Raw genomic sequence first — 60,948 nt, forward strand, 5'->3', positions numbered from 1 at the left:
TTTATCATTTAATTGGCGAATTAAGTTGGAAACGTTTGAAAATCCGCTTAGATTAAATTGAAGATTTGAGGGTCGAGTTGGGGTCAAATTTTGATAAAATTGGTATGGTTAGACTCGTGGTTGAATGGGCTTTCGGATTTTGTAACTTTTATCGAGTTCCGAGACGTGGGCCCCACGGGCAATTTTTGAGTTAATTTCTGATTTTATTGGAAAAATTAATATTTCCTTATGGGATTAATTACAATAATTGGTATTGATTGAATCGAATTAATTTTACCTAGATACGAGGCTTTCGAAGACCAATTCTCGTGGCAAGGGCATAGTGGAATAAAGAATTACACGTGTTGAGCTAAGTAACACTTCTAAACTTGGTTCTGAGGGTATGAATCCTCGAATTTGGTATGATATGAATTGTTTGGAGGTGACACACATGATAGGTGACGAACATGTAGACGTGCACCACAGAAAGTGTGTCTTGAATAAATCCTGTGAAGTAGTAAAATTAAAGAATCATGTGATTATTTGAACATGTGGCACGTGTTAGAGTAATTAAGCTGAGGCTAGTAATAAAGATCATGTTTAGGCTATGTGCCGATATTTTAGGACCCATGGGGTCGTGATGCTGTTGAATTAATTGTTCAAAAATATACATTTCAAACTCAGTAATAATTGTCCATTGTAAGGATATTTATGGGATTGAGCTGCGCAATGCAGCATGCCATTTGACTTTATATATGTTATTATTAAATGGATCGGGGTTGCCCGCCTACAGCAGGCCAGAATGGCTTTATACATTATTATTGTTCTGGATCGGGGCTGCCCGCCTGCAGCAGGCCTTATTGGCTTTACTATTATTCTGGATCGGGGCTGTCCGTCTGCAGCAGGCCTTATTGGCTTTACTATTTTATGGATCGGGGTTGCCCGCCTGCAGCAGGCCTTATTGGCTTTACTATTTTATGAATCGGGGCCGCCCGCCTACAGTAGGCCTTAAAGGCTTTGTTATTATACGGATCGGGACTGCCCGCCTACAGTAAGCCATATTGGCTTTGTATTACGATTGGGCTGAAGGAGCCCCTCCGGAGTCTGTACACACCCCCAGTGAGCATAGATGATCATCTATATTCGGGATGGACTTCCCAGGGCATGGACTTGCCTTACTTATTGCTTATATATATATATATATATATATATATATATATATATATATATATATATATATATATATATATATTTGGGATGGATTTTCCCAGGGCATGGACTTGCCTTACTTATTTGTATTGTAATGAGTTATCTGGACATGGATCTTGTCAGTATCATTTATAGTTAGGGATAACTTATCTTAGGGCTACATTGGCCTTATACGGTACTGGGTGACTGATTGTCAGTCGATGTGTATTTATATACGGGTTGGAACACACCTGGGATGGATTGGCCATAAATAGTACCGAGTGACCGGATAATTTGTGACCAGTATTTACATGAGGTCTTTCTACTGAGATGTCATATGCCTCATATCATGCATCATTGATCTATTTCACTTGTACTGAGTTTAAATGTTGAACTTGAAAGCATGCCTATATCTCTGTACCATTATTTTTACTGGACTGTACCTGCGGAGCTCATCATTTCTTTCAGCCCAGAGGTTAGTCTTGTTACTTATTGAGTTAGTTGTACTCATACTACACTCTGCACCTCATGTGCAGATCCAGGTGCTCCCGGATATGACGACTGCTAGAATTCGGAGTTATTTCTATTGGAGAGTATTAAGGTAGCTGCTTGACGACCGCAGACTTGGTTCCTTTCCTGTTTAGTTATTGTACTATTCTATACTTCAGACAGTGATATTTATCAGTCAGACTTTGTATTCATTTAGATACTCATGTACTCAGTGACACCAGATTTTGGGAGTGATATATTTAAAATTTTGAGATTTCTTCCACTGAATTAATTATTTCGTTTTCAAATTTAAAAGAAATGGTGGTTTATTGGGATTTTTGGCTTGCCTAGTATTGAGATAGGCGCCATCACGACAGGTGAGATTTTGGGTCGTGACAAAGACGATCTATATAACGTCTATAGTAATGTGGAGACGTCAAAACAACTGTGGATAGCACTTGAAAGGAAATACAAAACAGAAGATGTCGGGTTAAAGAAATCCGTTGCCTCTAAATTTTGGATTACAAAATAGTAGATAGCAAGTCTATTATTACCCAAGTCTAGGAATTACAAGTGATTATTCACAATCTCCTTGCTGAAGGTATAAGTCAAATTAATACTAAAAGTATTAATTATATTATTTTTACTAACAGAATTTTCATTGAAGGTCTTGTCATCAATGAAGCATTTCAAGTTGCAGCGATGATTGAGAAGTTTCCTCCTTTGTGGAAGGACTTCAAAAACTAATTGAAACACAAATGCAAGGAGATGTCCCTTGAAGATCTCTTGTTCGTTTGAGAATCGAAGAGGACAACAAAGCTGTTGAAAAGAAAGGTCGTGGAAACTCAACAATAATGGGAGCAAACATTGTTGAGGATACTCCTAGAAAGAGGAATAAGGCTTCTGGACCGAAAAGCAACCCAAGCAAGAAGCGGTTCAACAGAAATTGCTACAACTGTAGAAAAGCTAGACACAGATCTGTAGATTGTCGTGCTCCAAATAAAGACAAGAAGAAGGGTCAAGCAAATATGGTTGAAAAGCACGAAGATGTTGATGACTTGTGTGTTATGCTTTCTGAATGCAACCTGGTGGGAAATCCTAAGGAGTGGTGGATTGATTCTGGAGCCACTCGCCATGTTTGTGTTGTTAGAGAAGCGTTTGCTACATATGCTCCTGTTGGACCCGAAGAGAAGCTTTCTATGAAAAATTCTACAACGGCCAAAATTGAAGGATGTGGAAAGATATTTCTGAAAATGACTTCCGGTAAGGTGGTGACTTTGAACAACATCCTTCATGTTCCAGAGATAAGAAAGAACTTAGTCTCTGCTGGACTTCTTGTTAAGAACAGGTTTAAGTATGTTTTTGTATCCGATAAGATTGTAATAAGTAAGAATGAGATATTTGTAGGAAAAGGTTACCTCACTGAGGGCCTTTTCAAGCTGAATGTAATGGTTGTTGAGAATAATAATAAAATTTCAGATTCTTCTTACTTACTTGAGTCAAATGAATTATGGCATATACGTTTGGGTAGGGGTGGCATGTGGGCCGGTTAGGACCGGGACCGGCCCAGGATCGCAAGACCACATGGGCAGTGGGCCTAAACGGTCCTAACCGGATAGGACCGGGACCGTGGGGTGGTGGGCCGGGTAGTGGGCCGGTCTCATAGGGGTATCCCGTGAGTCCGGGACCGTTTAGGACCGGGACCGGCTCAGAAGTGGGCCGGTTCAAGCGGTCCTAAACGGGCCCAACGGATAATTTTTTTTTAAAAAAATTGACCGTTTAGCCATTTAAAAATTAGTCGTTTGGTCTGCCAAAATAGCCGTTGGCTATTTGCAAAATAGCCATTTAACCCCCCAAATTTTGTTTTAACCCCAAACTTTTTATAATTATACTTTTTCCCTATTTTCAACTATAAATACCCCTCATTCTTTTATTTTTCTCACAAAATCATCAATCTCTCTCTAATATTCTTCTATAATTGCTTACTTAATTGTTACAATTTGTGCAAAATTGTGAAGTTGGTGAATTGAAGTCTTCAACGATAATTATTTTTCAACAAGTTGTTCGTCAATTCGGTAAACCCGCTCCAACTCTTAAGTTTTAATATTATAGTTTTTTTTGTTTTATTTACTTTGCTTGATTAATTAAGATGGCTTATTCCCTAAAAAAAATATTTAGTAAAAATAAGGAAAAATCCAAGAGTGGTGAATCTAGTGGCCAATTTGTTCCTCCTCTACTTTCTCCGGCTCCCCGACCGAAACCTGTTACCCGTCCTACACTTGCTATTCTTGATAGAGATAATAGTTTATTACAATTTACCGAGAGTTAATTTTGCCATAATATTGCCCCCAATGAACAATTAAACCATGAATATATGAATGCTCTTTATGGTAATCCAACTATTGATGAAAATGGTGATGAAAAAATAGATTTTGATGAAACGTAACCGGATGACGATACACCCACTAGTCCTGCTCCTGAAGTTAACCCAACTAATAATAATCCAAATGATCCCCCGTCTGACCCTCATGTTACTGCCCCTGCTTTTTCTAGACAACCTTCTAAACGGGCAAAAACATATCTTGTTTGGCCATTTTTTACTCAACTAAGAGAAAAATAGGGCTAAGTGTAAAACTTGTGGCAAAGAGTTAGTTTTTAAATATGTTGGAAGTCGGCGGGAGGGGGGGGAAGTTTGACTAGACACATATTGCTACACCCTCAAGATAAAGCTCGATATTTTCGTATGAAAGCTTTGGCCGAGGGGACAAGTGCACCTAGTCAGGCTGACCTTAGTACCGGGTCAAATCAATCCGGAATTAACACTGTTACCGGTGGTATTTTATATTATGATCCAAAAAAAGATCGGGAAAAATTGGCAAAAATGGTTACTGTTATGTGCTTACCCTATAGTTTTCCTTCTAACCCTCACTTTGTGCATTCTATTAGAAAAGTTTATAATCCTACTTATAAAGGTTTTCCTCGCACAACCGTAAAGAGTGATATTTATAAATATAAACATGAATATGAATAATATTTGCGCTATTTATTTACTCATATAAATTATCGTGTTGCTATTACAACTGATATTGATAGAAGTGGTAATGACTGTGATTACCTTACTGTTACCAGTCATTGAACTGATGAGGATTGGATAATGCAAAAGCGCATTATTGCTTATACAATAATTAATTCACGTCACACAGGGCAGTTTATTTCTAGTACGATTACAGATATTTGTAGATATTTTTGCATTAGTGATAAAATAATACCAATTTTAATAGATAATGCTACTAGTAACACAAATATTGTAGCCTTGCTTACCACTACACTAAGTCCTGCATTTAGTATCATTTTTCATGTTAGATGTATTTGTCATATTTACCATTTAATTGTGGGTGATGGTATGCGAATTTTAAATGTTGAAATTGAAAAGGTTAAAATGGCTCTTAATTGGCTTTTTTATTCAAATTGTAGAAGTAGACTTAGAGAATATTTTAAAAGATGCGATGAATTTGGCCTAAGAGAAAGAAAGGTTCCTAAACCTTGTCCAACTAGATGGAATTATATGTATGAAAGTTTAGTTGTTGCATATGAATATAGAAATCCCATAAACTCAACGTTTAATGCTCATGTAAGTGATGATGATGAGCACCTTACAAATGCGGATTGGGCTAATGTTAAAATGCTTGTAGATTTTTTAGAAAAATTTCATATTGCTACAAATGAATTTTCTGGGCAATATTATCCTACTATTTCTAACTGTTTAGTTTATATTGCAGAACTTGCAAATTTGTTTGATCATTTTTCAGAGGGTGGGGAAATTTATCAACTTGCTATTGATTCCATGAGAAAAAATTTAAAAAATATTTTTTCCCTATTTTCCCTATTTATGGTGTTGCTGCATTGTTAAATCCTACTATAAAATTAGGAGGTCCTCAATTTTGGTATGAAACTGTTTATAATGGTTTAGCACTTGAAGATGAGGAGTTTTCTACACTTGCGGACGCAATAGCCTCAATTAAAATAAATATTCAAACTATTTATAATGCTTATCAAGTTGCATTAGATCATGCTAGACCAAATATTCCAACTCCTTCTTCTTCTAGTTCTCAATCATCTAAAAGAACTACGGGAGTAAGAGCACTTAGTGCTTGGGCAGGGTTCAGAGGTTCTCAAGGTTCTAGTACTAGTGATTTTTCACAACTAGATTCGATAGTGTATATATATATATATATATATAACAGTAAGATATATATATATATATATATATTAAGATGTATATATAGTATATAAATCGAATATTAATGTATAAATCTTAAGATGTATATATAGTAAATCGAATATAGCTTATATATTAAAAGATATATATATATAGTATAGTATAGTATATATATTATAATGCATTGCATTGAATATCTCTTTACAATATTTTTGTCTTTAAATTTGAATTAAAAAATTTAGGTGACAATTCTATAATATAATTTACTAGGAATTGCCTTAGATATTTTTATTACCATTTTTTTTCTCTAACTTGTATAAAAATAATTTAAAAAATAGAAAGTTTCCGTTGGGCCCGCTTCGGACCGTTTGGGCCCGGGACCGGCCCACTTAACACGGGACTGCTAGTTCGTGGTCCCGGACCGGTTCCAACGAGAAGCCCGCGAAGCCCGGTACCGCTTATGACCGGCCCACTTAGGACCGGGCCCGCAAAGCCCACTTAGGACCGGGCCCGCAAAGCCCACTTAGGACCGGGGCCGGCCCACATGCCACCCCTACGTTTGGGTCATGTCAATTATAAAACCTTGCGAAAAATGATTAATTTGGAAGTATTGCCTATGTTTGAATGCGACAAATCAAAATGTTAAATATGTGTGAAATCTAAGTATGTTAAACATACTTATAAGTCAGTTGAAAGGAATTCAAATCCTTTAGACTTAATTCACACAGATATTTGCGACATGAAATCAATACCATCTCGCGGTGGAAAGAAGTATTTCATAACTTTTATGGACGAAATACTAGATATTGCTATGTTTACTTACTTAATAGTAAAGATGAAGCAATATACGCATTCAGGCAATACAAAATGAAGTTGAAATGCAACTTAACAAGAAAATCAAAATGATAAGAATTGATAGGGATGGTGAATATGAATCTCCTTTTGAAGAAATATGTTTAGAATATGGAATTATTCATCAAACAACAACCTCTTACACGCCCCAATCCAATGGGATTGCGGAAAGAAAGAATCGTTCACTAAAGGATATGATGAACGCATTATTGATAAGTTCCGATTTGCCACAGAACTTGTGGGGGAAAGGCGTTCTTACGGCTAACCGGATACTAAATCGAGTACCCCATAGCAAAACACAATCCATTCCATATGAAAAATGGAAAGGAAAGAAGCCCAACATGAATTATTTTAAAGTGTGGGGGTGTTTGGTAAAAGTACAAGTTCCTAAACCCAAAAGAATAAAAATAGGACCGAAAACTGTTGATTGTGTTTTCATAGGATATTTCATAAATCAGAAAATCCCGACATTCATAATAATACGGTTATAGAATCAGATAATGCTGAATTCTTTGAAAATATATATCCGTATAAAAAGGAATGTGAGTCGATTGGTGAAAGATATAAACGACCTCGGGAAGAAACAAAAAAAAAGTATATTTAATCAGGAGGATCCAAGACGTAGTAAACGTCAAAGAACGTCTACTTCATTTGGACCAGATTTTGTGACTTTCTTATTAGAAAATGAGCCTCGAATATTTAAAGAAGCTATGTCTTCTTCGGATTCATTATTTTGGAAAGAGGCAGTCAATAGTGAAATAGAATCCACATTGAACAACCATACATGGGAATTGGTTGATCTTCCTCCTGAAAATAAACCTTTGGGTTCTAAATGGATTCTTAAGAGGAAAATGAAAGATGATGGCACTATTGATAAATATAAGGCAAGACTTGTAGTCAAAGGGTATAGACAATGAGGAGGTCTTGATTATTTTGATACATACTCTCCAGTTACAAGAATTACGTCCATTCGAATGTTAGTAGCACTAGCTGCAGTTTATGGTCTTGAAATTCATCAAATGGACATTAAGACGACCTTCTTAAATGGAGATTTGGAGGAAGAAATCTACACGGAATAACCTGAAGGATTTGTGGTTCCAGGTAAAGAAAAGAAGGTATGTAGACTTGTTAAGTCCCTTTTTGGACTAAAACAAGCACCCAAACAATGGCATGCGAAATTTGACCAAACAATGTTGTCAAATGATTTTAAGATAAATGAATGTGATAAATGAGTGTTCATTAAAAAATGTTCCAAATCACATAGTCATTGTTTGCTTATATGTGGATGATATGCTGATAATGAGTAATGACATTGCCAACATAAATGCGACTAAGCGTATGTTAACTAGCAAGTTTGATATGAAGGACTTGGGAGTTGCTGATTAAATTCTGGGGATTAAGATCCATAAGACTCCTCAAGGTCTGACATTATCACAATTTTATTATATTAAGACAGTACTTGGAAAATTCAAGCACTTAGGGTTTAAAGTTGCAAAGACTCCAATTGACATGAATCTTGCATTAGCAAAGAACAAAGGCCAAAGCATATCACAATTGGATTATGCTCGTGTGTTGGGATGCTTAATGTATATCATGAATTATACACGACCAGATATAGCTTGTGCTATAAGTAAATTGATTCAATACACGAGCAATCCAGGTCAATCTCATTGGATGGCAATGAAACGAGTTTTGGGATATTTAGAACATACTCAGGACTTTGCTGTGCACTACAGTAAATATCATGTGGTGATTGAGGGATACTGTGATACAAATTGGATCACTAGTTCAATTGATTCTAAGTCCACAAGTGGATATGTATTCACTATTAGTGAAGGAGCGGTATCTTGGAAGTCGTCCAAGCAAACTTGTATTGCCCGCTCTACAATGGAGGTTGAGTTCATAGCCTTAGATAAAGCCGGTGAAGAAGCTGAATGGCTCCGGAATTTCTTGGAATACATCCATTTTGGCCCAAACCGTTGGCACCAATATGCATACATTGCGATAGTCAAGCGACAATTGAAAGGGTTGAGAGCGTGATGTATAACGGTAAATCTCGTCATATACGACGAAGACATAAAACCATTAGGCAATTACTCTCTAGAGGAATCATCACGATTGACTATGTAAAGTCAAGTGATAATGTGTCGGATCCACTTACAAAAGGCCTAACTAGAGAGGTAGTTGAGAAATCATCGAGGGAAATGGGACTATGGCCGAGAACAAGCCATTGTGGCGGTAACTCTACCTAGAAGACTAGAGATCCCAAGATCTAGGTTCAAGGAGATCAAACAAAATTATTAATGACGGTTCAACATTGTCAACTAAAATTTTGGTCCATTCTCATGATGAGACAATGTTCAGTACCAAGGATAAAGTATTAAGTTTTTTTAATGATTTCTAAACTTGATACGGGGTATATCAAATAGTGTATCTACGGGATGACACGTTTAGGAATCACCTATGTAAGTGTGAAGTGTTAGCCGCTTCAAAGAGAATTTTGTAAGCTCAGTTCTCTATGCACTTATGAAACCAGGCAGTGTTCATGGCTGAAACGAACACAACAATGAGAGCCAAAGACGGTTAAGGGTTGGTTGTGTAACTTATGGTTGTCTAGGTATACACCAAAGTTCGACGGTTCAAAGATATCAAATCTACCAATTGACCGAGTATATCCGATATAAGTTCACTACGGAAAGTTCAAAGGAAAGCCTACTTATCCAGATACAATTAATCCTTGCTTGCGAATCACACAGTTTTTCATGCATATTTTCATAATATAGCCATTCCCCATTTATGTGGGGGATTGTTGGGTTTTTAAAGCTTAAATGTAGCTTAAAAGAGGGTGAATGGGAAATGAAGGGAAATTGAAAATATTTGAGTTTTTAAGCCGCTTCAAGGAGAATTTTATAAGGCCAGTTTTCTACGCACTTATGAAACCAGGCAGTGTTCATGGCTGAAACGAACACAACAATGAAAGCCAAAGATGGTTAAGGGTTGGTTGAGTGATTTATGGTTGTCCAGGTATACACCAAAGTTCGACGGTTCAAAGATATCAAATCTACCAATTGACCGAGTATATCCGATATAAGTTCACTACGGAAAGTTCAAAGGGAAACCTATTTATCCAGATGCAATTAATCCTTGCTTGCGAATCACACAGCTTTTCATGCATATTTTCGTGATATAGTCATTCCCCATTCATGTGGGGGATTGTTGGGTTTTTAAAGCTTAAATGTAGCTTAAAAGAGGGTGAATAGGAAATGGAGGGAAATTAAAAATATTTGAGTTTTCCTCCTTGACAAAGAGACATTGTCCCATATGGGAAGAGGAAAAAGTTTTGATGGGTATACATACAATTGCTCTTCTTCTAGCTCTTAAAGAGTTAAGAAGAAGGCAAGCCTCGCGCCGTCGTCGCTCGCTCAGCTTCGGCTTCGGATTCGGATCAAATGATCGATTGATTGATTGATTTTTTGGACCAAATTTATTTGTTAATAGTAAATATTAACAGAAATGTTATTAAATATCCGATTTTTTTGTAAACAGAATATTAATATTAAATCAAACGGAACAATATATGCCCTTTTGTAAAAGTCCAGTTTGCACCTCTTCAGATTTGAAGAAACAGTTTGCACCAAGGATAAAGCATTAAGATTTTTTAATGATTTCTAAATTTGATAAGGGGTATATCAAATAGTGTATCTACGGGATGACACGTTTAGGAATTACCTATGTAAGTGTGAAGTGTTAGCCGCTTCAAGGAGAATTTTGTAAGGCCAGTTCTCTACACACTTATGAAACCAGGCAGTGTTCATGGCTGAAACGAACACAACAATGAGAGCCAAAGATGGTTAAGGGTTGGTTGTGTGACTTATGGTTATCTAAGTATACACCAAAGTTCGACGGTTCAAAGATATCAAATCTACCAATTGACCGAGTATATCCGATATAAGTTTACTACGAAAAGTTCAAAGGGAAACCCACTTATCTAGATGCAATTAATCCTTGCTTACGAATCACACAGCTTTTCATGCATATTTCCGTGATATAGCCATTCCCCATTTATGTGGGGGATTATTGGGTTTTTAAAGCTTAAATGTAGCTTAAAAGAGGGTAAATGGGAAATGGAGAGAAATTGAAAATATTTGAGTTTTCCTCCTTGACAAAGGGACATTGTCCCATATTGGAAGAGGAAAAGGTTTTGATGGGTATACATACAATTGCTCTTCTTCTAGCTCTTAAAGAGTTAAGAAGAAGGCAAGCCTTGCGTCGTCGTCGTCGTCGCTCGCTCGGCTCGGCTTCGGCTTCGGATTCGGATCAAATGATCGATTGATTGATTGATTTTTTGGACCAAATTTATTTGTTAATAGTAAATATTAACAGAAATGTTATTAAATATCCGATTTTTTTGTAAACAAAATATTAATATTAAATCAAACGGAACAATATATGCCCTTTTGTAAAAGTCCAGTTTGCACCAAGGATAAAGCATTAAAGTTTTTTAATGATTTCTAAATTTGATACGGGGTATATCAAATAGTGTATATATGGGATGACACGTTTAAGAATCACCTATGTAAGTGTGAAGTGTTAGCCGCTTCAAGGAGAATTTTATAAGGCCAGTTCTCTACACACTTATGAAATCAGGCAGTGTTCATGGCTGAAACGAACACAACAATGAGAGCCAAAGACAGTTAAGGGTTGGTTGTGTGACTTATGGTTGTCTAGGTATACACCAAAGTTCGACGGTTCAAAAATATCAAATCTACCAATTGACCGAGTATATCCGATATAAGTTTACTACAGAAAGTTCAAAGGGAAACCTACTTATCCAGATGCAATTAATCCTTGCTTGTGAATCACACAGCTTTTCTTGCATATTTTCGTGATATAGCCATTCCCCATTTATGTGGGGGATTGTTGGGTTTTTAAAAGCTTAAATGTAGCTTAAAAGAGGGTAAATGGGAAATGGAGGAAAATTGAAAATATTTGAGTTTTTCTCCTTGACAAAGGGACATTGTCCCATATTGGAAGAGGAAACGGTTTTGATGGGTATACATACAATTGCTCTTCTTCTAGCTCTTAAAGAGTTAAGAAGAACGCAGGCCTCACGTCGTCGTCGTCGTCGCTCGCTCGGCTCGGCTTCGGATTCGGATTCGGATTCGGTCAAACGATTGATTGATTGATTTTTTGGACCAAATTTATTTGTTAATAGTAAATATTAACATAAATGTTATTAAATATCCGATTTTTTTGTAAACGGAATATTAACAAAGTCCAGTTTGCACCTCTTAAGATTTCAGATTTAAAGAGTTGCACCTCTTGAGTTTGAGCTCAACATTGGCTATAAATACCAGTCTATTCTCTCAGATTTTCAATAGGAATTTTCTGAGTTCTCCTCCTTTCTTCTGCATTGTTTTAACTACAAAGATAGCAATAGTAAGTGTGATTTGTTACCGATCTTTGTGTTCGCTGAAACACTGGGGTTTGAGGTACCGCTACACCAGTGTGTAATTCGTTCTATCCTTGGAGAAAATAATCCACAACCTTGGATACTAGGAGGGGATTAAATTACTTAAGGAAACACTATGAATTCATTGGGCTCGGATTAAATTTTGTTTCTTTTACATTTCTGTTTATATGTTATTTTATATTCTCCAGAATTATTTTACAAATACTGTTTGATAACATTAATTCATCTCTATTTCGAAAATGTTGCTTAAGATCACTAATCACAGCTGAGTTTTGATTGATAAAGTCAGAGCAACAGAAGATTAATTAGCCATTTTGATCATTTTTCAGTTTTCTCAGAACAAAGGGGGACAAGCTTTTGTTGATCAGTTAGTGTAGGTTTAGCTCCTACTCGAGCTGGTGAACACAAATTTGGTCTAGATTTTATCAAATTTCACCTCCTCAGTGGATATGTCGCTTTCCCGTTGTTCTCAGCGTGAACTTGATGATGAATACAAGAAAGCTGATCAAAATGACAGTGATATGCTCACAACCATTCCCAAAGAAAAAGGTTGGATCACTGAACATCTTTACCAATACCAATCCTTTTGGTTTACTACAGCAGCTATTAAAGGAATTAAGAGGGTGCAAGAATGCTTTAAAGCTCAACCTACAGATCCTATTCTAGTTACTTTCCCAAAATCAGGAACAACCTGGTTCAAGGCCCTTATCTTTTCCCTCATGAATCATGACCGTTTTGATTTTTCCTCCCACCCTTTACTTACTAAGGGCCCCCATGATTGCATTCCCTTCTTGGAAGCCATCATACAAAATGAAACTTCCTACCAAGATTATCGAATTTCGTGTTCGCCAAGTTGCCTTTTGGCTACCCACATTCCGTACTCTTTGTTACCGGCATCTGTGATGTCTTCTGGTTGCAAAATTGTGTATGTTTTTTCGCGAGCCCAAAGATGTTCTTGTTTCAAATTGGCTTTTTATGACAAAAGTAAGACTCAAAGAACTACCATCTTTTTCAATCAAAGATGCATTTGATCTGTTTTGCAAAGGCGTGTCACATTATGGACCGTATTGGGATCAAGTGTTGGGTTATTGGAAGGCAAGCATGGAAAATCCGGACAAGGTACTTCTCTTGACGTACGAGGACATGAAGAAAGATCTCATTCTCTGTCTTACCAAATTGGCTAAGTTCTTGGATAAGCCTTTTTGCTTGGAAGAAGAGAGAGAAGGATTTGTACAGGAGATTGTAAGGCTTTGTAGCTTCGAGAATTTGAGCAGTTTGGCAGTGAATCAGAACGGAGTGCAACATTTGAGTCCACAATTTACTGTTGCGAACCGGGATTTCTTGAGAAAAGGTCAAGTTGGAGACTGGAAAAACCACCTGACACCAGAGATGGCCGAACAGTTGGATGAAATCACTAGGCAGAAACTTGCTGGAACAAGCTTGATAGAAACTTTGTTTGCTCCAGGTTGTAATAAATAAATACTTGTTTCACTGTGGTTCTTTGAATTCTTAGCCTTTTTTATATGCAAATGTAATTGTTCTGCAGTTGGTCCAACTGTGAAGTGATTTTATTCCATTAAATTTTCATTTCTGAAAAGAATGACTTCTCACCTATTAATAGCATGTCTATGTATTAATCTATAAATTGAGAGGCAAAACTTAAAACTTCATTCCTTCTAGGGAAATTGAACCAGAAATGATTCTGGGGATCGATATTGTAATAGTTATACTGATTCTTTCTTTTTTTTAAGTTCTGTCATTGTAATAGCTATACCGATTCAAATTCCTCCAAGCTAGAATATCATTCCAGTTGTTGATGTTTTCAGTTGCATTTCTGTTGTCATTTTCTGCAACTATTTGTTGGAGCTGGATTTACTGGTGCGAGAGAGTTGTTAGAGGACCGATCAGTTTCTCTCTTCCACTACATCTTTTACTTGAATTGTTTTTTAGAAGCCGCTTTTGGTTTGAAATCTCCGGGTTTTGAAACAAATTAAGGTTCTTTTGGATTTGTTTCTACAGGAACCCGATCAAACATTCCTCTAATATTCATAAATAAATTAATTACAAAAGTTTATATAATAGAAAATTGGTAAAATAGTCATATTATAAATTTTTACATTAATGATATTAAATTTAAATAATTTTACAAAGAAATACTATAAAACAAGAAAGATAAGCTTTATATCTAAAGGCAGTCGCTTTATATTTATCCCTTTTTCAAAGTAGGAACTTAGTTTTATATTTTTCTATTTCCAGAACTTTATTAAATTCGTTTGACATGGGAAAAATGTCTTTAAATGAAGTTATTTTCTATGAAAAGTGTTATACCTTGAAAAACTACTTTATGTACATTTTTCAGTGACGCGCAATCATTAAGATAAAGTATGAGATAAAATTTTGATAATGTTAAATACAGCATATCTGTTCTTCCCAATCTCTCTCCGGGCGAATTTGCAGTGCCGGGTACTCTCTATTTCTCCGGCGAACTTCACGATCTCCCTGCAAAAAAAAGTAAGTTCCCTTTGTTTCTCTCCAGATTTCCTCTCTTGTTCTGATATAAGACATAAGCCCTAAATCCGTTTCCAAATTGTTTTTAGTTAGCAGAAATGGAATGATGTTTGAATGTCTGACAATTGTTAATACTGCACGGAAATTGGATAAAAGTACAGAACTACTTTATTTGATAGCTACCTAGCTAGCTAAGTCAAAGCATTGCAAGTGTTACTTATTCTGGTAAAATGCTTTCTTAAATCGTCTAAATTACAAAGTGTTTCTACTTCAGATCACAAATCACAACTGAGTTTTTTTTATTGCTATACTCTGAATAATAGAAGAGTTATTAGCCGTTCTGATCATCCTTTCAGTCTTCTCACAACAAGAGGGACAAGATTTTAGATCAGTGGGTTCAGTTCTGACTCGATCTGGTGAATACGAGTTAATTTGGTCTAGACTTCATCAATTTTCGACTTGCTCCATGGACATATCCCGTTCCCATTTTTCTCAGCGCGAACACAATGATGAAAATGAATACAAGAAAGATGATCAAAATGACAGTGATATGCTCTCAAGCTTTCCCAAAGAAAATGGTTGGATGGTTAAACATCTTTACCAATACGAGTCCTTTTGGTTTAGTCCAGCAGCTATTAGAGGTATTAAGAGGGTGCAAGAATGCTTCAATGCTCAACCCACAGATTTTTTTCTAGCTACTTTCCCAAAAGCAGGAACAACATGGTTCAAGGCCCTTATTTTCTCCATCACGAATCGTGCTCGATTCGATTTCTCCTCTCACCCTTTGCTTGCCAAGAGTCCCCATGATTGCATTCCCTTCGTGGAATCCATCATACAAGATGAAACTTCCTACCGAGATTACCAAATTTCGTGTTCGCCATGTTGCCTTTTCGCAACCCACATTCCTTACTCTTTGTTACCAGCATCTGTAGTTTCGTCTGGTTGCAAAATTGTGTATGTTTTTCGCGATACTAAAGATGTTTTTGTTTCAACTTGGCATTATATGATAAAAATAAGACCCAAAGAACTACCATCTTTTCCGATTGAAGATGCCTTTGATCTGTTTTGCAAAGGTGTCTCACATTGTGGACCCTTTTGGGATCATGTCTTGGATTATTGGAAGGCAAGCATGGAAAATCCGAACAAGATACTTTTCATAATGTACGAGGACATGAAGAAAGATCCCATTCTCTGTCTTACCAAATTGGCTAAGTTCTTGGATAGGCCTTTTACCTTGGAAGAAGAGAGAGAAGGGGCTGTGCAGGAGATTGCAAGGCTTTGTGGATTTGAGAGTTTGAGTAGTTTAAAAGTAAACCAGACCGGAGTGATGCATTTCAATTCAATTGTAGTTGAGAACCGGCATTTCTTGAGGAAAGGTCAAGTTGGAGATTGGAAAAACCATCTGACGCTAGAGATGGCCCAACTGTTGGATGAAATCACTAGGCAGAAATTTGCTGGGACTAGCTTGATAGAAACTTTGTTTGTCGATACAATACCCTCTACTGTCGAGGCATAAGTTAGTGCTCTAAGCTAAGTACCAACTACCAAGGGATAAATCGCTAGTCAAACAGTATAAACAGCAATCAAATGACATTATGATTTGCTCCAGGGTTGTAAGAAATAAATACTTGCTTCACTGCCATTCTTTAAATTCTTAGCCTTTTTTAATATGCAAATGTAATTGTTCTGGTGTTGGTGCAATTGTCAAGTGATTTTATTCAATTAAACTTTCATTCCGTAAAGAATGATTTCGTACATATTAATAGCAGTGAAAACAATGAGTGGCTTGACACCCTAACTTGTGTTTCCATATTTTAGAAGTTGCCATGCATTGATGAAATTTGGATGCATGAACCTTAGTTATTTGGATATTGTGCTGCTGTTGTGGTTCATTTTATTTGCAAAAAAAACTGGTTATTTTATGCATGTCTATATATTAATCTACAAATTGTGAGGCAAAACTAATACTTCATTCCTTCTAGGAAAAATGAACCAGAAATGATTCTGGGATATTTCAACAGCAAGTTTTGTCCGGTCGGTAAATGCTTACTTTGACGAGCAATTCTAAAAAGGAAGAAGCTTTTTGAAGGATGGATAAGAAACTATCCCATCCAAAAAAAAGATTTAAAAAAAAGGATACTACTAACAAATTAGTGGAGCTGGTCACTTAAATGGTCCTAAATGTCTACAATCTTTGGCAAATCAAACTCAAATGTGATCTATCCTGTCAATCCCACCCGAAAGCTATCCATTTTAACGTGTCTTTGCCTAGCAAGATACGTCTAGTTCTCCCTCCATTTTTTAAGTGCTATTATGGTAAAGTGCATCTGGCTTACATGCTCGGATTATCTTGAATTTAGGGGAAGTTTCCTCAGATCACAAGTAATAACTAAGTTTTGCTTGCTAAACTCGGCAAGAAAAGTTATTAATCTTCCTAGGAAGTTTACTTTGCCATTCCCATCCTTATGGTCATTCTAGCTATTTGAGAGGTTGAGTTAGTCCATCTATCCTTAGACTTCAGCTTCTATGTCCCTTTCCCGTTGTTCACATTATCAGCTTGATGATGAATACAAGAAAGCAGATGAAAATGACAGTGACAGGCTCACAGGTCACAACTCTTCCCAAAGAGAAAGGTTGGATCACTGTATATGTATACGAATACCAGTCAGTTTGGTTAACTCCAACATTTGTTAAAGGAGTTAAGTTGGTTCAGCAATGCATCTATGCTCAATCCACTGATATTCTGCTAGCTACTCTCCCAAAATCAGGAACAACATGGTTCAAGGCCCTTATTTTCTCTATCATGAATCGCGTGTGATTCAATTTTTCTTCTCACCCTTTGCTTACCAATGACCCCCATGATTGCATTCCCTTCTTGGAATATATAATACGAGATGAAACTTCCTACCAAGATTATCAGATTTCATGTTTGTCACACTGCCTTTTAGCAACCCACATTCCTTGCTCTCTGTGATATCTTCTGGCTGCAAAATTGTGTATGTTTTTCGCGAGACCAAAGGTGTTTTTGTTTCAAATTCGCATTATATGACAAAATTGAGACCTGAAGATGCACTTGATTTGTTTTGCAAAGGGGTGTCACATTTTGGACCCTTTTGGGATCATGTGTTGGGTTATTGGAAGGCAAGCTTGGAAAATCCAGACAAGGTACTTTTCTTGACATACGAGGACATGAACAAAGATCCCATTCTCTGTCTTATCAAATTGGCCAAGTTCTTGGATAAGCCTTTTTCCTTTTTCCTTAGAAGAAAAGAAAGAAGGTGTTATGCAGGAGATAATAAAAATTTGTAGCTTTAAGAATTTGAGCAGTTTGGAAGTGAATCAGACCGGAGTGCAACATTTCAGTCCACAATTTGCTGTTGAGAACCGGCATTTCTCAAGGAAAGGTCAAGTTGGAGATTGGAAAAACCATCTGACACTAGAGATGACTGAACAATTGGAAGAAATCACTAGGCAGAAACTTGGTCAGTCAGATTAGTTTGATACAATAACTAATGCACAAATCATCAGTTAAACTAAGCAGTATCAAAATGGCATTTTTATTTACTCAAGAGTTCATATTGGTATTTCACTAGTGTTTTCTAAAGGTTAAACTTCATTTATATGCTAATGTAGTTTATTTTGACGTTATCTGTTTCAGGACGATCTTTTTCTATTAAATTTCATTCCAAAAAGAATTACGCATGTTAATGGCATTAAGAAATAGAATGATTTGACAGCAAATCACTTAATCATAGCAAGTTGATATAGTTTGATGTAAACACAGAGTATAATATCGCATTCCAATACTAAAGTTGGCAAGATCGATGAGATTCTGATGCATGAACCTTAGCTATTCGGTTACTGTGTCCTTGTAGTTTATTAAATTTTTTAATGCAAAAATTATTCATATAAATATTCTAATCGTACTAATTATCGGGCAAAACAACCCTGATGCCATCTTGGGGAACTATACCAGAAGTGATTCTTGGAGATACCGACACCCAGTTAGTCATATCTCCATTGAAGACTTAATCGAGAAAAAGAAAGAGGACTTCTATAAAGCCTAGTATGGTTTACCTAATTATCATCCGTAGCTACTATAATTGTTACTAACTTGTATTATTTATATTCAGACGCACAATGAATACAACTAAGGCGAAATACAGAAATACAAAAAAATAAAATATTGTCGTTGAGAGTTGAATTCAAGACCTCCGTTAACTAAGCGGGCGCTCTAACCAACTAAGCTACAAGGACTTGTTGCTCTGTTGTTTAAGATCAAAACAATTAATCTCTTATTTCATGGATTTGCTATAAAATTCAAATATAGCTACGAATAGTATTTTGTTGAAAGAATAGCTACGGATGATAAATACAGTGTAAATGTTTGATGTGTCGCGTAATTTTCCCAACAAAAAATTGAAGTAATTTGTCGAAAAAATGGGCTCGTTTCACTTTTAGCCCGCGCCAGAAATTATTTATATTCGATAGCCAAAAAAGTATATAAAATTTGTATAATTTTTATATATAATATACGTAATGTGTATATATATACAAAAATAATCGGCTATTATTTTGAGAGCGGACTTAAATGATTTGTCATATCGCAAAATTGTAACTACTGCATTCAATTGCTTTGACCTTTCAAACTTTAGACCTCCGAGTATAAAGAGATAGGCTTTGGTAAAGCTAAAGCCCAATTTCACAACCGAAGCTAAGCAGTAGAAGTGACGATTGCATTAGTAGCCACTTTTAAGCCTGTTATTTAAAATATATTCACAACTTACAGTGTATTTAAAACTTAGCCAATTCACCTAAATTTCAGGACTAAGTATTCTGAATTTTGTATCCTTAATTTTTGAGCTGCTAATTTGGAATTCAGGACTTAGTGTCCTAAATTTTGGAGCTGTTAATTTGAAACTCAGGATTAAGTGTTCTGAATTTTTTGAATTGCTAATTTAAAATTCAGGACATAAACTTCTAATTTTTGGATACAATATTCGAACTTTAGAATACGATGTCCTAAGCCAGTGTCCTAGAGTTTGAACGAATTAACTAATCTTTAAATATATTGTAAATTGTGGATATATTTTAAATAACTTGCTTAAAAATGGCTACTTGATGTCCTTTTCACGCAGTAGAAGTAGGTTTAGTATGAAGTTTATCAAAACTGGCTAAACTTTTCATAATTTGTTAAAATTGGATATAGTTTAAATAAGGGTTATTACAAATGGTCCAGAAGATAAAAGTAGCAGAAATGAAGGTGTGATGGATGTGCGGGCACACTAGGATGGATAAGATTATGAATGAGTATATTCGTGAGTGGGTGGGCGTGGCTCCCGTGGATGACAAGATGCAGGAAGCGGGGCTTAGGTGGTTCGGGCACATGTGGAGGAGGAGCTTAGATGCTCCGGTTAGGAGGTGTGAGCGTTTGGCTTTGGCAGTTACGAGAAGAGGTAGAGGGCGGCCTAAGAAGTACTGGGGCGAGGTGATCAGGCAGGACATGGCGCAGCTTCAGATTTCCGAGGACATGACCCTTGATAGGAAAGTGTGGAGGTCGAGCATTAAGGTTGTAGGTTAGGGGGTAGTTGTAGGTTAGGGGGTAGTCGAGCGTTTCTCCTCGCATGCGTCGGCTAGTCTGATAGTGTTTCGTCTAGGACTGCTAGCGGTTTTTGTTGTGTTTTAAATTTTTATTTTTATTTTTTTTTCACATTTTGTCCTTTCCATTTATTTGTTGTATTTTATGATGCTGACTGATACTATTTTTCTAGTTTCTGTTGTGGTTACGAATCTATTGTCTCTGAGCCGAGGGTCTCCCGGAAACAGCCTCTCTATCCCTTCGGGGTAGGGGTAAGGTCTGCGTACATTCTACCATCTCCTGACCCTACTAGTAGGATTCTACTGGGTTGTTGTTGTTATTGTAAGGGTATTACAAATGGCTATTTGGTGGCCACTGTCCTGAAGGCCTTATAATTTAAAGAATTATTACCATTTGCAGTTGAAAAAGGGACAGTAACTCAGTAAATAACTACTCCCTAAGTCCTTTATAAAAAAATATGTGACATTGGCTTTCTTAATTCTTAACACGTTTTATATTTAAAACTCTCTAATTCTTAGACTTCTTTTTTCCCTTTAGTTATGTGAATTAAGATGACAGGTTTAAAGAATATATCCTCCGTTTCATTTCATATGCAATGTTTGACTAGGTAAAGAATTTAAAAAATACTAATGATTCTTCACACATACAAAAAATAACTTTAGAACTTGTGATCTTAAATATGCATGATATTTCTATGCCTAAAACAAAATGCCATTAAAGTAAACTAAAAAGTTTATAATTAAAAATTTACAGATATAAAAAAGTGCCATTCTTTTAAAATGAACTAAAAAGAAAGAATATCATATAAAATGAATTAAACTCAAAGTATTAGATATTAGAAATGTTTTTCGTATTTTATGTGTATGTAATTACTAAAACATTGTACTTATGATTCCGTTTCATTCCCATATAAAATAAAATAAAATAAAAAGTATAAAGTAGTAATACTATACTAGTGTTATTTCAAGAAAATAGAAAGTATACAGGAGAGGGGCGTGTGGCTCAGCTGTAAGACCAAGCTATCTGCCACTAAATTGTTATCCTTTTCTCCACATAACTACTTTGCTGACACGAGCCCAAGTTAGAGGAGGCACGCACAGACAACTCCTTAAGAATTTCCCCTCTCCTAAGTGGAAATTTTAACGTTAGTACAAAATCATGTCATCCTCCGCTGTTGTTGCTGGTGCCTCGCCCTCTTCCTGCTCTGCTGCTTACTCGAGAAACCTTAGCATCAGCAATACTAGTGCTTCCATCCCATCCCCCAAATTGTCCACCGTTCCATGCCAGGTATTCCATTCATATCTCTTGAAATGCAAGAGAAAACACACTTTTAATTATTGCGTTACTCTCTCCGTTCACTTTTACCTGTCCACTAATAACTAAAATGCATAATTTATCATGATACTCATATTATTTGGTGTATGGTATTAATGGATTTGAAAAATAATTTGGAATGAGTAATTAATGCTAGGGGCAAAACAAGAAAAATAATTATTTTTCTCTTGATATGCGAAAAGTGAATGGAGGGAGTATATCGTAATATGAGTTCAAGCCGTGGAATAAGCCAAGTGTCAGGCACGCTGGCTACATCAGACGTCTTGGACAGGGGCAGATATAATGTGGTAGATGCGAGTTCAATTGAACTCATAACTTTTGACGCGGAGCAGAATTTTACATCATTAAAATTGCAAAAATAATGGGTATGAACCCATAATTTTAAAAATAAGGGAATCTACGTGGTATGCCCATTGAAAACATTAGTTAACATCATATACAATTAAAATATTTATTTTACTCTATATACTTACTTTATAAAATTATTTTACCATGTATACCTACTTTATTCTAAAATATAATACTGTATATTCCAAATTAGAATAATGTGATATATTTAATTTGGAATTGTATTCCAAATTAGAATATTGTAGTATGTTTAGAAAAATTATGGCATATTTGCTTTGGATACTATATTCCAAATTAAAATGTTGTAGTATGTTTGGTTCGGATACTGTATTCCAAATTAAAATATTGTAATATATTTGGTTTGAATATTGTATTCCAAATTAGAATACTGTAGTATGTTTTATTAGAATATTATGGTATATTTAGTTTGGATATTGTATTCTTCATTAGAATATTATGTTAAGCTATATTTGGATTTTCGATTGGAATATTGTGGTATCATTAGTTTGAATATTATATTCCAAATTAAAAGATTATGGCCTGTTTAGTTAGAATATTGTATTCTAAATTAGAATATTATGGTAAGTTAGGTTTGGATTGTATTCCAAAGTAGAATATCGTGATATGTTTTGGAATATATGGAGGTATAGCGTGTAATATTTTTGGGATATATGATGTAATTTTAAAACTTAGGGATACCATGAAAGTGAGTTCTACAAATGGGTATATCATGTAACTTCCCCTTAAAAATATAATGGGTTCAATGTTAAAAATCTTTAAAATTGAACTCATAGAGTTTAAATTCGGGATCCGCCTCTGGTCTTAGAGGTGCCGCCATTCCCTGGACCCTGTGTGAATGCAGTGGCGGAGCCAGGAATTTAACTAAGGAGTGTCAAAATATAAAAAAAGTAAACATACAAAGAAAATAAGGGAAGTCAACATATAGCATATATACATAAAATCAAATTTTGACCTAACTAGATAGTGTGGCTCCGTCACTGTGTGAATGTGTGATGCTTCGTGCATCGAGCGCCCTTTTTTTTTGGTGGCTTGATTATTTTCTTGGGTCAATCATATAAAATTATTTTTTGATTTTTCAATGGCGTATTCTGAATTGTGGATATTTTTGGCTTGAGCTGGACAGAAAACTAGTTTTCAAGGTTTATCACTACAAGAAGCCAAAAGGGGTGTTTTGAATTCATTTTTAGCTGAGAGCAAGAGGAATGCTATTAGCATTGGTGGAAGAAGTAGAACCCTTGAGATCACTGCAAGATCAACTGCTGCAAAGAATATCGAAGTTGAAGTTGATAAGCCATTGGGACTCACCCTTGGTCCTAAGAATGGTGGTGGGGTTGTCATTACGGTCAGTAATTACTTGCTGTCATTTACCATGTTTTACAAGTTACTAATCGATACTAAAAGTTACCTGCCATTGGCTATTAAGTTACCTGATAGTGTAAAATTTATTATCACATTGTCGTTGTATATTTGTTAAACTAAGTTACCTGTGATTGACTATAAAGTTACATGTGATAATTGGCTATTGAGCAGGAAAAGTTGCCTAATTAAAAATGAATGATTGACGTCAAAGATAATTTTGTTTTTATCTTTTGAATTAGGGTATAGAGAATGGTGGTAATGCTGCAAGGGCAGGGCTCAAGGTTGGTGACCAGGTAGTCTATACTAGTAGCTTCTTTGGCGATGAACTCTGGCCAGCTGATAAACTTGGATTTACCAAAACCGCCATCCAGGCGAAGCCTGATTCTGTCTACTTCGTCGTTAGCAGGTTAGCTTCTCCTTGGCCTTATATTCTGGTTTGAGTTTAACTTCTATACTAGCAGTGTAAAGACTTTTTATATTATCAGTTCACCTAAAAGATAATTACAAGTGGAGTTAGTAACCTCGAAAATTAGACAGATTACCTGCTACAACAGGTTAAAATACACAAATACCGTACAAAAAATTTATACTATCAATGTATAAGTTAAATCCTTTTGGTTTTGCTGCGGTAGTAGAGGAACATGGGATGAAATATGCTTGATTAGTGCAGCTCGTATATGATATTGTAGTTTTGAATTTCTCAATATTAATGAAGATTGGCTTGTATTTTTGCAAGCTTACTAATTATAATCCTAGACTCTTATGAATGATTTTTTTGGATAACTTAAAAAGAGTACTTAAAAGCAACTCAATGCATAGGGATGAGGTTATCTGGCCAATATATCAGTCAAAGGCTCTAAGAAATTGCATAAACGATGACAAGTTCACTTGGATTCTTGGAAATGCTATGATCTTTATTGACTTAAGCTATTGCTACTAGTCTTTTCCATATAAAAACACTAATATGTATGTTGTTTGTGATTGGCTTTTAAGAATTACTTTACCATCTTGTATAATGGGTTAAAATCTGTATTATCAATGCGCAATAAGTCTGCATAAGTTCTGTCATTGTAGTCATTATTTGCTCTTTCATTCATTCCTTTGGTACTTTTGAGTGTGAAAATATAGAGCATGATTGAAAAGTTGAGCGACATCCTAGTTCATGTTGATCCTGCCCTCCTATGACCCGAAATTAGACATCGCTTCCTTATTACAAAATTCTAGCCATGATGGAAATTTGATGGCCACATGTATGGATATTGACATCTTTATTAACAAAAAGATATGAGACTAACATATTTCAATGTATTGAATATCTTTGGTCGATATTTTGATGCAGAGGTGTCGATGTAGATGTTAAAAGACTGCCCAAGCGTCCAGCTCCTCCTCAATTTGGAAGGAAATTAACTGATGCTCAAAAGGCTAGTATTGATCCGTGCATCACTACAAATTTTCACTTTTAATTTGTAATCGCTTCATTTACATCTTTTATATTTGTTTCTTTGCCTAATCATCTATACTTCACTATCCTCAGGCCAGAGCAACACACATTTGCCTCGATTGTGGTTACATATACACTTTGCCAAAGTCTTTCGATGACCAGGCAAGATTCTGCACTTTTCTTTTAACTGTATTTCAATATAACAAGCCTATGATATCTTTTTTCGGCTTCAAAAACTTTTAGACGATTTCAGAGCTTAGGTTAAGCAGTTGGATTTTCAGCCCAACCGTTCAAAGTCTCTTCTTCTCCTTCAAATTAGCCCGCAGCCAAGTCTATGACTCTCTCATAACCTGTTGGCTTGCCTAGCAGTAACTCTGTGCAGACAAACAAAAGTCTATGACTACTTCTGAATATGAAAGTAAAAATTATTAAGAAAGGAGAAAGTAACAAAAAATTAGAAAGTGGGGACTAATGCTTGCAACAAAATGACTCGGGAGTGAAAGGATCAGGAATTCCTCTTCCAACTAGTCCCAGAATGGGCGCTATGGCAAAGAACAAGAAGAAAACACTGGAGAAATTTGTCTAACAGTAACAAAGGTTGCCACTACCTCAGCCTTTACAACAACATTAGGCAAGCCCCACTAGTACCTATCTATAGAGAAGTACCGGTGACAGCGACTTTCTAGGTTACAACTTACAATGTCATCTGAGTATTACGGATTATTCTTCCAACTAGTCCCAGAATGGGCGTTATGTCAAAGAACAAGAAGAAAACACTGGAGAAATTTGTCTAATAGTAACAAAGGCTTCCACTACTTCAACCTTAACTACAACTACATTACGGATTGTTACCTACCTATAGAGTAAAATTAAAGAAGTAGGGGTGACAGCGACTTTCTAGGTTACAATATGATCTGAACAATTAACTTCACTGCATTCAAGGAAGGCGAAAATTTGACGATTGAAATAACAAATGAGGGATTTGATTTGTTCTGTTTCTTGAATGCAGCCGGAGGACTATGCATGTCCACAGTGTAGAGCACCAAAGAAGAGGTTTGCAAAATATGATGTTAACACTGGGAGAGCAATAGGAGGAGGATTGCCCCCCATTGGTGTCATTATTGGTCTCATTGCTGGTATTGGTGGTGTTGGAGCATTACTGGTTTATGGTCTTCAATAAATGATCTTCTCTTAGTACAAAAAATTTCCTCTGATCTATACCTTAAAAAGTGTTAAAAACCATTGTTTCTGCTCAGAAATACACATTCCAACAGACTTCAACATGTTACCTTGTTGTTTTCCACTTTTCAGCTCAATAGCCTTTATTTTTCAAATCACATGATCTGTTAGTACGGAGTTGTAGATAACATAACGAATATTCGATATTGTTTAATTTTACTTTTAAAAAAAAAGGATTATACAGAAAAAAAAGAAGAGGAAACAGTAGTCATTTTGGTACTCGCATTGGTAATCGCCACAAAACTAATAATAAAACAATAATAATGATGCAACTGGGGAGGGTGCACAGTCCAAGCCTTGGTGGAGAATTTTCATAAAAAATAAAAATAAAAATGAAACTAATTTGGATTAGCCAATATTTTTATGAGAATAGTGATACTTTAAAGAATAATTTACTTGGCTTCTACAGCTCACTTTTATGTTTGTTACAGTTAGAGCATTAAAGTAAATAAAGTTTCAGGGACAACTTTTGTGGCTGACTTCTTCTGTCGCGAATAAAAGTATTACTCTATGTTTAGCGACCTACATCCACTACAGAAAATATATTTTCTGTGACGCCTTTATGGCGACTAAATAGGTCGCCACAAAAGGAAGTACTTCTATGCTATTTGGGGGCGGCGACCTACATTCGCTGCAAGAAATAAGTTTATGTGACGAGTGACGACCTTCTGTGGCAACTCATTTAGTCGCCACAAAAGGTAGTTTTGGATTCATTTGTTTATTTTTTCTGGCAAACATTATCACCACAAAATTTAATAATAAATTAATAATAGTATTTTAGCAGGGGTGAATGCACATTACTATTGGTCCGAGCCGCGTATATGATATACTAGTCTTAGGGTACGCGCAAAGCGCGTGTACCTATATCAATAAATATATAATTTTTAAAAATTATATAAATATTATTAAATAATGTGTTAGAGTTATTGAAAAATATCAAAGAAAAAAAATATAAGTTTTTAAAAATAATGAATATTAATCTCACTCATTAAATAAGGAATCCTATTCTACATAAGTCTTTATATGTCTTATTATAATTTATGAGATATGGAATATATATCTTATGAAATAAGAAGAATAAGTGTGAACATATTTCTATGGCCCTGAGAATATATACAAGGAAAAGAACGTAATACTCTTACTTCTCTTAAATAATATATATTTTAAAGTCCTTAATATTAAGATTTCTTACTTAATTCAATAAGAAAAAATTTAATAATCGAAATTTTAGTTTCTTTTAAAGTCCTAAATATTAAGATAATAATTAAATAATTATTTTGTCTAGTGTGAAGTGTGAACTATATTTTAAAAAAATAAAAAAGACAAACGATATTTTGCCAAAGGTTTTCGTGCTTTTAATATAATATAGATAGATATAAATTGAAAGAACACGAAGTAGTGGGTAATAGGTAAATGGATGGAAACGCCATCGGCTTTAATTTTATTGACTAGTACATTGGTAGTATTTGGTACATTATTAAACAATCCATGTTTTAGCTAAAATAACAAAAATTATCATAATCTTTTAAACATTAATTTCTTTTCATCAATATAATTGTATACGGTCGAAATAGATTTCAGTCTTGGCATGTCTGGTATGGTTCGAAGGGTGACGTATCGAAGTAAGATCCCGAAGAGAGGACGAGCTAACCGCGAACCCAGGGAGGCCGGTTCGTGTCGAGATCGATATCCTAATCAAACTCGAACAAAAATCGAACCATGACGTAGGGTAGACCTATCGTGCCGATAATCTAAAGACCGACCAACATTGATCTAGAATCAATTCGAGGGCTCGAACCATGATCGGGCTCGAACCAAGATCACAAGTTCGAGCCGAAATCAAGCTCGAACCAAAATCAAGGTTTCTAAACGAGATCGAGCTCGCGGACAAAAGCCATTGCAATTTCACTAGAGGGAATCTTGGCAGAAACTATGGAAAAGCTGACTTATCATGGATCTCTCATTGAGTGTCCCAGTGGGTGTTTTATTTTATTATGCTCGGTGCCGAATCCCTCCACTATAAAAGGGCTTGGTTATTATTTCTGTAACACAGATTTTTTCTGAGACTTACGTTGTAATGAAAGTATTATATTCCTCTACAGTAAAGAATGGCTCTTCCTGTTTCTTAGATTGATTCTATTTGTCGAATCCTAAGGTTCACTATTCTTGATTGCCTTGTCTAGATTGCATTCTCTCAAATCTACATTCATATTTTATTTATCCTTGCATTTTGTATTAAGTTGCGCCACATATCTTCGGAACTGCGTACAAATTCAACTCTATCCATTTTTCGGATAAACAGTTTGGCGCCCACCGTGGGGCCGGGGATAACAGTGGTCATTTGATATAAATCTAAAAAAAGAACACGCCATTGTGCTTCGCACTTATTTCCGAAAACATCTTCAATTTAGGGTCGGCTACGAATAGCCACCGATCGAATGGCTTCACCGATCGATTACGAAGCCGGCCTTCAAGATGAAACCAACAACTTGGCACCACCCGAAGCTCGAATCAAAGTACCCGAAATTCGAGCCGAAATACTACTGGATGTCAATTCACAAATAGCTTTGGAAGCAAACTAGCGTTCCGAACCGGAAAGAAGCATTCAGGGCAGTACTCGATCCGTAGCCCAAGACACCCAAAACCCAGGGGAAATCGGGGCCAGCTTACGCATGATTTTCGAGATGTTGCAAGCCCAACAAGTAGCGATAGCTCAGCTACAGAGCCAAACTCACGCACAAAGCAGGCCGGTTTCCAATCCACTTCGAGAAGTCACCCCCAGAACAGAGCCTGCCATAGTGAAATCTAATGAGCAAGAATCGGGGACTACTCCCAGAATTACTAAATTGCTGGAGGAACTCACAAAACGAGTCGAAGCCAACGACAAGAGGGTGGAAACGTACAATGCAAGGGTCGACCAAATCCCGGGGGCTCCACCAATGATAAAGGGGCTTGATTCGAAAAAATTCATACAAAAACCTTTTCCGTCGAGTGCGGCACCGAAGCCAATCCCCAAAAAATTCCATATGTCCGAAATTCCCAAATATAACGGTACGACCGATCCTAACGAACATGTCACCTCTTACACATGTGCCATAAAAGGCAACAATTTGGAAGACGATGAGATCGAATCCGTGCTATTGAAAATATTCGGGGAGACCCTCTCGAAAGGAGCTATGATCTGGTACCACAATTTACCGCCGAATTCCATCGATTCTTTTGCCATGTTAGCAGATTCATTCGTAAAAGCACATGTTGGTGCCATAAAGGTTGCAACGAGGAAATCAGACCTCTTCAAAGTAAAGCAAAGGCAGGGAGAAATGCTGAGGGAATTCATATCCCGATTTCAAATGGAACGCATGGAGTTACCCCCAGTCATAGACGACTGGGCCGTACAAGCTTTCACCCAAGGGTTGAACGAGCTAAGTTTGACAGCATCACATCGGCTGAAACAAAATTTGATCGAGTATCCAGCGGTAACTTGGGCAGATGTGCACAATCGATATCAATCAAAAATTAGGGTCGAGGATGATCAGTCAGGGGCCCCGTACGGAACCGTTCATCAGAACAAGACAGTTATTAATCAAAAGCAGATCGACAGAGAACAAAGGTCAAACAGAGACCGATATCGACCATACGTCGCAAATCAGGTGAACAACGGTTCAGCACGTAACGCAGTTTGGAACAATCAAAGAATTGATCGAGGACAAAATTCTTGGGGGCTTATGAGTAAGAGCGGCTTCGATAAATATGCCGAGCCTATAGAAGCACCTCGATTATCAGAATACAACTTTAGCGTTGGTGCATCCGCTCTCGTGTCGGCCATCGGATGCATCGAAGACACTAAATGGCCTCGACCAATGCAGACCGATCCTGCCTGAAGAAATCCCAATCAAACGTGCAAATATCATGGTACCCATGGCCACAGAACGGAAGATTGCAAGCAACTAAGAGAGGAAATAGCTCGCTTATTTAACAAAGGGCACCTTCGGGAGTTTCTGAGTGATAGGGCAAAGAGCCATTTTAGAAGTAGGAATTTCAGCAAGCAAAACGAGCAAGAAGAACCGCAACACGTCATCCACATGATCATCGGCGGCATCGATACCCCTCGGGGACCAATGCTTAAAAGCACTAAAACATCGATGGTGAGGGAAAAGCGATCTCGGACTCAAGATTACACACCCATGGGGACTCTGTCCTTTGGTGATGAAGACGCAGAGGGGGTCATCCAACCTCACAGCGACGCGCTGGTAATATCCGTACTCGTAAATAAAACTAAAATTAAGCGTGTGTTAATCGATCCAGGTAGCTCGGCCAACATCATCCGATTGAAGGTAGTGGAGTAGCTCGGCCTACAGGATCAGATCGTACCCACAACTCTGGTCCTAAACGGGTTCAATATGGCATGCGAAACCACCAAAGGTGAGATAGTCCTACCAATAAACGTGGCCGGAACCATCCAGGAAACAAAGTTTCACATGATCGAAGGCGATATGAGATATAATGCCCTTTTTGGAAGGCCATAGATCCACAGTATGAGAGCTGTGCCTTCGACCCTACACCAGGCCCTCAAATTCCTGACGTCGGGAGGTGTCAAAACGGTGTACGGAGAACAACCAGCCACGAAAGAAATGTTCGCCGTCAACGAAGCTAAACCAGTCTCCTCACTTTCGCCGATAAAAGGATTGGGCCTGGAAGGAGAACGGGACACCAAATAGCAATCACATACATCGGCTTCAACCCAGCCAGACAACCAGAAAATCGAAGAGGATGGAGATCATAGGGTCCCTCGATCTTTCGTGATTCCCGATGACTCCGACGTCACAAAATCGACGATCGAGGAGCTAGAACAAGTCATATTAATCGAGCGCCGGCCCGAGCGAAAGGTATACTTGGGAACGGGATTGAGCCCTGAACTCAGGAAGAAACTCGTTCAATTTCTTATAAATAACATCGATTGTTTTGCCTGGTCCCATTTAGATATAACAGGGATCCCTCCGGACATAATGACGTATCAGCTAAGTTTGGACCCCAGGTTCAGACCGGTGAAGCAAAAGAGAAGACCCCAGTCCGATAGAAAGCACGCATTCATAAAGGACGAGGTAACCAAGCTTCTCAAAGTAGGGTCCATTCGAGAGATGAAATATCCCGAATGGTTAGCCAACGTAGTTGTAGTCCCTAAAAAAGGGGACAAACTTAGAATGTGCGTGGACTATAAGGATTTGAACAAAGCATGCCCCAAAGATTCCTTTCCGTTGCCCAATATTGATCGCATGATCGATGCCACGGCCGGCCACGAGATCCTCACTTTTCTCGATGCCTATTCCGGGTATAATCAAATATAGATAAACCCGGAGGACCAGGAAAAAACCTCATTTGTCACCAAATATGGAACGTATTGTTATAATGTGATGCCCTTCGGGCTAAAAAATACAGGGGCTACTTACCAACGCCTAGTGAATAAAATGTTCGAAGAACAAATAGAAAATCAATGGAAGTTTATATTGATGACATGTTAGTCAAGTCCCTGCGCGCAGAGGACCATTTAATTCATTTGCAGGAAACGTTCGAGATTTTAAGGAAATACAAAATGAAGCTCAACCCCGAGAAATGTGCTTTCGGGGTCGGTTCGGGCAAGTTCCTCGGCTTCATGGTATCACATCGGGGAATAGAGATTAACCCCGATAAAATCAAGGCCATCGAAGATATCGTCGTTGTAGACAGCGTGAAGGCCGTACAAAGGCTAACGGGTCGGATCGCCGCCTTAAGCCGGTTCATCTCAAGATCATCTGATCGAAGTCATAAATTTTTCTCTCTACTCAAAAAGAAGAATGATTTTTCTTGGACCCCGGAGTGCCAACAAGCATTAGAAGAACTAAAGTGATATCTATCAAGCGCACCACTGCTTCACACTCCAAAAACAGACGAGAAACTTTGTTTGTACTTGGCAGTATCAGAAGTCTCCGTAAGCGGTGTCCTAGTTCGAGAAGAGCAAGGTACGCAATCCCCCGTTTATTATACGAGTCGAACCTTAGGAAAGGCGGAAACTAGATATCCGCTCCTAGAAAGGTTGGCGCTTTCACTGATAAGCGCCTCAAGGAAGTTAAGGCCATACTTTCAATGTCATCCCATATATGTATTGTCCACTTACCCGCTTCGTAATATTTTGCACAAACCCGAGTTATCAGGCTGACTGGCCAAATGGGCCGTCGAACTCAGTGGGTACGATATTGAATATCAACCCCGCACGGCCATCAAGTCTCAATTTTAGCAGACTTCGTAGCCGATTTCACACCAGCCCTCGTACTCGAATTCAAAAAAGAACTGTTGAAATCAGGTACATCATCGGGGGTATGGATCCTTTTTTACGGACGGGGCTTCGAACGTAAAAGGGTTCGGGCTGGGCATAGTTTTGAAACCACCCACGGGTAGCATTATTAGGCAATCTATTAAAACTATCAGGTTGACTAACAACGAGGCCGAGTATGAAGCCATGATTATAGGTCTCGAGCTAGCTAGAAACTTGGGAGCAGAAGTCATTGAAGCCAACTGCAACTCCTTGCTGGTGGTGAGTCAAGTAAACAAAACCTTCGAAGTTCGAGAAGGTAGAATGCAGAGGTATTTAGATAAACTGCTTATCACTTTGTGCCATTTCAAATAATAGACTTTACGGCATGTACCACGGGAACAGAATAATGAAGCCGACGCGCTTGCGAATTTAGGGTCGTCGGTCGAGGTAGATGATACGAGCTCGGGGAATGTTGTTCAACTTTCGAGATCGGTAATCAAAGAAGGTCACGCCGAAATAAATTCTACAAGCTTAACCTGGGATTGGAGAAACAAGTATATTGAATATTTGAAAAGCGGAAAAACTCCCATCGGACCCTAAAGATTCCAGAACCCTACGGACCAAAGCTGCTCGATTCACTCTGGCTTCGGACGGAACGTTGTACCGAAGAACGTTCGATGGACCGTTGGCGGTATGCTTGGGCCCGGGGGATGTCGATTACGTCCTACGGGAAGTGCATGAGGGTACCTGCGGGAATCACTCTGGAGACGACACATTAGTCCAAAAAATAATCAGAGTAGGGTATTATTGGATCGATATGGGCAAAGATACGAAGGAATTTGTTCGTAAATGTGACAAATGTCAAAGGTTCGCACCGATGATCCACCAGCCCGGAGAGCAACTCCACTCGGTCCTATCACTATGGCTATTCATGAAATGGGGAATGGATATCGTCAGCCCTCTGCCACCGACCCCAGGTAAAGCCAAATTCATTTTCTTTATGACTGACTATTTTTCTAAATAGGTTAAAGCGCAGGCGTTCGAGAAAATAAGAGAGAAAGAAGTTATAGACTTTATTTGGGATCATATCATATGCTGGTTCGGGATACCCGCCGAAATAGTATGTGACAATGGAAAATAATTCGTTGGCAGCAAAGTAACAAGATTCCTCGAAGACCACAAGATAAGAAGGATACTGTCGATGCCATACCACCCCAGTGGGAATGGGCAGGCCGAATCAACAAACAAAACTGTCATTCAAAACTTAAAGAAGAGGTTGAATGACGCTAAAGGGAGTTGGAGAGAAATCCTGCTTGAATTCCTTTGGGCATATCGGACAACGTCAAAATCCAGTACGGAGGCGACCCCGTTCTCCTTAGTATATGGATCTGAAGCATTGATACCAGTCGAGGTTGGTGAACCCAGTGCCAGATTTCGATTCGCGATGGAAGAATCAAATAACGAGGCCATGAATACAAGCCTCGAACTATCGGACGAAAAGCGAGAAGTTGCGCTCGTCCGAATGGCCGCCCAAAAGTAGCGAATCGAAAGATATTATAATCGAAGAACCAAGCTCCGTCATTTTAAGCCTGGGGACTTAGTGTTGAGAAAAACTACCATCAATACCCGAAATCCGAATGAAGGGAAGCTAGGACCGAATTGGGAAGGACCATATCAGGTACTCGACGACATCGGAAAGGGGTCATACAGGATCGGCGTTATAAACGGCAAACAGCTATCAAGCAGCTGGAATGTATCACATCTAAAACGGTACTACCGTTAAGGTACAACCTTTCCATGTTCGTTTATATCTCGAAACTGACCCCTGCAGAAGTCCGAGCAATAGACGGATCTCTCGCCAGAAAGCACGCGTAGCACTATTTTTCCCTTAGACCGGTTTTATCCCAAATGAGTTTTTCGGCAAGGTTTTTAATGAGGCATCCATTGGTCGTGCAACATTTATAACAATATCCGAGGTCCCGCAAGAAAGTTATTTCACAGCAACAGGGTCCCAATAGGAAAAACTGTAAAGAGCCAAATGGTCGAAGCGAACCATGCTCATATAGATTGGCCCGAACCCATATGTGTAATAACGTGCGAAGAAAGTTCTCTTTTTATCGACATCTTATATCCAATGAAAATTCCTCTATTTCGAGACTTATTGCGCAATTAGAATTAAGATACAATTCGACCAAGCCTACGGGCTACATTACTTCGAGTTTGAACCATTCACTCGACCAAGCCTACGGGCTATTTTTATTTCGAGTTCGAGCAAAACACTCACTCGACCATTAAGCCTACAGGCTACATTACTTCGAGTTCGAACCATTCACTCGACCAAGCCTACGGGCTATTTTTATTTCGAGTTCGAGCAAAACACTCACTCGAGCATTAAGCCTACGGGCTACATTACTTCGAGTTCGAACCATTCACTCGACCAAGCCTACGGGCTATTTTTATTTCGAGTTCGAGCAAAACACTCACTCGACCATTAAGCCTACGGGCTACATTACTTCGAGTTCGATCCATTCACTCGACCAAGCCTATAAGCTATTTTTATTTCGAGTTCGAGCAAAACACTCACTCGACCATTAAGCCTACGGGCTAGATTACTTCGAGTTCGATCCATTCACCCGACCAAGCCTATAAGCTATTTTTATTTCGAGTTTGAGCAAAACACTCACTCGACCATTAAGCCTACGGGCTACATTACTTCGAGTTCGAATCACTCACTCGATCAAGCCTACGGGCTATTTTTATTTTGAGTTCGAGCAAAACACTCACTCGACCATTAAGCCTACGGGCTACATTACTTCGAGTTCGAACCATTCACTCGACCAAGCCTACTGGCTATTTCTATTTCGAGTTCGAGCAAACACTCACTTGACCACTAAGCCTACGGGCTACAATTTCAAGTCCGAGCAAAAACTCACTCATTGCGCCCACGAGCCATATTTTTTCAAGATCGAATCATTGACAACTAATGAGCCTAAAGGGCTACATTACCCCAAGTTTGAGTAAACGCTCGCTCGGTTGCAGAGGCTACGAGGTACAAATTTGATTAAGCTGTTTAAAACATTATGGAAATATTCATAAGGCAAATAAAGTCCTCGCAAGACGGGAAACAAAAACAGAAGCAAATCAGCGAAATGGGAGATATGTCTATACACAAATTTATCTGCATGGTTGATTACAATGTAAAACCTAGGAACTAAATTTCTCGACCGGGAGCAGTCTCTTCTTTATCAGGTTCCCCCCCTCCGTTTTTGGATCCGCTCTTTCTCCCATCGTCGTCGTCATCACCGTCAGAAACCAGAGCTTCAGCATCAGCTTCAAGTTCTTTTGCCCTTTTTATCTCTTCCGCGAGATCGAAGCCGCGAGCATGAATCTCCTCGAGAATTTCCCTTCTGGATCGGCACTTAGCAAGTTCGGCGACCCAATGTGCTCGACTATCGGCTGATTCGGCCTCCTCTCTTGCCTGGACTTGGGCAGCTTCAGCGTCGGCCTAATAGACGGCCACGAGCGCATCCGTGTCGGCCTTTGCCTTTTCAGTATCGGATTCGGCCTTGACAAGTACAGAGGCTAACCGAGACTTAAGATCCTCAATTCTTCTTGCCTGAACCAGGCCTTTTTCCTTCATTTTTTGAAGCTGGGTTTCGGACGACGATAACTGGGCTCGAGCGGTCTCTTTTTCTGCAGCAAAGCGGTCCATACCTTCTTTCCACCGCAAGGACTCCATCCTTATCACGTCGACCTCCTCACGAAGCTTCCCGATCATCTCGATTTTTTGCTGCAACTGTGAGACCGAAATGTTAGCTATCGTTCCGGTATCAAGCCCATAGGCTTTCAAAAGCATCATTACCTGCTCAGACAAATCATTCTGATCTCGATAAGCCTTGGCCAGCTCAGCTCGGAGGTCTTTTATATCCTCCTCTCTCTGCCCTAAGGAAAGTCTAAGGGAGTTCCTCTCGTCAGTGGCACGGTGTAGGTCGGCCGCGTATCGATGCAGCTCATTCTGGGAATGAGAACATTATTCTCGATGGACTGTCGCAACCTACAAAGAAACAAGAAGCAAAGTAAAAAAAATTAAAATTAAAGGCTCACCTGATTCAAAGCCTGCCGCAATTCGTGAAAAAGATCCGATTCTTCACCGGCACCGGCAACATCCTTGATACCGGTAAACAAGTCACGAAATGGATCTTCTCCATCGTGGGGCCTGTCTAGATCGAGGGCTCCCAGAGCTTGAGCTTCCCGAAACACCCCTGCGGAAAAACCGGGAAAGGTAGGTGAATCCTCAATCGCTGCTACCCCAAATGACTCGCTTGGAGCGATCCCCTCGGCTCGAAGGGGTTCGAGGGGCTCTTCGATTGTAACCCCTGCCGGTCGACTCCGATGAGGGGCGTCTCCTACATCCGATAGTTCGGGGACTCTACCTGGATCTTTCTCCGGTATATCTTCAGTTCGAGGCGGAGCCTCATAGAACATCATCGATCCAGCCGGCGATGAGGCATCGGCGGCTCTCTTTGTTCGGACCGCCAGCGCGGACCCATTGTCCTCTCCTTCTTCTTCTTCTTCTTCTTCTTCTTCTTCTTCTTCTTCTTCTTCTTGTTCTTGTTCTTCTTCTTCTTCTTGTTCTTGTTCTTCTTCTTCTTCTTCTTCTTCTTCTTCTTCTTCTTCTTCTTCTTCTTCTTCTTCCCTTAAACGCAAAACGGATTCCACGGTCAAAGGAATGACATTCTTGTTCGGCTTACGAGCCGTCCTCTTCTTCGGTTTTGGATATTCGGGAACCGAGGCTCTTTTTCTTTTATTTTCCTTCACCGGCTTTAGGACAGAGGTCGAAACATCCTCCTCATTGGATAGAGGCCTCAAGACCGCGTCTTTACCCAAACCTGCATATGGGAAACTTTATAAAAAATATTATAAAAAAAACCCTCATTCGGATCATCAGAGTCCGAGAAAAGAGCTCACCGTGATTTTTGGCCTCCCATCGACCCTTTGACAAATCACGCCATGAGCGCTCGGCGTATGTGGAGGTCGAAACAAGAGCCCTTACTCAGTTCTTGAGATCGGGAACCGCTCCGGGCATCCAGGGAATCGCTACATCATAAAAGGAGTGTCGATAAGAGAATAAATGGAAGAACAAAATAGAAGCAACAACAAGATCACACTTACGTTTCATGTTCCACTCCTCGGAAAAGGGCATCTTCTCAGTCGGGATCAGGTCCGAAGTCCTTACTCGAACGAACCTGCCCATCCAACCCCGGCCCTGTCCTCGTCAATGCTCGAGAACAGAGCCTTGGTAACCCGACGCTGGAGTTTTATTAACCCTCCTCGAAAAAGTCGAGGACAGTACAGCCAGATAAGATGATCGAGGGTGAACGACATCCCCTCGATTTTGCTCACAAAATATCGGATCAGGATAACGATCCGCCACAAGGAAGGATGGACCTGACCTAGGGTTACCTGATATTGTCGACAGAAGTCAATAATGATAGAATCAAGGGGACCCAAAGTGAAAGGGTAAGTATATACGTCCAAAAACCCTTTCGCGTAAGAAGTGATATCTTCGTCAGGGGTAGGTATTATTACTTCTTTTTCGCCCCAATTGCAATCCTTCTTTAACATATCGAGGTGCTTCTCGGTTATCGAACACATGTACCTCGATACCGGCTCACACCGGCCAGGGACCGATGAACCTTTATCAACCTTAAAATCTAAAGTAAGGACGCAGGGCTCGGGAACACACTCCTCAGGCCGTGGTTCTGCCGGTGCCTCATCGGCGGCACACTGTGAAGATGAAGCCTTCTCTTTCTGAGGAATGGTTTATGATGTTTTCGCCATTTTTGAATACAAAAGTAAGGAACAGAAGGAAGTAATAGAGATTTGGTATAATTGAAGAAGGGTTTTTTCGGAAAGAAATCACAGCTTTACTGGTAAGTTGGAGAGTACGTAGAAGAACTTGGGAAATTTTGGAAGATGGAAGATGTAAAAATGGTAAAGGATAAAGATAAGGGTTATTTATAGGTTTAAACGATGGCGGTTCAGTATCAGCAGTGGCCGACTACCGCCTGACATGCATTAAATGCCTTGAAAGACTAATCCGACGGAACAGCTTCCAGATGCGCCATAGTCGAACCCGATGGAAACGACGAGATATAATCCGATCGAGCTGTTGAAAATCATATCGTTTCTCGCCGCATTCTTTCTGAGAAGCGAGGGGACTATCTGTATACGGTCGAAATAGATTTCAGCCTTGGCATGTCTGGTATGGTTCGAAGGGTGACGTATCGAAGTAAGATCCCGAAGAGAGGACGAGCTAAGCGTGAACCCGGGGAGGTCGGTCCGTGTCGAGATCGATATCCTAATCAAACTCGAACAAAAATCGAACCATGACGCAGGGTAGACCTATCATGCCGATAATCCAAAGACCGACCAACATTGATCTGGAATCAATTCGAGGGCTCGAACCATGATCGGGCTCGAACTAAGATCACAAGTTCCATATAGCTTTTAGCCTTTTACAATGTTAATTATGAACTGAACGCGGGGCTAGATTATGTATTGTACTAGTATCTCCTTTTCAGTACAATGATTAAAACAACGACGACGGAAACGGAACTGCATATTAAATTCATAATAAGAAGAGGATTATGATTTATGATATTGTTAAGAATCGTAATCTCTCCTTATCATGGTTTATGTCTTAAGTTAATACTGTAGCAACTGGGCAGTGTACGTTTTATATATAGACTAAGGCCAACAATTTTTCTTCTCCAATCACAAAAAATAATAATAATATTATATTACAGTAGTATGTGCGGCATATCGATGAATACTGATTATCAAATAATTATATGAAAAAAAGATTTAATGGACAGATTATATTCTGAATAATAACACGATAGATTAGATCACTTATAAATTAAAAAAGTGGACTAATCATTCAATTTTAACTCCATCACTTTACGGGGTGCTTTTGGCCCCTATTTTAGGCTTTTCCTTCCCCCCCCTCTTTCCTAATTCGTATATTTTGTTTATAATTCAATGGTTTATCGCTCTGTCAAAATAACAAAGCAATTTCATTAAGAAAAAGAAAAAAAAGGTTAGAAAAGAAAGACTTATATTCGTAGCCTATGTGCCTTCGAAGTAATTAACAAACTACTATATGTGCTGCTTGTAAGCGAATAATCCCGGAGTCCTGTGACCGAGTTTTAAACAGGGTTAAAACTTAAATAGAGGCATTAAAAAATCTATTTGTGTAAATCAACCGCAGAATTTGCCATTATCGGGAGGGAACGTTTCTACGTTAGCGATTAAGGGAAGAACATAATGAAACATAACTTTAGTTTGAATTTTTATTTACACTAGTCAGAGCCGGATCAAGAATATCAAGAGGGTGTGTGCACTGTTGTGAAAATGTGGGTCTAGAATTTATAATTGACGGGTTTAACTTTAGTCTCTTACCATAAACTCACTACACTTTTGAAATTATAGGTTCAAAGTTATATTCTTTTTAAAATTTTAATAAGTTTCACATATATCTATAATCTGTACCGAAAACAAGACCGTTTGGAGTGGGATTTGAACTGTCAATGTCACTTGTAGAGGTGCACCCAATAATAATTGTATTATAGGAGTCTTTGAGCATGTGTACACACACATATATTTAAATATTTTTGAAGAAATATGACATTGTTATATATGATTTAGGGAGGGGAGTACGTGTTCACGTGAACTCATACCCCTTAACCTAGATACGCCTATGACACTAGTATTCATACCCATGCGTTGCACGGAGAATATTAAATATAACTTTTTTTAAATAAAATATTACTTGAAAACAACGACGAAAATAAGTACATAAATGATATTATTTTATGAGCATGAAAAACATCGTATATTCTATCCAAATTCTATTTTTTTTTTCTTGAATTACAATTTTGTTATGTAAGTACTTGAATAAATTGGAAAAAAATAAGGACAAACTTTGTATTTAAAAATATTTATCATCTTTTTATTTCTTTCATGAAATAATAAATAATATTATTATATAAACCCGTCAACTGATAAATACTGGTGCTAACAATATGAAAACATATGAGTAATAAATATTGAATAGGTTGAAAAGTTATCTGATTTGATAGATATATATTCCTTGGAGAATATTTTGGCTGACCAAGAAAACTTGCTATGGTACGCAATTTCATTTATATATTGTTTGTAACAATTATCACCGTTTATGAGAATGCTGAAATCTGCTGGCATAGTTGGGTTAAATAGAAACTTTGAGAATAATAGATTTTTAATTAAGAAGATGTTGGTGATGGAGTTAAGGGCAATAGTTTTTTTTTTTTTTTTTTTAAAAGACGTGGTTTTTGGGGTTAGGTATTTTTTAGTAATAAAGTAAATTACTTATTTCTTGAAATTTAAATGTTAAATAAATCTTTTCAGGCATTTTGCCGCTTGGATAATTTTGCAGATTTGCAATTTTTACTTCGTCCAAAATATATGTTCTTTTATTATTTTGTATAAAATGTATCAATATTTTTAGAATTTTTTCTACATTATATGGAATAAGCAATTAGACTTTTCTTCTATTTTATTTTCAATATAAAGTTTTAATTTATTTATTTTTTGACTATGTTGCTTGTATTATTTCAAATTCAAAAATAGTAACTAATTATTAACAATACATAGTGTATAATTTAATTTTTTTAATATTTAAATTTAAAAAAAATTAATTATTACCTAACCTAACTAATTTTTTCCTAAAATTTCCAAGTGACTTTTTATTATATCGTTATTTGGCTTACTATGGTGTCTTTGCCTCTCCTATTATATAGATAGATTTGTTTTATCAAACATAGTATTTATTTTCTAGAGTTTTAAAAGTTTTAACTTTACCTTAGATGTGGTGTTTGTCGTGAAATCTTTTTATTTTGATTAAGGACTTGTACCTTGTGTATGAATAAGTGTGAGATTTAGAAGACCTGTTAGAAAATCTCTAATTTGCTTTAGAAAATTAGTTATAAATTGTAATTGAGTAAAATGGATTTGAATGAAACAGACTTGATACATGAAATTCATATAATCTAACGGCGATTAATTTGTTAGGAACACATAACTGATTGAAAGCTTCCAAAGTTGGAATATACATGTAGCTTTTTCTTTTATGAGTCGTTTGGTTTGAAGACAAGTTATGTTGAGATTAGTTATATTGTTTTTATTGATTGTTTGGTATGTTGTAGTAATTCTAGGATTGTAGACTTTAATATTTTATCCTGAGATTCATATTACACCCTCTTACACATACAAGTTATTGCAATACTATTTTTAATCCTGATATAACTTATCTTATGATTAGTAACCAAATAAGAAATAATGTAGTACTAAATTTTTATCCAATAATTATTTTTATTTATCCACCATAAATCGTACCAAACGGAATTGGGAGTTGCCTTAACACTTATGAAGTTTTATATTTTAAACAGTCTATTTCCTGTAGAATTTTTTTCTTTTGTGTGATGCTCTATCTCATAAATTTGTTGCACTACTTTAAAGAAGGCGCACTGACAATATTTTTATAAAAATTTTAAAAAATAAATTAGTGAGAATTTATATTTCATCACAATATCCTTCTTTTAATTTATGTAAACCTATTAATTGATTTTGATTTCGTTTGTGAATAAGACATAGTAATTTTAAAATGTTTTACTATTTTGAATTTACAAGTAGGCAGCAGCTGTTAGTTTATCATCTTGAGAAAGTACTGTTTGATTTGCCAATCCTTTATCGTATTGTCAGTACTTTTGTCTTAAAAAAGAGTACTGACATTTATTAATTTCCATAACCTTCTCCTATATCTCCACTGTGTGACAAACTTTCGCCCAACTCACAAGCTTTACATTACTTGGTCTCTACTTCACTACACTTTTCCCCCTTTCTTCTGCTTCCAGAAATTAAACTATTTCTTGCTTCTTCTTTTTTTCCATTCTAGTTACAGTCAAAGAGAGTATTTCTTGTGCGAGTCACCGACAGTTTCTGTGATTTTCTTTAGGCGTAGATAAACAAGAAAGAAAGAGGCCATGGAAAGGAAGGTGTTAGTAATTTGTGCTGTTGTGGGATTTCTAGGGTTGCTTTCTGCTGTTACTGGTTTTGCTGCTGAGGCCACTAGAATTAAGGTAATTTTTTATTTTTGTTTCATATCGAGCTTTTTTTCCCTTCCTTTTTGCTATCATCTGATTAGCTTGGTGCTCAGTTTGGACTCTATCCTCTGAAATGGTTTAATTTGAAAATAGTTAAGGGTATACTCTGCTCTCTAATAAAGTTCAAATCTTTGTTACAAATGACCTGTTTATGCAAATGGTTTCATCGTGTTATTCTTTTAATACAAAAATCAGTCCAATGTTATAGTCTAAAACAAAGAATCCTAATAAATGAAGGGTTAAATAACATTTTCTGCCCTTCTCTTTGTTATTGGATCTTCGCCACAAAGGGAACTTTAATAAATAGCAGCTGCTTTACTATTGTGGTTTGATGTTCCTAGTTAATCTAAATGAGTTTAGCAGCACATTCTACATTTTGTTGGTGGTGGAAAAATGGAGTAATGGTTGGTGTACTTACTTCCTCTCCATTTGTTATGGACAATTAACACCAGCTTCCATATGTTCTCTTGCTGGTCCTCTGTTTACCAGCTGTAAAGATAGCATCCCGAGCTGCTCCCACGAAATTAAAGTTTCAATTTTTTTTTAGGGAAATTAGGTGCGGTCAACTTTGAGCTGAAACTCCATTATGCTCAAGTGTTCTCTTGCTGGTCCTCTGTTTACCAGCTGTAAAGATACATCCCGAGCTGCTCCCACGAAATTAAAGTTTCAATTTTTTTTAGGGAAATTAGGTGCGGTCAACTTTGAGCTGAAACTCCATTATGCTCAAGTGTTCTCTTGCTGGTCCTCTGTTTACCAGCTGTAAAGATACACCCCGAGCTGCTCCCACGAAATTAAAATTTCAATTTTTTTTAGGGAAATTAGGTGCGGTCAAATTTGAGCTGAAACTCCATTCTGCTCTTGCGATGTTCGTTCCTAGTAGAACTTAGCGTTCATGTGATTGCCAATTTAAGGAAACCCACATCATTTCTAGTGCAATTGTTAAAGCCTGGATTCTTACGATCAAACTTGCTCGTCTTTGCAAAACTCTTTGGGCTCAGTTATATTCAGCTGAATTTGCATGGTTTGAATGTTCAAACCTGGGCATAAATTGCACCTTGGGCGTCACTCTCTTCCATGAGTAACAACCTGCTGACTTTCTCCCCCATCCCGTACAACAGGCCTATGGGTGAGGTTATAAGAATTTTAAGAATTTTAGGGGATGTTATAGATCAAACAGGAGCACCCAACCCAAAAGGCTAATCTATTAGGTGGGAGAGCCCATTTGGCCTATAAATCCATTTTTTTTTTTGAGATGGTAACATATTGTATATTATAATAAAATCAGTACATAGGTTGTACTGAAACCATATTTACAAGTGAGTAGCCAAAAGAAAAGAACTTGATCCTCAGGCCTAACAAGATTCTAGGACATCTAGGATTGAAACAATATCTTCTGCGCAGATCTGTTTACACCAAAAGCAAAAAGCAAAACACAATTAAGCTTGATCTTCTGCACAGAGTTTCTTCTATCCTCAAAACATCTGGAATTCCTTTCTTTCCAGATTGTCCATCAAATACATGCTGGGATAGTTCTCCATCTATCTCTGTCTCTTGCTCCAGTTCTAGCTTCATCCCAACTGAACTTCAGTAATCTTACTAGGCATTGTCCAAGCTATGCCCCTGAGATTGATAAAGATCTTCCATAACTTGTCAGTTATCTTGCAATGTAAAAATAGATGGCTAACTGTCTCAACATCTTCTCCACATAAGTGACATCTTGAGCACAATTGAATCCCTCTCTTTATAAGATTGTCTTGTGTTAGAACAACCTCCTTTGCTAGTAACCAAGATAAACATGCTACCTTATAGGGAATCTTGATTTTCGATATATGCTTCCAAGGCCAGTTGTTAATCTGCCGGTTAGCTTGATTCAGGATTTTGTATGCTGCATTCACCTTATAGATGCCATTGTTATGTCCCTTCCACCTTATTGTGTCCACCCCACTCTGTAAACCTATGAATCTTTCCAGATGTTTGATGAAGTCAGTCATTCTGGCCACCTCCCAATCATTCAAGCTTCTTCTAAAAACAAGTGTCCATCCTTGGGGGACCACATTTCAGCTACTGTGTTGTGTTGGTGTTGTGACATAACATAAATATCAGGGTAGAGGTCCTTTAAACATCCATTTCCCAACCAGTTATCTTTCCAGAAGGAGGTTTTATTGCCATCTTGCACTTTGATGGATGAGTTGTTCTTTAGAATAGGCCAGAGTGACCCGATGGATCTCCATAAGCTAACTCCATATGCTGTATTTACTTCCCTTGTTATCCACTTGTCATCCTCACCATATTTGGCTTTAAGGTTTGGGGTTCTTGAGAATACCCCCATAGCCATTTTATCTTGAGAGCCTTGTTATGATCCTTCAAATTCCTGATACCTAGTCCACCATGAGCTTTGCCAACTATAAGAGATTTTCACTTGACTAAACCCTTTTTTCTATGTTCCCTTGCCACAAAAAGGTTCTCCTTAGTTTGTCCAATCTCTGTATGACTCCTGCAGGAATAGGGAAGAGTGACATCATATATGTTGGGAGTGCATCTAAAAGTGAGTTGACGAGGGTGAGTCTTCCTCCCATTGATAGGTACTAGGATTTCCATCTGGACTACTTCTTTTCACACTTTTCAATAACATTGTTCCATATCTCTTTGGATTTAGATTTGGCACCCAAAGGCATGCCAAGATAGACAGTAGATAGAGTTTCTACTTCACCTCCCAAGATTAGTGCCAATTGTTCCATATCAGGTACTTCATTTATTGGGTAAAGATGGCTCTTTTTCCAATTAACATGAAGTCCTGAAATCCCTTCAAACAGTACTAGAATAACTCTTAGAAACCTCAGCTGCTCCTTTTCTGCGTCACAGAAAATAAATGTGTCATCAGCATATTGAAGGTGTGTGATCTCCAGGCTATTGTTTCCACCTCTAGCTATCTCAAACCCTTTGATCCACCCATTGCTTTTTGCTGTTTTAACCATGTTATTCAGACCTTCCATGACTATTATAAAGAGAAAGGGAGATATTGGCCTATAAATCCATTAATATTTCTCTTTTTGATCATGTGGGACAATTGGCACATAACAGTGGAGAGTGGAGGAGATTGTTTACTTATATTGGCTTTCAGATCATATCACCCATTGCCCTGCTACCATTCATAAATACATTGGAGATTTGGAGGAGATTTACAGGTGGGATTGGTAGACGGAGAATGCGCAAATGGACTAAGAAAACAGATCTTTTATGGTTGTTTGGTTGCATGCTGAATTTCGTTCGCTAAGGATTGTCACAGGATTTAAGTTACTTTCATTTCATGTTTGCTGTTGGGAATTATGAGTCCTTAGAATATAGGGGTAAAGAGAGTTTACGTTATCCTTGCTTTCATAGAGAGTCGGCATGACTAATTCATAGTACTATTCAATTATTCTTCAGGGTTCTCAGGTCCAGTTTCCCTCTCCTTCAGAATGTGTATATCCAAGGAGTCCTGCACTGGGCCTTGGATTGGCTGCTGCTGTGGCTCTTATGGTTGCTCAAATAATTGTCAATGTAGCAAGTGGATGTGTCTGTTGCCGTCAATATCTATCAGGATCTAATCGGTCACTAGCACTACTATGTTTTGTTGTATCCTGGTAAGTTCAATAGTCATTGTTGCAAATTGCAATACATTTAGATCAAAAGGTATTTATTTGTTTCTTCATATCATTGTAATTTGGCATACTGTTAATTAAATTCAAGTTCAGTCGTTGATTATTGTAGTGGATCAAATGGAGGCTGACCCGAATAACAGATAATTGTTGTCCTGTAGTTTCTATGGAATTCCTGCCTTTTTTGTGTTGGGAAGAGAGACCTTATATATCTGCAGTCAAAGGCAAAAGAGACCTTCGTTATTCCCACATTCAGAATTTGACAAGCTTACTCTGCAATGTTGTCCATTTCACATCACCATTTTAATTGTAATTTTTGAGAAAGGAAAAAGCCATTTGACATCACTATTAATTTAAACCGATCACTATTTTAAATTTTTCTGATATTTACTTTAGGATGTTCAAATCTCGACCTCTGTCTTATATATAGAAGTATGATAAGATATCTATCAACATTGTTGAAGCCAAAAGCTTGCCTTACATCTGTAATGCTGGCTCATGTGCTTGTAACAACTGCATGTACAAACTTTTCCAGTAATTCTTGGAAAGTATCAGATTTTAGCATTTGTTGTGGCTTGTGGATATATAGTATTTAACACTGTTGGCCTTTTTCTCCTCTTTTAAAGGACAGTAATTAATCCGATTAAAAATATACCATATTGTTCTTATTACTTCACCAACCAATGGTACCTTGCTGGTCCTATAGATACAAGTTCCAATGCACAGGGTTAAGGTGGTTACGTGCAAGGGGAGTGTGCAGGAGCCTATTTTCTTATCTTCTTCTTTTCCTTTTTTTTTCATCCTCAAACTCTTTAACTTCTGGGAATGCAGTCCTATTAGGTCGCAAGATATCTTGTTGCGAGTCCAGAAATGTGGTCTAGCTGAAGCCATTGAACCTTAAATTGTGGCTGGACCTTGAGATATCGTTGCCCTCAAACCAACAGTTCTTTCTCTAATATTGCATTTATCTTGGTCATATGCATTGGAATATACTATCAAAAGTTATTTCTCTGGTGGAGTCAGTGGACCAATTTGATCTTACATACCATCTGAAGAAGCCTTAATAAAGGTCTCCAAAACTTGCCGCTTATGCAGGTTTACATTCGTCATAGCGTTTATGTTATTGCTAACGGGTGCAGCACTGAATGAACAGCATGGTGAAGAGAGCCTGTACTTTGGCAACTACTATTGCTATGTTGTAAAGCCTGGAGTATTTGCTGGAGCTGCTGTCTTGTCCCTTGCCAGTGTTGCTCTTGGAATCATCTATTATATTTCCTTGGTATCTGCAAAAAACATCAACGATCCATGGCATCCACCAGTACCAAGTCAAGGTGGCATTGCAATGGGACACCCACAAATTCCTCCACAGACCAGTCAGGAACCAGTTTTTGTGCATGAAGATACTTACATGAGACGCATATCTACGTGATTGTCCGTAGATCTTGTATAAACACAAGGACTGGAGGTGTGAAGAATCGTCTTCTGTATGTGAACCATTTGCTCCCCTTTGTGAGCTATATCATACAATTTTTTTGTTTTTTCATTTGCTTTTTTTGAACTCCAAAGGTAGTGAGTGATAGCTTAGTTTTGTCGGAAATTTGTAGCATTACAACATGTATCTGGAGTTGCTGTGTGTATGTAATCCAACAATGCAACATACTCCTATGAAGTTTGTAGTTCCTTGTACTATAATTAGTAATGCTGTCACCAATATCTTCACCTACTTGAACTTCAGAATCAGTTTCCTGGATAAAGTAGCTTATCCTGTCCTTGAAGCCATGGAAATGAAGCTTGGCAAGCAAAATTTAGACTCGAGAAATGAATTATTAGGGAATTTGAAATACTATTATTAGGGATATGCTGGATGCAAATATTATTCTTAGAACATATAGATTAAAAGAATGGTAAGTTGGTGGCTATAAAGCTTGACTTGGGAACAGCAACAGCCCCATGAATGAACCAAGCATGCATTCATTTGTGTATTAATTTGGCTTTCCTACTCTGGCAGAAAATTAGAATATGAAGGAGTCAATGAATGAACCAAGCATGCATTGATTGACAAATCAATTTGGCTTTCCTTCTGTTGTAAATTCAACCTATAGTGGATTTTCACCCTACTCTGGCAGAAAATTAGAATATGGAGTATTTCCTTCTGAGAGAGATTCATACAGATCGCTTTTACCTGCAATTTTCCTTTCGTTTGTTACTCTGGCAGAAAATTAGAATATGAAGGAGTATTTGCTTCTGAGAGAGATTCATACAGATCGCTTTTACCTGCAATTTTCCTTTCGTTTGTTAGTACAGCGAATCAATTCTCCAATATCTTTTGGACTAAAAGCCAAATGCTAAATAAGACCAAGTGTGGAAAGATACATAAGAAAAGCGATGGGGACCTGTAAATGAAAGTTTGGAGGATACTTGCTCATTTGATCAGATGGGAGGAAATTTTGGTAAGCTAGTTACTCAACCAAAAATATGATCAAAAACTGAGTAACTCGAAGTTTCAGTAATATACACTTATGATAAAGATTCAGCTGAATTGTATTTAGGATAACAAACCTCCAATAGATTCGGTAGTACAAGGGGGGATTGATCATCATGTTTTTATATTGAGAGATACTGAATATTGAGAGATCATCATGTTTTTATATTGAGAGATACTCATGTTTGTTATGATCATCATGATCATCATATTTTTATATTGAGAGATACTGAATCATCATCCGGTAGTACAAGGTGGGATTGAAAGTAATATTTCTGGACAGGCCCTTTGTCACTACAAGTGACCAGGTCCAACTTGTCGCAGACAAATGATCTTGATGATCATAAATAAAAAATAAAATAAAAATATGTTCTACATACAGCAGTTGATCTGGTCTAAGATCTAATACAGATAGTAAAGTTAGAAATGAATTCACAGTTGTCTTCTTCAGTCAGCAGTCTTTGCTCCAGTATTTGTATTGACAAGACTCTACAGAAATCACCAGGCATGTATAATGTTGTTCCATTGTCATTCAGCGAATCATGGTTTGCCTTTGGTGAGCAAATGGTTCGGCAGGGTTTGCCTTTGGTGCAGGTTTTGCAACTTCAGGAGTCCCAAATACATTCCAAAATCTGAGAGTTTCATCTCCAGCTGCAGATGCAACTGTGCAGCCATCTGGACTCTGCAAAACCGATAAACAAGAAAATAAATACCTTTGTAAAACAGCTCTTTTTTTTAGCCTTTTCCTTTCAAGGTGAGGCCACTGACTGCACAAAAAATGTGTACAAAAAGATCATGAGAATTTACCTGAGCCATGAAAAGTACTCTTGAGGTGTGACCAGTAAGCTCAGCTACCTTTACCATAGAAGGGTATTTCCAAAGAGTGAGCTGATTCTGAGTGAAACCATGAGAACTTAGCAGCTCTCGTTCGTTCTTGTTCCATATAAGGGAACAAACCTGCGATCCTGTATCAACAGAATTCAAGCAAGCACCAGTGTGTGTGTTCCAGAACTTAATACACCTGTCACTTCCACCACCACCCGATGCTAATAAGTTACCCTGAAAAGGACACCAAGCTAAGGCTTTAACAGCAGCTGTATGATCTTCAAGCCTGTGAAGCCACTGCGTTGTAGAGTTTGAAGAAGCCATTGATCTGTCCCATATGTGGAGACAGTTGTCATTTCCGCCGCTAGCTAATTGCTGGCCTGAAGCTGACCATTTTAGACCACAGACTTCTTGATCATGGCCTTGGTAAGTGTCAACAATAGGTGATCTTATTCTCACATCATTGTTTATGATTTGACCATCCATTCCACCTGTTGTCAAAATGTGATTGTTCCAATCTAGAGCACCAACTCGGGATCGGTGACCACCTTTCAAAGTTCTCAACTGTACCAACAAATGAAAGCATAAATATCAACATCAAGAATATTAGGTATAAACAGTAAAAACACAAGATTTAAAGGAACATACGAGTCGATTTGCTGTAGTATCCCAAAGCTGAACTTCAGAAGTGTTCAGACCAACAGCAATATGTCGACCGTCAGGAGCCCATTTAATACTCGTAACAGGGCCATTTTCCTCATCAACAGTGACCAGCTCTGAAGTAGCACCATCGGATGCATCCCACAGATATACAGTGCTGCCAAGAGCAATAGAAAGAACATTGCTGCTGCCCCAGTCTAACAAATTCAAATAGTAATCATCCATAATATCTGGAGCATCCAATGTCTTCTCACAGGTCTGCATATAAGAAAATTGAAAGAAACCTTTAAAAACTTGTCATACAAGAAGTAAACAGGTAAAAATGTTATCTTTGGTGCAGATTATGTTTCCAACCTGAGGAATGTGTCGACGGGGTTTTGCAGATTTGGATTGTTGAACAGAGGAGGCATACTCATTAGGAATTGCCTCAACAGGAGTGGGTGGTTTGTTCTTGAACGCCAGAATGCGAGACCTGTTCATATTGAAGGTTTCTGCAAGCTGCTTCCTGTATGCCTCTCTGGAGGGAGAGCTGACAGCTGGGTTTTCCTTACCTTTCTTTCCGGCCTCTGTCAGCATGTAATGTGCATAGTCGAAATCCATCGCTGATCGATTTGGAATAAACCTATCCAACTGTTACACAAAACAAGAAAAAAGCATTTGGTGAGATATTCATGTTTTCATCTAAAAGAAATGAAAAAAAAAAGAGCTTGTGACTTTCAACCCCACCCTACCCCACCCCCCAAAAGAAAGAGGGCACAATCAATCAAGCTAAACAATGCTCGAATGGTCTATCCAAAGGAGGATTGGGGATTTGAATTTTATGGATTCTAGGACAGTGATCTTAAGTGCTAGTAACTTGTTTTGAATTGAATATTTTGTACATTTTTGGTGGATTTCCTACCTAACACATATACAGGAGTTAGGCCAAAGCTACTAGATTTTGAGGAACACATATCTTAAAGCCTACATCCGCCCCTGGGTCTGTCAGATTAAAAGCAAAAATGGCAAAGTAAAATGAAAACCCATCTCCTCTATTTTAAAAGATTTCCCTTTTACTAGAAAGTTGAATTCTTGACATACCCATCTAATTACACAAATCGGAACAATTAATTAATAACTATTAGAGAGAATGGTTAGAGGTGAGTAGACATACATTTTCACGAGAATTTCTACGTTGAAGAAGTTGTTCCTGTAGAGGGCAACGTGATTGTTTCTTATTTGATGAGGCTGAGTATGATCCTGCATCCATTTCGTTAGCACAAAAATACAAAGACAAAAACAAAACTAAGAAAGACAGAAGCTGTGATAATCTTGTGTTGCGTTGTGAATCAGAAAACTTGATTGACAAAGCCTGCAAAACTAAAATCAGGTTATACACTAACAAATTCAAATAAAAAAATTATTATACAATAATAAAGCAGACTATATTATATAATAGAATTGAAGAGAATGAGATCGCTTGCTGGTTGCTTGAGAAACTTAGAGAGAGAGAGAGAGAGAGAGTTGATTGATGAGTCTCTCTTCAGTTGATTAGTGGGTATATATATGTGCGTATTGGATTTGTTTTTTCTATTGAAAAATACTTTGTTCTTGTCGGCACCACAAGGATTAATCTAGGGTTTGCATAACCAGTGTAAAAACCCCTTCCAACGGCTATGTCCCAGAAGATAGCCGTTGTAATTTTTGTTTGGACTAAATTGCCTATCAACAGAAATAGTACTTTTCATATAATCTTAGGGGCACTTTGGGTAATGACATCTAGTTTTTTCTTTCTGCCCTCTAATAGTGTAATGCACCCTCCTCTTGAATCTATGTTTAATAATTAATCACATTGTGACACACAAGGCCAACGCAGACAATGTCAATAGTGGACTGGGTTGCTACATATGGTATTAAAGTCATTCCGCGTAACCTTGAACGATGGCAGGGCAAACTTCGAATTCCACATCGACAAAATACGGGAGATATGTTGGGCATATAAGTAAATAAACCTTAAATCCTAATGACACGTTTTAAAATCGTAGGGGCCTAAGCTCAAAGCGAACAATGTCACTATTAGGTCGGGTTGTAACATACACTTGTGTGGCCAATCTATCATAGGATTTCCCAAGCTAAGATTATAAATATTCTTGTGTTGGACGTATAATTTATTGGTTGCAGTAATCAGGGGCGGAGGCAGAGTATCGGATGCGGGTTCGACCGAATCCAGTAGTGTTTGTTCAAACAATATATTTGTCTTAAGAAATTTATTGGATATGTAAAACTTATTAATTTAGAACCCAGTAACTTGAAAGGATTACAATCCCGAACCCATAAGGTCCAAATCTTGGCTCCGCCTCTGACAGTAATAGATGGTATTTACTTATCGTGTACTTCAATGCCATTTTATGGTGTTGGCCGTTGGGTTAATAATGTGAGTAGTAAAGGGTGCACAAATAATAACAAAAGACACTTTTAAAAGTGCCACAATGCATTCCAACTTACGATATGGAAGTTCCACTGTGGAAATTTACACAAATAGAAATGAAGATAAAATTTCACAGTGCAGAGAAACTAATCTTAACTCCTACTATTATTTTTAATACTTATACTTATTGCTAATAAATATGAGTTCAAGTTGATCATCTAATCGTCAATTGATATTGATATGTTCCGTAGATGTGCCTTATTATACTTTGAGTTTTTTTCATCTTTATTTTTATTTTAGAATGAGATTCGTCAACGTGTTTCAATATTTGATTGCTCATAAAATGAAAGAGCAATTTGTCAAATATATTATACGCTAGTTTTAGTGAGATCGGCGTTATTTATTTACCTCTACATTACTTTAACTTGTGGGTCTTTTGCTCGTTGCTACAGCAATAAGACAACCATTTAATCAGGTGATGGGGGCATCAAATCTTTTAGCAAATTACTCTAGACACTACACTCTATTGGATATTTGGAGTGTTTTTACCTTACTTTACTTTTTATTTTAACTATATAATCATTCAATATAGTTAAAAATTGAGTATTTTAACTTTACTTTACACTATTGAAAGTGTTCTTTGTTTGGATAGTGTACGGGCAGTTGTTCGGTCACTTGGTAATTATCAGCACTAACACTAGAGGTAGCACAAACTAGAGAAGCGCGCTCTTCAATGTTGTTAGATGGTAAAGATGTATGAATCTTTTCTCCCCTTCTCTTAGTTCATGCTGATATTTTAGGATAGACTCCTCCCCTTTATTTCCTCTAAACTAACTGAATTATGATTGTTATGCTGCATATGCAATCCTTACCAGATATAAACTCTTTGATAAGTTCCTTGGTAGTAATATAGTAAATTATATTTTATTTAAATAGGTCATGCAATATGCAAAGGGAATATATGAATTTTATAGCAGGTTGTCTAAGGCATGGTCTTTATCCTCACTTTTCTGTTTTTCCATATTGGTAAAGAATATTATTATGGGTTTCTATGGTCTCTGTAGTATGTGCTTTTCTGTTTTCTTGAGAGTCAAAAAATAGGATGAATCCCTTTTAGGGTCTCCTCAGCAGGCAAAAGAACCATCTTCCTTTTGCCTTATGTGACCAGTTGTATTGGATAAGTTATTCAATAACACGTTTTGCACAACAACCTTCCAATAACATATATAAAGGACCTCATGAGTTTGAAGTTTGAACCAATTCTTAACCTTCAGGCTACGTGTTGAAAATCGAAGGTATGTGATAAACTTATTACTTTGAGTTTGAGTCGGGATTAGTTTTAGTTGATGGGATGTGCACAACATTACAGTACTTTTAGAAATGAAATATGAAGTTTGTGCACGTCTCAATAGCACGCAAGTGGTCACTGGCGCTTCTCATCATAACCTCGCATCCTCGCATCAACTGTGAGCACCATCCACTTCCAATCAAGAGATTGTGAGTTCGAGTCACCCAAGAGCTAGGTGGGGAGTTCTTGGAGGAAGGGAGCCGAGGGTATATCGAAAACAGCCTCTCTACCCAAGAGGGAGCCGAGGGTCTATCGGAAACATGAGTCTCTCTACCTCAAGGTAGGGGTAAGGTCTGCGCACACTACCCTCCCCAGATCCAACTAGTAAAATTATACTAGGTTATTGTTGTTGTTGCTGCTTCCGCTGCCACTTTAGTTTTTCATTTAACTTTCAAATCGATGTCTCAAAAAAGTACTATTCATTAAATTTTTTTTGGGTAAACTATCTTACAACATGTTTAAACCAATCAATGCTTAGTCAAAATCTTTCAAAAATGCAGTACCTTTCTATATCTTCCTATATCTGTGGATCTGCCACTAGGGTTAAGTTTTTATCCTACTTGATGGATCATAATTCTCTTGATTATTATTTTGTTGACTTTTGAAATGCAATAACAGATGACTTGCCCTTTCTATCCTTTGTTTCGCATTGATCATCCTAGATTTAGCTTGGTATGTGTATACGGTCGAAATAGATTTCGGCCTTCATATGTCTGATCGAGTTCGAAAGATAATCGATCGAAGTAAGACCTCGAGATGGGTTCCGAAGATGGTACAAACAAGCTTCGAACCCGAAGGGTCGATCAATGTCGTCTCAAGATAGGGTCCATTCGGGAGGTGAAATATCACGAATGGTTAGCCAATATAGTTATAGTGCCTAAAAAGGGAACAAACTTAGAATGTGTGTGGATTATAAGGATTTGAACAAATCATGCCCCAAAGACTCCTTTCCGCTGCCCAACATCGATCGCATAATCGATGCCACGGCCGGCCACGAGATTCTCACTTTTCTCGATGCCTATTCCGGGTATAATCAAATCCAGATGAACCCAGAGGACCAGAAAAAGATTTCATTTGTCACCAACTATGGAATGTATTGTTATAATATGATGCCCTTCGGGCTAAAAAATGCAGGGGCTACTTACCAACCCCTAGTAAATAAAATATTCGAAGAACAAATAGGTAAATCAATGGAAGTTTATATTGATGACATGCTAGTTAAGTCCCTGCGCGCAGAGGACTATTTAACCCATTTACAGGAAACATTCAAGATTTTGAGAAAATACAACATGAAACTCAACCCTGAAAAATGTATTTTCGGGGTCGGTTCGGGAAAATTCATCGGCTTCATGGTGTCAAATCGGGGAGTCGAGATTAACCCCGATAAAATCTAGGCTATTGAAGACATCACCATCGTGGACAGCGTGAAAGCTGTACAGAGGCGAACGGGACTGATTGCAGCTTTAGGCCGATTCATTTCGAGATCTTCAGATCGAAGTCACAAATTTTTCTCTCTACTCAAAAGGAAGAACAATTTGGCTTGGACCCCGAAATGCCAACATGCATTAGAGGAACTAAAACGATATCTATCGAGCCCACCACTACTTCATACTCCAAAAACAGACGAAAAACTTTGCTTGTACTTGGCAGTATCGGAAATTGCAGTAAACGGTGTCCTAGTTCGAGAAGAGCAAGGTACGCAATTTTCCATTTATTATATAAGTCGGACATTAGGAGAAGCAGAAACTAGATATCCGCACCTAGAAAAATTGGCACTGGCACTAATAAACACCTCTAGAAAGTTAAGACCATACTTTCAGTGTCACCCCATATGCATATTAACAACTTACCCGCTTCGTAATTTTTTTGCACAAACCCGAACTATCAGGCCGATTGGCCAAATGGGCCATCGAACTCAGTGGGTACGATATCGAATATCAACCTCGTTCGGCCATCAAGTCTCAAATTTTAGTAGACTTCGTGGCCAATTTCACGCCAACCCTCGTACCCGAAGTCGAAAAAGAACTCCTGTTGAAATCGGGTACGTCATCGAGGGTATGGACCCTTTTTACAGACGGGGTTTCGAACGTGAAGGGGTCCGGGCTAGGCATAGTTTTAAAGCCACCCACGGGTAACACTATTAGGAAATCTATTAAAACTACCAGGTTGACTAACAACAAGGTCGAGTATGAGGCCATGATTGCAGGTCTCGAGCTAGCTAAAAACTTGGGAGCAGAAGTCATTGAAGTCAAGTGTGACTCTTTGTTGGTAGTAAATCAAGTAAACAAAACCTTCTAAGTTCGAGAAGATAGAATGCAAAGGTATTTGGACAAACTACATGTCACTTTGCACTATTTTAAACAATGTACTTTACAGTATATTCCACGAGAGCAAAACAGCGAGGCTGATGCACTTGCGAACTTGGAATCATCGGTCGAGGAAGGTGAGTTGAGCTCGGGGACTGTCGTTCAACTCTCGAGATCCGTGATCGAAGAAGGTCATGCCGAGATAAATTCTACGAGCTTAACCTGGGATTGGAGAAATAAGTATATTGGATATTTAAAGAATGGAAAGTACCCATCGGACCCTAAAGATTCAAGGGCTCTACGAACCAAAGTTGCTCGATTCACGTTGGCTTCGGATGGAACGCTATACCGAAGGACATTCGATGGACCATTGGCAGTATGCTTAGGTCCAGGAGATACCGATTACATCCTACGTAAAGTGCACGAGGGTACTTGTAGGAATCATTCCGGTGCCGATTCATTAGTCCGAAAAATAATCAGGGTAGGGTAATATTGGATCGATATGGGCAAAGATGCAAAGGAATTTGTTCGAAAATGTGACAAATGTCAAAAGTTTGCACCAATGATCCATCAACCCAGAGAGAAACTTTATTCAGTCATATCCCCATGGCCATTCATTAAATGAGGAATGGATATCGTCGGCCCTCTGCCATCGACCCCAGGTAAAGCTAAATTTATTTTGTGTATGAATAACTATTTCTCTAAATAGGATGAAGCATAGGCGTTCGAGAAAGTAAGAGAGAAAGAGGTTATAGACTTTATCTGGGATAATATCGTATGTCGATTCGGGATATCCGCCGAAATAGTGTGTGACAATGGGAAACAATTTGTTGGCAGCAAAGTGACGAAATTCTTCGAAGACCACAAAATAAGAAGGATATTATCAACACCGTATCACCCCAGTGGGAACGGACAAGCTGAATCAACAAACAAAACTATCATTCAAAACCTAAAAAAGAGGCTGAACGACGCTAAAGGAAAATGGAGAGAAATCCTACCCAATGTCCTTTGGGCATATCGAACAACATCAAAATCTAGTACGGGGGCAACCCCGTTCTCCTTAGTATATGGCTCTGAAGCCTTGATACCAGTCGAAGTCGACGAACCCAGTGCCAGATTTCGATACACAACAGAAGAATCAAATAGCGAGGCTATGAACACTAGCCTCGAATTATCGGACGAAAAACGAGAAGATGCTCTCGTCCAATTGGCCGTCCAAAAACAACGAATCAAAAGATACTATAATCGAAGAACCAAGCTCCGCCATTTTAAGCCCGGGGACTTAGTGCTAAGGAAAGTCACCCTCAATACCTGAAATCCAAACGAAGGAAAACTAAGACCGAACTAAGGCTGTCCAACGGGACAGGACGTCCCGTCTCGCGTCCCGCCCCGTCCCGTCCCGCTTAATTTTAAACAGGATGGGCCCATGTTAAACGGGACACGGGATTGGAGGGATGGCCATTTCGTCCCGTTTATCCCGTCCCATTTCGTCCCGTTCCGTCCCGTCCCGCGTCCCTTTTTTTTGAATTATAGCCGTTGGGCAACGGTTATAATTACAAAAATAGTCATTCCTAACGGCCAAAAATGGCCATATTTGCCTCCCCCTCCCAAACTTTTAATATAATTCCTAAATTTATTAAATTACACTTTGGCCCTATTTTCTACTATAAATACCCCAATCCTTCTTCATTATTTCCCACAAAAATAAATCATTCTCTCTCAAATTTCTTACATTCTATCTATATTATTCTCTCAATTTTCTCGCAATCAAGTGATAAGTTTCAAGTATTAGGACAAATTTTTGGAGCAACTTTCAAGCTTCAAATTAATTCTTCAAGTATTTGGAGCAATATTTTGGGCAATTTCTTCAAGTTTTAATATTTAATCACGGTGCACACGTTCCATCTCCTAATTTTAATATATATTTTTTGCGCATTATTTTAGTGCTTAATTTTTGTGTTTACTTTACGTATTCTATTTTTGTATTTCATTTGTGTTTTTAATTTTTGTGTTAAATTTTAAATTTAATTTCGTATTTAAATTATGGCACCTAAAAATGTATTTTGCGTATTTAAAAAAACTAGTAAAAAAAGTAGTAAAGGTGAAAGTAGTAGTAATCCTAATCCTAGTCATAATCTTAGCCCTTCTCCTATAATTAGAAAACATATAGATGAAATGACTCATGTTGATGAAACTTCATTTTTCCAACCCCCCGCATGTTATAATATTAATTTCGAAGAACAACTAGATCATAAAACTTTACAAAGACAATTTGGCAACGATATTTATATTAAGGACGAAGAAAATGAGGAAGAAGAATTAGATGAAACACCCACTAGTCCCGCAACACAAGCTCCAACTCAGAGTCAATCTCAGTCTGGAGCTTTACCCCCTGTACCTCCTGTAAGGGGTAAGCCTAAGGGTGAACGTTCCAAAACATCACTTGTATGGAAATTTTTTAAACATGATAAAGTCAATCAACGTGCTACATGTGAAATATGTAAGCAACGATTTGCGCACACCAAAAGTGGTGGGACGGGGGGTTTATCTAGGCACTTAGGTAGGTACCACAAAGCTTTATGGATACAAGCTAAAATAGAAGCCGGACAAATACTGGATCCTAGCAACGGTACTAGCACTCCAAGTGGATCTGGTGGAGGTTCTAATTTTTTACAACAACAGCTTGACCTTGCTTCTGGTACTATTTTACGCCCCTATAACAAAGAAAGAGATCGTGAGAACTTAGCAAAAATGGTGGGTGTCTGTGGCTTACCTTTTACTTTTCCTTCTCACCCTGCTTTTGTGCATTATATACAAGAAACTTATAATCCTGCTTTTCAAGGTTTTCCTAAGACTACAGTTAGAAATGATGTTTTTAAATTTCAAACCGAATATCTTCAGTATATTCGTTGTGTATTTTTCACTTAGATTGTAAAGTGTCTATCACATCTGATATAGATCGTAGTCTTAATAGTTGTGATTATTTTACTGTTACATGTCATTGGGTTGATCATCACTTGAACATGCAAAAACGTATTATTGGTTATAAATTTGTTGATTCAAAACACACTGGAGCATATATTGCAACTACTGTTCTACAAATACTTGATTTTTATGGACTCATTGATAAAGTTTTAACTATCACCTTAGATAATGCTTCTGCTAACACAACTGCAGCAACTAGCTTAAGAACTAGACTTTGTCCAATTAATCCGGCAATTTTTCATGTTAGATGTGCATGCCATATTTTTAACTTGGTTGTAAAAGATGGTATTAATTTATTTTCTGATGCTTGTAGTAAAGTACAACATGCTTGCGGCTATATTTTTCGTGCTAATAAAGCGAGTAGAATTCATAAATTTGCTCAACAATGTGCTAGTGCTAACCTTCCATATAGAAAAGTTCCAAAAGATATTTGTACTAGGTGGAATTCTACTTATGAAATGCTTAAAGTTGCTTATGATTATCGGGTGCCTATACAAAAGGTATTTAATATGCATAATGGTATCCCCGCTGATCAAATTGTTGATTCTGATTGGGATCAGATCAAAGAGCTAACTAAATTTTTAGAAAATTTTTATTATGCTACAAAATAATTTTCTGGTATATATTATCCTACTATTACACAAATATTATGGTATATTTGTGGAATTTCTGTTGTATTTGGTAAGTATAAAACTAATCCAACTTATGCACCGTCCATTAATGAAATGATTACAAAATTTAAAAAGTATTTTTTTTCTACTCTCCAAGTTTATTTAATTTCTACTATACTTAACCCATCTTTAAAATTAAGAGGTGCAAAGGGACTTGTTCGTAAAATTTATGAGAATTTAGCAATTCAAGAAAATAAAAAACCATCTCTCGAAGAATGCCAGGCTAACATATATTCTTATGTTAGATCAATGTTTGATAAATATAAATCTATGGAAACAACAGGTGGTAAAACTGCTCCTTCTACTTCTAAGTCTAGAGTAGAAGTTCTATGGGAAGATATGGATGATATAACAGGTTTTGATTCCTCTATTGATGATGAACTTGATTCTTATCTTAATCAAGGATTGAAAATTATTAAAGACGAAGAAGGCAACGAACAACTTTTGGCATGGTGGAGGGAGCGTGGCAAGGCTTTTCCAACACTTTCAATAATGGCCCGAGATATCCTTGCTATTCAAGCATCATCAGTAGCATCGGAGAGTGCTTTTAGCGCGGCAAGATTTCAAATCGGAGATCATAGACATTCATTAGCGGAGGACAACCTAGAGATTTCCGTATTAATCAGAGATTGGATTAATTCAGAAAGAAGAAATCTTGGTTTTGAAAAATTAACCACTAGGGAAGAAGAAGAATACAATGAAATACTTAGCACTGGGAGCGATGACGGCATGGAACTCATGGAACATCAATCACCATTGCCAATTCCAGAACAATGTCCGACAGAAATTATAGATAAGTTACAATGAAGTTATATATGAGCTTACAAATATTAGTATGATAATTTGTAATTGGCTATTAAGAGGCCTAGTTCAAACAGAACCCTTCCTAAAAGGTGGCTGCGTAGATTAGGTGCTCTTCAAAAAAATTATATTTGTATGTGAGATTTGAAAGTTCTATTAATAAAATAAAAGGTTCTAAGCGTTGAATTTGTTTTATGAATTGTCTTACACTCTTACTTAGTTACTTAATTGATTGAAATTATATTAAATAAATTATAACTCTATTATATATTTATAATTGC

At 37.7% G+C, this 60,948-nt stretch overlaps 7 protein-coding genes and 1 long non-coding RNA gene across 9 annotated transcripts; 5 read left to right on the forward strand and 3 right to left on the reverse strand.

The window, feature by feature from the left end:
* Positions 1-12,649: 12,649 nt before the first annotated feature.
* Positions 12,650-13,231, forward strand: LOC138908199 (cytosolic sulfotransferase 12-like). Its single transcript, XM_070198846.1, has one exon. The coding sequence runs from the start codon at positions 12,650-12,652 to the stop codon at positions 13,229-13,231; it is 582 nt and encodes a 193-aa protein (XP_070054947.1).
* A 1,193-nt stretch (positions 13,232-14,424) lies between these two features.
* Positions 14,425-16,506, forward strand: LOC104113227 (flavonol sulfotransferase-like). Of its 2 annotated transcripts, none has more exons than XM_009623340.4 (2): positions 14,425-14,711; positions 14,798-16,506. In XM_009623340.4, exon 2 carries the CDS (start codon positions 15,175-15,177, stop codon positions 16,222-16,224), a length of 1,050 nt encoding a protein of 349 aa, XP_009621635.1. In that variant the 5' UTR covers positions 14,425-14,711; positions 14,798-15,174; the 3' UTR covers positions 16,225-16,506. The 2 variants fall into 2 exon arrangements, with proteins under 2 accessions (XP_009621635.1, XP_033516423.1); XM_033660532.2 differs by having other exon boundaries at positions 14,426-14,711; positions 15,065-16,506.
* A 789-nt stretch (positions 16,507-17,295) lies between these two features.
* Positions 17,296-18,204, forward strand: LOC104113226 (cytosolic sulfotransferase 6-like). Its single transcript, XM_070198847.1, has 3 exons — positions 17,296-17,486; positions 17,657-17,873; positions 18,052-18,204. Exons 1-3 carry the CDS (start codon positions 17,296-17,298, stop codon positions 18,202-18,204), a joined length of 561 nt encoding a protein of 186 aa, XP_070054948.1.
* Positions 18,205-21,297: 3,093 nt separating this feature from the next.
* Positions 21,298-26,114, forward strand: LOC104113228 (protein MET1, chloroplastic). The gene is made up of 6 exons (XM_009623341.4): positions 21,298-21,594; positions 23,135-23,353; positions 23,610-23,776; positions 24,710-24,791; positions 24,905-24,973; positions 25,821-26,114. The coding sequence occupies exons 1-6, from the start codon at positions 21,466-21,468 to the stop codon at positions 25,989-25,991; spliced, it is 837 nt and encodes a 278-aa protein (XP_009621636.1). The 5' UTR covers positions 21,298-21,465; the 3' UTR covers positions 25,992-26,114.
* Positions 26,115-35,550: 9,436 nt separating this feature from the next.
* On the reverse strand, positions 35,551-37,542 carry LOC138908200 (uncharacterized). The gene is made up of 4 exons (XM_070198848.1): positions 37,512-37,542; positions 36,444-37,228; positions 35,956-36,135; positions 35,551-35,844 (listed from the first exon to the last, which is right to left on the reverse strand). Exons 1-4 carry the CDS (start codon positions 37,540-37,542, stop codon positions 35,551-35,553), a joined length of 1,290 nt encoding a protein of 429 aa, XP_070054949.1.
* Positions 37,543-42,187: 4,645 nt separating this feature from the next.
* LOC104116048 (protein VASCULATURE COMPLEXITY AND CONNECTIVITY) lies at positions 42,188-47,905 on the forward strand. Its single transcript, XM_009626818.4, has 3 exons — positions 42,188-42,520; positions 45,971-46,167; positions 47,278-47,905. Exons 1-3 carry the CDS (start codon positions 42,425-42,427, stop codon positions 47,609-47,611), a joined length of 627 nt encoding a protein of 208 aa, XP_009625113.1. The 5' UTR covers positions 42,188-42,424; the 3' UTR covers positions 47,612-47,905.
* Positions 47,906-48,848: 943 nt separating this feature from the next.
* LOC104116046 (cell division cycle 20.2, cofactor of APC complex-like) lies at positions 48,849-51,661 on the reverse strand. The gene is made up of 5 exons (XM_009626817.4): positions 51,303-51,661; positions 50,504-50,779; positions 50,138-50,407; positions 49,472-50,053; positions 48,849-49,346 (listed from the first exon to the last, which is right to left on the reverse strand). Exons 1-5 carry the CDS (start codon positions 51,396-51,398, stop codon positions 49,197-49,199), a joined length of 1,374 nt encoding a protein of 457 aa, XP_009625112.1. The 5' UTR covers positions 51,399-51,661; the 3' UTR covers positions 48,849-49,196.
* A 6,847-nt stretch (positions 51,662-58,508) lies between these two features.
* LOC138908785 (uncharacterized) lies at positions 58,509-60,676 on the reverse strand. The gene is made up of 2 exons (XR_011415189.1): positions 60,470-60,676; positions 58,509-58,587 (listed from the first exon to the last, which is right to left on the reverse strand). It is a non-coding gene; the product is annotated as an uncharacterized lncRNA (long non-coding RNA).
* Between the last annotated feature and the right edge of the window lie 272 nt (positions 60,677-60,948).

This window comes from Nicotiana tomentosiformis, chromosome 3 (genome assembly GCF_000390325.3).
Source record: "Nicotiana tomentosiformis chromosome 3, ASM39032v3, whole genome shotgun sequence".
In the NCBI taxonomy this organism is placed as follows: domain Eukaryota; kingdom Viridiplantae; phylum Streptophyta; class Magnoliopsida; order Solanales; family Solanaceae; genus Nicotiana; species Nicotiana tomentosiformis.

Bases quoted from the DNA above. Each gene is read 5' to 3' on its own strand.
- LOC138908199 (XM_070198846.1), top strand. From the start codon at position 12,650: ATGTCGCTTTCCCGTTGTTCTCAGCGTGAACTTGATGATGAATACAAG.
- LOC104116048 (XM_009626818.4), top strand. From the start codon at position 42,425: ATGGAAAGGAAGGTGTTAGTAATTTGTGCTGTTGTGGGATTTCTAGGG. The intron at 42,521-45,970 runs GTAATTTTTTAT...ATTATTCTTCAG, and splicing joins CTGAGGCCACTAGAATTAAG to GGTTCTCAGGTCCAGTTTCC. The intron at 46,168-47,277 runs GTAAGTTCAATA...CCGCTTATGCAG, and splicing joins CTATGTTTTGTTGTATCCTG to GTTTACATTCGTCATAGCGT.
- LOC104113227 (XM_009623340.4), top strand. From the start codon at position 15,175: ATGGACATATCCCGTTCCCATTTTTCTCAGCGCGAACACAATGATGAA.
- LOC104113228 (XM_009623341.4), top strand. From the start codon at position 21,466: ATGTCATCCTCCGCTGTTGTTGCTGGTGCCTCGCCCTCTTCCTGCTCT. The intron at 23,354-23,609 runs GTCAGTAATTAC...CTTTTGAATTAG, and splicing joins GTGGTGGGGTTGTCATTACG to GGTATAGAGAATGGTGGTAA. The intron at 24,974-25,820 runs GCAAGATTCTGC...TCTTGAATGCAG, and splicing joins CAAAGTCTTTCGATGACCAG to CCGGAGGACTATGCATGTCC.
- LOC104116046 (XM_009626817.4), bottom strand. From the start codon at position 51,398: ATGGATGCAGGATCATACTCAGCCTCATCAAATAAGAAACAATCACGT. The intron at 50,780-51,302 runs GTATGTCTACTC...TTTGTGTAACAG, and splicing joins GTAGAAATTCTCGTGAAAAT to TTGGATAGGTTTATTCCAAA. The intron at 49,347-49,471 runs GTAAATTCTCAT...TCGGTTTTGCAG, and splicing joins GAGTACTTTTCATGGCTCAG to AGTCCAGATGGCTGCACAGT.
- LOC138908200 (XM_070198848.1), bottom strand. From the start codon at position 37,542: ATGCCCTTTTCCGAGGAGTGGAACATGAAAC. The intron at 37,229-37,511 runs GTAAGTGTGATC...TCCCATATGCAG, and splicing joins CGAGGAGTGGAACATGAAAC to GTTTGGGTAAAGACGCGGTC. The intron at 36,136-36,443 runs GTGAGCCTTTAA...TCGGTCTCACAG, and splicing joins TGCGGCAGGCTTTGAATCAG to TTGCAGCAAAAAATCGAGAT.
- LOC104113226 (XM_070198847.1), top strand. From the start codon at position 17,296: ATGACAGTGACAGGCTCACAGGTCACAACTCTTCCCAAAGAGAAAGGT. The intron at 17,487-17,656 runs GTTCAAGGCCCT...ACTGCCTTTTAG, and splicing joins CCAAAATCAGGAACAACATG to CAACCCACATTCCTTGCTCT. The intron at 17,874-18,051 runs GTACTTTTCTTG...GAAGTGAATCAG, and splicing joins GCTTGGAAAATCCAGACAAG to ACCGGAGTGCAACATTTCAG.